Below are 60963 nucleotides of genomic sequence, written 5' to 3'. Positions count from 1 at the left end.
TTTGGCTTGCCCACACTGAAGCAGTCATCTCTGACATTCCTCCCTCCTGTCCATCCCCCACTGCCTCACTATCTCGGTCCTCACCACCTGTTCTACTATAATTACCTGGTAACTGGCTTCTAGACATCCAGGACCTCTCTGTTCCAAAGCTCCCCCTCTCTAAAACTTACCTATGGAAAAGTGCCAGCTCATGTACCCTCTCCTCCAGGAAGCCTTCCCTCATCCACCAGAAAATATGCACTTCTGAATTGCCATCCTACCTCTGTGCTCCTGCCTGCTTTGGCAGCTCAGACCTTACCCAGTCCTGCCTCTGCCCCCTGTTTTGAACACAGTTTATCTCTTCTACTCTGTGTATGTACCTTTTCCCCATGTTTTGATTTTTAAAATTTTTTTTAATTTTTAAAGATTTATTTATTTATTTGGCAGACAGAGATCACAAATAGTCAGAGAAGCAGGAAGAGAGAGAGGGGGAAGCAGGCTCCCCACTGAGCAGAGAGCCCAATGTGGGGCTCGATCCCAGGACCCTGGGATCATGACCTGAGCTGGAGGCAGAGGCTTTAACCCACTGAGCCACCCAGGCACCCCTCCCATGTTTTTAAAATCATAACTTAATCCCTGACAACTGAAATAATTTATTGAAATTTCTGTCTCCCCCATTAGATGATGACTAGACTGCACTATATTTATCTCTCACTTATCTCCAGTGCTGGGCACGGGGTCCAGCACATAGCAAATTCTCCGTGTGTGTGATACGGATGAATAAACCTCTAAGTGGCCCTTATATACAAAAGCCCATAATTTTCTACCTCAAGGTATAATGACTTATGGACCTGTCATGACTTCCCTGATGGACTCTGAGTTCCTTAAAGGAAGGAATTCTGTCTTGCCCCTTATCAGGCACTTGACGAAATGAAGGGATGAATGAATCAAACAACAAAGATGTCCCAGCACATGGTTTGATAAGGAGTAAGGGCCCCTAGAGACACGCTGGCTTGGTATCCTGGTTCTGGCAGATGCTTTCATGCATTGCATGATTTTTGGAAGCCTCTAAGCCTCTCTGAGACCCTGAACAAGGATCATGACGGTATCACCTCCCAGGGTGTTTACAGAGATTCAGTTAAATGAATCATAAAAGGTATCAGCCTAGCACCTGACAAATATTCATAATAGATACTATTTATTAAACAGGTAGTCAAATAAATGAGACTCTGGCCCTCATAGTCCACTGTACTTTGTACCTTACTTATCTTCCCAATAATCCCACGATGAAGGTGTTCCTGGTATCTGCACTTTGTAGATGAAGAAAGAGAAGTTCAGAAAGGTTAAATTGCTTTTTAAAAAAAAATAAAATAAAATAAAAATAAAAAATAAAAAATAAAAATAAAAAATTAAAAATAAATTGCTTTTTAAGCTGAATTCCTGCTTTGACACATTTTGTGCCAAAGAATCCTAACCTGGTCCGTAGAAACACAGGAAGATGTAAAAGGGTGGTGGGGTGATTCTGGTACTCCTGGCTCTCAGTCAAGGTTTCATCCAATGGCCTGGGACTTTGGGAACATGGAGGAGTCTCAGAGCAGGGCTGGGACTTTGGGGACAGGGAAGAGTCTCAGAGTAGGGACCACTGTTTGGATATCAGGGAACTCCAGAAATGAGATGAGAGCAGGGAAAGGGGACTCGAGCTTGATGAGAAGGCTCTCTCCAGGGAAGAACCCAGGGGACCGATGTGGCTCTCACTATAAAGGTGACTAATCACTTCAGTCCCCTCTGGTAATTGCAACCAGATGCTGCCGTTGGCAGGACTTCAGTCCAACATGTTTAATTACTGGGATGCAGAGTCCCTTGGTCTCCCATGTCCCCCTACGTCCCCTACTCCTGTCAGCAATATTAATGTCAAACTTGAGGTAGAGGACGGGAGCCTTGGGAAGCCACCAGCATAGAAATAATCTTCATGGTTCCCTCTGCCATGCAGAGCCTTTAACTTCTGTATGTTTCCCCATCCATTATCTCATTGGCGGTCCACAAAACATCCTCTTAAAGTTGGTGGGCAGATTATTATTATCCCCATTTCTCAGATGAGCAAACAGTGCACTGAGTAATAATAATAATAATCCTTTGCTTTTTTCAGGCACTTAGCAGTTCTTACAGTGGTTTCATATCCGTGATGCTATCACGGACAGAGCCAGTCTGGCAAAGCACAGTGGCTTACAGCAGAGCCTCTAGCCTCAGCTGGCATCCTGCCTGTGCCTCTAGCCAATTCAGTACCCATGAATATTCATTCATTTATGGACTTAATTATTCAGCAACTCTCTGTTGGGTGTCTATCATGTGATAGATCCCACACCTGAGCACTGAGTTAGACAAGACAACCAAGTCTGTGCTTTCATTCTAATGGAAGAGACAGATAAACCAGCAAACAAAAGCATAATTACGGAGAGTTCTAAATGCTGTGAAGAAAAATTAAGTAGGGTCAAAGGAATGTCTGTTTTAGATAGGAATGTCTCTGTGTAGGGGTGAAGTTTGAGCAGAGATCTAGATATAGTGACGGAATGAGACATGCAAAAGACTGGAGAATGATCATTCCAGGTGGGAGGAACAGCATATGCAAAGGCCCTGAGGCAGGAATGTGCTCCACATATCTACCAACCAAGAGAGCTTGGTATGGCTGAAATGGAGTGAGCAAGCAGGAGAATGATAGGAGATGAAGTAAGATAATGTCAGGACCACTTCAAACATGACCTTGCAAGCCAGAGAAAGGATGTTGAATTTTATCTTTACTGTGCTGGGAAACCCAATGGAGAGTTTTAAGAAGGAAAGTCTGATCTGTAACATGATTAAGAGCCGGGCTACCTACCTTTAATTCCTGGCTCCCCATTTCACCAGCTGTGTTACCTTAGGTTAATTTAATCTCTCTGTGCCTCAATTTCCTACTATATAAAATTAGAATAATAATAATATGCTTACCTCATGGAATTGTTATCAATTGTAAGTTCATAGAACAGTGTCTCATGCATAGCAAGCAGTACATAAATGTTACCTATCATCTATAGTTTAAAAAATTTTTTAAAGATTATTTATTTATTTGTGTGAGAGAGAGATAAAAAGAGAACACAAGCAGGGGGGAATAGAAGAGAGAGGAGAAGCAGGCTCCCCACTGAACAGGGAGCCTGACGTGGGGCTCAATCCCAGAACCCTGAGAGCATGACCTGAGCCAAAGACGGACACTTAACCGACTGAGCCACCCAGCCATTCCCTCACCTATATTTTTTCAAAAATCACTTCCAAGGGCACCTGGCTGGCTCAATCAGTAGAGCATACAACTCTTGATCCTGGGGTTGTTAAGTCTGAGTCCCACATTGGGCATAGAGATTACTTTTTTAAAAAATCACTTCTCTGGATCTGTTTTTTTTTTTTTTTTTTAATTTATTTGACAGAAAGATTACAAGTAGGCAGAGAGGCAGGCAGAGAGAGAGATAGGGAGGCAGGCTCCCTGCTGTGCAGAGAGCCCGATGTGGGGCACGATCCCAGGACCCTGAGATCATGACTTGAGCCGAAAGCAGAGGCTCAACCCACTGAGCCACCCAGGCGCCCCTGGATCTGTTTCTTTGCCTATAAAATTAGGATAAAAATGTCTTTATTTATTTATTTATTTATGTTTAAATATTTTATTCATATATTTGAGGGAGAGTGAGAGAGAGCACAGAGCAGGGAGGGGCAGAGTGAGAGGAAGCCAACCCCGCTGAGCAAGCAGGCTAATGCGAGGCTCAATCCCAGGACCCTGGGACCATGACCTGAGCTGAAGGCAGCCACTTAACCAATGGAACCCAAATATCTTCTTTTTAGAACTAAATTGTATTTACATATGCAAAGCACCTTTCTTTCAGTGACCGGCATACGGTAAGGTGCTCCATAATTTATAGTTTAAAAAAAAAAAAAAAAAAAAAGGATTCGGTTGTTAATATGCTAACCTTGTTTACAAATGAGGAAACTGAGTCTCAGAGAAGTGAAGTGACTGCCACAAGATCACATAGAAATGCTAGAGGCAGGACTCAACGCAGACACAGGACTCAGAATCCAGTGCTCTTCCCTCTAGAAGGAAGGTTGATCTTTCGTGGTATCACCCTACATGCTAGGGTTTTGGATGGGAAGAGGGCCCAGAGTCCCTGACCCTCCATGTTTGTTCTGATCTGTGGAGCCTGACCTGTTCCCATCAACGGAGCCCAGAGAGCCCCAAAAGAACAGAGTGACATAATCCTCCCGTTCCCTTTCTGGTTTGCGTTGTTTAAACTTCCCAGGAGCTGCCACTCCTTGGGGCTCTCCCCTAGTGAGCTCTCAATGGCTCCCCCAGCTGAGCTCCTCGGGAACTGCATCTGGTCAGAGCCAGGGCCTTCTGTCACAGGTCCATCCATGCCAACTCCTATAGTCTGGAAACTGTGTGTAGGTGTATGTATGTTTCTGTCTGTTGCAGGTGTGGGGCATGAGCAAAGTAACCATAATTTTTCACTTTTATTCTTTATCTCAAATATTTTTGTTTTAAAATTAATTTAAAAATCCCTTCAAAATTATACATCTTAAAGAAATAATACAAATTTGTGATAAAAAAAAATTTGAACAGTAGTACAAAAGAATAGGCAGAAAAACCCAGTTCTTCTAGTCTTTTCTGGAATCAACCACTCTTATCAGTCTCCTGGATAACTTTCTATACAATATGAGATATTTTTAGAAACTTAAAAGATTTTATTAATTTATTTGTTAGAGAGAGAGAGAGAACACAAGCACGAGAGAGAGAGAGAGCTCAGGCAGAGGGAGAAGCAGGCTCTCTGCTGAGCAAGGAGACCGATGTGGGACTCAAACCCAGGACCCTGGAATTATGACCTGAGCCAAGGGCAGATGTTTAACTGACTGAGTCACCTAGTCACCCCTTAAAAACTTTTTATTGAAGTATGATATCCATACCAAATATATTCTAATTCGAAATTAATTCATGCTTATTGTAAAAAAAAAAAATTCAAACAATACCAAAGCTTTTTTTTTTAAGGTTTTTTATTTATTCATTTGACAGAAAGACGCTGCGAGAGAGGGAACACAAGCAGGGGGAGTGAGAGAGGGAGAAGCAGGCTTCCCGCTGAGCAGAGAGTCAGATATGGGGCTCAATCCCACGACCCTGGGATCACAACCCGAGCCCAAGGCAGATGCTTAACCAACTGAGCCACCCAGTCACTCCAATACCAAAGCTTTTTAATTAAAAGAGATTAGTCCTTTCACACAGCTCCCCGGTCTCCCTCCCTAGAGGTAACCACAGTTAATATTTGGGACGTGAAAACCTTATTGTCATTCTTAAACTCTGAAAGCTCAGATTCTTTTTTTTTTTTTTTAAAGATTTTATTTATTTATTTGACAGACGGAGATCACAAGCAGGCAGAGGCAGGCAAAGAGAGAGGAGGAAGCACACTCCCTGCTGAGCAGAGAGCCTGATGCGGGGCTCGATCCCAGGACTCTGAGATCATGACCTGAGCCGAAGGCAGCAGCTTAACCCACTGAGCCACCCAGACACCCCGAAAGCTCAGATTCTTGCTAGAGTTCTTCTACTCCTCCCTCCCTTCATCTCATCTTATCTCCTATGTTGCAAATAAAATTCTAATAGAGAAGTATTATGTATCCCCGTTTTGCAGCTGAGAGATCTGAGGCTCAGAGAGGGCCTCAAGGGCTGGTTGCTTGAGGACACAAGGCAGAGCCACAAGTTCAACCCCAGGTGAGTATGTCTGCCTCCAAGCCCAGTGCTCTTTCCACCATGTTCCTCCACCTGATTCCTGTCTGAATCTTGGAGCTTAGTTGCTGTTACACATGAGGCAGTAGGTAAAATCTCAGGTTAAAATATAAATAAGGGCTTTTTTTTTTTTTTTTTTTTTTGAAGAAGGAGAGGACCTGGTCCTATGCGAGCTGTCACCAAACATCCTTTATTGCCCAAGTCCGGAATGGCAGTGGAAGGATGCCGCCCACTTCAAAAAATGTCAAGCTTGGATGAATTAGCTACTTAGAACTTGACTTTGTCAGTAAGAAGGGGCCGGGACTAGAATAAGACTTGCCCCCTGCGGCAGGGTCAGGACCAGGGGGAAAATTTGCAGCAGATGAAAGGGTCTGTCTTATATATAATTCTCCAATCCAAGAAAATTCATACAATCCTAGGGGCAGAATCAGCAAGAGGAGCTCCTGGAGGAAACCCCCAGCATTCCCCTAACATCGTAGGCTCCTGTACACTACTGTGCCATGCATACTGCTTGGAATGCCCTTCCTGCCTTTCTCTGCACAGCAGATTTAACCTTTGCCATCAGGTTACGGCATCACTACGTCTCTGAAGGCAGCCACTCCTTCCTTCCAAAACTTACCACACTGTGTGTATGAAACATGTTATTTTCCTGACTCCCATGTGAGTCCGTGAGCTGAAGCTCTAGGCAGGGTCCATGCATTACTAATCTGTGGGTCTCTTCCAGTGTCTAATTCAGGATTTGGCACATAGTAGGTGTTCAATCAATATCTGTTTAATGAGGAAAGAGTAGACTCAGATGGGCAGCAGCAGGTGGTTCACAATCTACTGTAAGACACTATATACTTTTTGTGTCCTGAGCTCTGCCTCGGACTGGTGGCTTGGAGTGAGAAATGGAGGAATGGCTGGGATTTTTTTCCTCAATTTCTTCCCCTCTGTCATCCTCAGCTCGCTCCTGTCACTCGAGGTGTTGACATGGAGAGGAAGATGGGGAAAGGAGTGGCAAAAGTCTTCTTTAAACTCTTTGAACAGCCATAACGTGGCAGGCTTTATGCTTTCCGGGTCTGGCTGATGTTTATAGCTGCTCCTGCCCATCATCAAAACTTCATGGGGTTCTTTTACAGGCTCTTTAGGGGTTCCCTGCTGAGCCCCTGTCCTGAATTCCCCCTTAGCAAAGGCCTCTCTGTTGCCAGTGGTCATTTGTCTTCATTCTTCTGGGGTCTCTTTTTCCCTCTAGGAGGCCCTACTGAACAGGAGCCAGGATGGGCCTATTCAAGCTTTCTCTCACTTAGCCCATATCTGGCCTACAGAAAACATTTCCCGGGGTGCCTGCGAGGCTCAGTTAAGCAGCCAACTCTTGATTTTGGCTCAGGTCGTGATCTCAGAGCTGTAACGTTGAGCCCCAAGTTGGCTCCATGCTGGGAGTGGAGCCTGCTTAAGATTCTCTCTTTCCCTCCCTCTGCACCCGCACCCAGAAAACAAACAAACAAACAAAACATTCCCTGACAAATTCTGGGAGAGCAGGCCAACTCCAACACAGCAGCACTCTCCTGGGTCTGCCACCAAAGCAGTTATCAGACTTGTCTCTTTTTGCTAGATTTCCCGGGCAGGAGGAAGATCGAGTCCCTGTGTTCTCCAACTGCAATGGGGGATAGATTTGGCACCTCAGACCCTTCTGGAAGTTCCCTCTTTCAATCACCTGGTTAGAGCAGTTAAATCTTCTCCAAGAAGGGTGGGGACTCACAGCCAGAAATAGCTCCACACAACTTCTCTATCCTCTGCTCTCTTAACCCCATAGATAAGGGATTTAAGAACTTTAAAATAGGGACCCCTGGGTGGCTCAGTGGGTTAATCCTCTGCCTTCCACTCAGGTCCTGATCTCGGGGTCCTTCAACCGAGCCCTGCATCAGGCTCTCTGCTCAGTGGGGAGCCTGCTTCCTCCTCTCTCTCTCTCTGCCTGCCTCTCTGCCTACTTGTGATCTCTGTCTGTCAAGTGAATAAATAAAATCTTAAAAAAAAAAAAAACCCTTTAAAATAGATTTTAGGCTGTTAGGGGAAAAAGGTGTTTTTTTTGTTTTTTTTTGTTTTTTTGTTTTTTTTTAGCACCTCACTTTGAAATTTCACATATATAATTCTAAAAAGAAAGAAAGTCAGTCAGTGCAGGCAGCCTCTTGGCATGGGATAGGGAGAATATCTATAAATAACAAGCAAGGCTGGGGTGCATGATCCATATTTTAGCCCCAGGAGAGAGTTAGGATACAAAGCATGTTCCAGAGATATAATTTGGAGCATAAAGAAAGAAGCCCAGTTCACCTGGAGGGAACCAATGCTGGTTTTCTTTCCACAGATCCATCTTCTCTCCCTTCAGTGCAGGCTCCTTTGAGGACCTCTCCCTACTCTGGTTCGTCAGACAGATTCAACACAGCCAAATGGATTAAGTCTTTCCTCAGACGGCACTAGGGCCTCAAGCAATTCAAGTGATGTGTATGATTATTCGTTTGCTTGTCCCAAAATTTCTTGGCACTTTGAAGAACATTTGAAGGCCGATGTATTCTCTAAGTCTGGAGAACCTCTGGCCGGGGGGAATATTAACCACCTTCACACATCACTGAACTCCACTTTCTGCTCTGGCCCAGGCAAAATACCCAGTTGTACTACTTTATGTTTTGATACAATTTCCAACTTTCTCTTTTGCTGGGTGAATGAATAAACAAACAAGGGAATGAATAAACAAATCCCCCCTTTGCAAAGACTGAGATTGCTTTGGTTTTAATCCCTTCTACTACATTTACCCTTTACTGGTAGTATGAAACCTGTATTCACTCCTCATGGTCTTTAAACATATTGAATAGTTTGCTGATGAATTTTACGTTATCAATCTTTGTAATACTGAGGCTGACTTGATTCATTCATTCAATGGATGCTTATTTAACACCTACCATGTATCAGGCTCTGTGCTAACTGCTGGGAATAAGTCAGATCTAGTTTCCTCGCCTCGTGAAGCTTAAACTTTTAAGGTGGAGAAAGATAGTAAGTCAACAAAAAATGATAGTAAGTGGGAAATGTTATGAAAGAAACAGAGTACTGTGATAGAAAATGATAGGACAGGGGCGCCTGGGTGGCTCAGTGGGTTAAAGCCTCTGCCTTTGGCTCAGGTCATGATGCCAGGGTCCTGGGATCGAGCCTCACATCAGGGTCTCTGCTTGGCCAGGAGCCTGCTTCCTCCTCTCTCTCTCTCTCTGCCTGCCTCTCTGCCTACTTGTGATCTCTGTCAAATAAATAATCTTTTTTAAAAATGATAGGATATTGTATTGAATAACATGGTCACGGAAGATCTAGCTGAGGAAGTATCATCTAAGCTGAGGCCTGAAGGAGGGAAAGGTATCAGTTAAGCCTGGGGGGGGGGGCGGTCTAGGTAGAAGGCATAGTATATGCAAAGACCCTGAGGCAAAGAGGTTGTTTCTTTTCTCTCCATTCCAAATATTGTTGTAGTGAACATTCTTGCACAGTTCCCATTGCAGGAGTATTTGCCTGGGGTGGATTCCCACACCACTGATTCTTTGCATCTTTTTCTCTGTCCAGTGTCTTGGATGTTTCTTCTTTTCTCCCTAGTTTGCCTTTCAGAGTCCTGGTCCTCCTCCTCCTCCCTCCTGCCCTCCACTTACTTTTTTTCTCAAAGTAACCGTTGAGAACTTTTTCTGTTCTTATAGGAGAAAAGATACACTTATCGAAGTGTTTCCTTGTCAGGTTCTTTTGGCTGCAGATTGTGTTTCACTCCTACTGTCCATTCATCCATTCAACTATTCACTCAGCACTTACTGAGCACCTGTTTTGTACCAGGGATTGTGCTGAGTGCTAGAGATACACAGCCTTATCGGCGCTGCTCAAATGTGTCCCTGATGTATCACCTAAGGTATTTGCCAACATGCAGATCCTGGGGTTTCACCCTTGGTTTACTCACACTCTAGGGATGTCACACTCAAGACTTTGCATTTTAAGAAGATCCCTGATTTTTTTTTTTTAATCCCAACTAAAAATTTAGAACCACTGAATGTAAAAGAGACAGGTAAATGAAGTTTACTTTTCTAAGATGTTTTGGATGATAATGCATTCATAATTTAAGCACAAAACGCTACAAAATAACAGTGGGTCATACAGGTTAAGAACGAGTTCCCTTGAGAAAGTCAGGTTTACACAGAAAATTAGACAAACTGCAGTTCTCCGGACTAAAACATTCACGCAGATGCCACTCTGTGCAAGACGTGCGCAAAAAAGTGTTGTGCGGCCGAACAACACTGAGTATGCTGTAAGTGTCGTGTTGCCTGAGGCTGCTTGGAGCTTCGCGATCTGAATGTGAAAAAACGCAAGAACTGGTCTCCCAGCACGTTTTATCCAGACCCAAGCGCGGGTTGCAGTCCGATTTGTCGGGGGGAGCAGTGAGCAGGCGCACGTATAACCAGGCCCCAGACACATGCGCAGTGTGTAACTCCGAAGCCAAAACGGGGATGATTGAGGGCAAGATTTCTCAGTTACCAAGACTTCCCTTACTCGAATTCAGCACCCCTGGCTGTCGTCATCTCTGGCCAGGGACTCTTTCATCTCTTAATGTAATCCCACTGTTCCTTCTGGGCCACTCCAGTAAGTCGGATGCCAGTACTCAACATGGCGGCAGCCCCCGAAGCGGCGCAATCCGACTACGGGATCCAGGCTCCGGGGGCGGGGCTCGCCGCCCCGGCCGGAGTCGGGGGGGCGGGGTCTTGGCCGGGACCCGGGGCTGGGCTCCCGCCCCCGGCCGGGCCTTAGTGGCTGCATCTCCCGCTCCCATGCTGAGGATCACGCTGGAAATCGCGGGAGCCGAGCGTGGTGAGGTGGGGCCTCAGGGCAGGCGGGAGGTGCCCGGGTTAACGGTCCGAGGTCCGGAGACGCTCCCGAAGAGGGCGCCTCAGGGAATCCCGTTCGAGCAGCGGCTTCCCATTCCCCGGGACGAACCCGAGGCCCAGAGCGGGTCTGGGACCCGTCCTAGGGATTCCGGCCCCTTGCCTACGCCTCCAGCCGCGGCCACCACTCCGCGCAGAAAGGGATCTTCCCGACCCCCGTATCCGCAGCTGCCGGGTCCGGAGGTGTCAGGAAAAGGCGCTGTGCTCTCCGTCCTGCGCGCGTCTAGCTCCCGGCTCCCAGAATTTTGCGACTCCCTCTGTCCTTGGGGCTTTGCACGTGATCTGTCCTAAAGCCCAGTCGCACCCACCGCCCCGCTCCGGAACTCTGGCTCTCCGCGACCCGACTCAAGTATCACTTCCTTGGAAACATTTCCCAGCCGCTTTCTGCAGGCGCTGTTAATTCCACTGCTTGGTTTTTGAACTCGTTGCACGGAGTTATTTTTCCTGCCCACTTGTACACCCGTGCACTTGGGATATTATGCCTTGCCTTTTGTCTCTAGATAACAGAGCCTGGCACATGATGACACTAAGATTTCCTAAATAGTCACGAAGTGTCGAGTGCCACTAAATGTATTACAGGTGAAGGCCCGTTTAATCCTCACAGCAATTTCATAAAGTGGGTTCTATGTCTTCACATTTTATGCATGAAGAAACTGAGGCATTCGTAGATCATTTTGCCCAGAGTTCCACAACTAATTAGTGAGTGGAGCTGGGAGGTGAATTCTAGTCTGTGAATCCCCAGAGCATGTGATAATTTCACTGGATTGCCTTTGGGTTTGATAAATGTCTATTGAATTGGTTTTTACTTTAACCCCGTGTGTTATGGTGGGCACGGTTATGATGTGCATTTTGACTGAGAGGGCTTGGAAAGAAGATTTGATATCCCCAAATATAGGGAGTGAGATTGGGACAAAATCCCGGCCAGAACCTACTTCCTGCCCTATGTTCCTCAGGCACACTCTACCTTTCTTTGCTCCTTTTCCATCAGAGAGCTGCAGACCTAGACCTCATCATTTCACAGGCTTTAGAAAGTACCCCTCACAGAGCTGTGATTTCATAGTTCATGATTTATGAGGCAGCTTAATGTAATGGATTAAGCCTGGAGTTTGGAAGCAGATTGGGGTTTCATGCTTGCTTGGCTACCGGTCATTTATATCCCTTCCATTTTCTGAGCGTTATTTTTCTTGTCTGCAAAATGAAGACAATGATCTTACCTCAAAGGGTTTTTTGGTGAAGATTGCAGGTAATTGTTTTGAGAAAGTAAAATGCTATATAAGCCACATGATCCTTTTTTTGCTTTTTAGAAGGTTATAGAGCTGTGAGCGTTTTGTAAGACCATTGATGATGTGGATCACGATACCTAATGCCCTTATATTCTTTCATTCGGTCAGTCGAATATTTAATGTGTTCCTACTCTATACCAGGCACTGTTTTAGCAGCTGGGAATATAACAGTCAATAAAACTATTCTTGTACTTGGGAAATTTACATTCTGATCAGTATATTACACATAATAATCAGATAGCGACAGCACGTTATAAGGTAAATAGAAATACCAGTGTGTGGAGGAGTGGTGATATTTTATATTTGGAGGTTAGGGAACAACTTTAACTGAGAAGGTAACACTTGAACAGAGATCTGAAGGTGGTAAGGGAGTGAGCGAATCAAGAAGATAATTGGAGGAAGAGGCCCAGAAATGAGTGGGTGTCTTGGTGTGTTCCAAGCACATGCCTCGAGGAAGGCTGTGTGACTGGAGAGGAGTAGGAAATGGAATTAGAACCATTGGAGGCTGGGATCAAATAATTAGGAGCCTCGGGGCCATGAACATGATTTTGGATTTTCCTCTGAGTAGCCATTGGAGGGTTCTGAGTTGCATAATCTGTCACCGTTTTATTTATTTATTTATTTTTAAAGATTTTATCTATTCATCTGACAGAGATCACAAGTAGGCAGAGAGGCAGGCAGAGAGAGAGGGGGAAGCCGGCTTCCGGCAGAGCAGAGAGCTCTATGCGGGGCTCGATCCCAGGGCTCCCTCCCAGGACTCTGGAATCATGACCTAAGCCGAAGGCAGAGGCTTTAATCCACTGAGCCACCCAGGCGTCCCAATCTGTCACTGTTTTAAAAGATCCCTCTGAATACTCTGTTGAGATAGAACAAATTCTAAAGTCAGGGGTGGTAGCATTACAACAGTCTAGGAAGCTTTTCCAGTAATCCAGATGTATTAATTCTTTATCACTGGGCAAGAAAACACCCCCAAATTTAGCAGCTTGAAATAGCAATCGTTATCTCACACAATTGTAAATTAGAAATCTAGGAGCAGGGCACAGTCAGGTTAAGTGTCCGACTCTTGGTTTTGGCTCGGGTCCTAATCTTAGGGTTATGGGATCCAGCCCTGCACTGGATTCCTTGCTTGGGATTCTCTCTCCCATGCCCTCTGCCTCTCCCGCTCATGCTCTCTCTTTCTCTTTCCCTCTCTCTCAAAATAAATTTTAAAATCTTAAAAAAAAGAATCTAAGAGCAATTTAGCCGGGTGTTTCTGGCCTAGGGTTTCTCAGGACCCTCTCAGGAGATGGCAGTCAGGTTCCTGGCTGCTTTGCTCCCAAGATGTTTCCTTGCTGCAGGGCCTTTTTCACAGAGCTGCCTGAGTGTTCTCAGGACCTGGTGGGGAGAGTAAAAAGAGAGAGAGAGAGAGAGAGAGGCCATAGTGCCTTTTATGACCTTTTCTTAGAAGTCATTTCTACTTTATTCAGCTTCATTAACTTTATTCCAGTTCCTACCCAAGGAGAGAGAATTAGGCTCTGCCTCTTGAAGGAAGAAATATCAAAGAATTTGTGGGTGTCCCTTAAAGCCACCACACCAGGCAAGAGAGTGCCTTGGCTTGGGATGGTGGTAGTGAGAGGTTGAAAAGTGATAGCATCTGGTAGAGCCAACAGGTTTGCCGATAGATTGGTTATAGGGTGTGGAAGAATGGAGTAAATATGACCATAGGCTTTGGGCTTGAGGCTCCAGAAGGATGGCATTGCCATATACTGAAATGGGGAAGATTGCAGGAGCAGAAGTCCACTTTTGGACAGGTTAACTTTGAGATGCCTCTTAGACACCCATGTGGAGAAGTTAAACCGGTGTCTGGACTTAGTCTAGGAGTGTAAAGATTCAGAGGGAAGTGTAGCTTGGAGACCTAACATGGGATTCATGGATATCTAGGTGCTATTTTTTTTAATTTTTATTTATTTATTTGACAGAGATCACAAGTAGGCAGAGAGGCAGGCAGAGAGAGAGGAGGAAGCAGGCTCCCCACTGAGCAGAGAGCCCGATGCGGGACTCGATCCCAGGACCCTGGGATCATGACCTGAGCCAAAGGCAGAGGCTTTAACCCACTGAGCCACCCAGGTGCCCCTCTAGGTGCTATTTTAAGTCAGGAAACTGATGAGGATGAGGTTGCCTCGGAAATGAATGTAGATGGAGGAGAGGCCAGAAGCCTGAGCCCTAGGGCCTCCAACCTTGGGGACATGAGAAACCAGCAAAGGAGACTAAAGGGAGAAGCCAGAGAGGTGGAAGGAAAAAAGAGAGAGGCCTCTCATGGGAGGTTTATGGATGGGGCCACAAGCTTTTTTTTTTTTGCTTCCCAAGTTTTATTCAAGAACTCATACAAAATATTCCAGGTAAATGAATTTTAATCCTCATCTTCCCCTATCGTGGTAAATATGGAGGCAATGCAACTAATCACGTAGATTATTCTCCTCCAAATATTTTGTGGTGGGATATTTCAAATACTTCTTGGAAAAAGGCAACTCAGAAATTAACAGCCATCTTGCTCTGGTTTACGGAGATTCCCAGGTTTTCCATTCACTCTGATGCTCTCTTGAAGAAACTGCTCAAAATTGGCAGCATCCATGATTCCAATCCATGGAATCCAAAAAATCCATGATTTTTTTAAAAGTTATTTTTATTAACATATAATGTATAATTTGCCCCAGGGGTACAGGTCTGTGAATCATCAGGCTTACACGCTTCACAGCACGCACCATAGCATATACCCTCCCCAATGTCCATAACTGAACCACCCTCTCCCTCCCTCCCTCCCCGCAGCAACCCTCAGTTTGTTTTGTGAGATTAACAGTCTCTTATAGTTTGTCTCCCTCCTGATCCCATCTTGTTTCATTTTTTCCTTCCCTACCCCCTATAACCCCCGCCCTGCCTCTCAAATTCCTCATATCAGGGAGATCATATGATAATTGTCTATCTGTGATTGACTTATTTTGCTCAGTGTAATACCCTCTAGTTCTTTCCACGCCATTGCAAATGGCAAGATTTCATTTCTTTTGATGGCTGCGTAGTGTATATATATATATATATATATATATATATATATATGCATGCCACATCTTCTTTATCCATTCTTCTGTTGATGGACATCTAGGTTCTTTCCATAGTTTGGCTATTGTGGACATTGCTGCTATAAACATTTGGGTGCATGTAGGTGCAGTCAAGGATAAACCTCAGAACTTGCTTCTTTTTTTTTTTTTTTTTTGTCCCCCCACCCCCTTGCCACAAGCTTTTTCACGGGTGCCATAGCGTATTGGAGGCAGAAAACATGCTGAATTTTTTTGTGTGTCCACAAAGAAACAGAAGTTGTCTCTACAGACAAATATATATATATATATATATATATATATATATATAGCGTATTGGAGGCAGAAAACATGCTGAATTTTTTTGTGTGTCCACCAAGAAACAGAAGTTGTCTCTACAGACATATATATATATATATATATATATATATATATATATTAATTTTCATTGTTCAGGAAGTAAAATGTTGTGCCCTCAAGCATTTTTCCCTTTTTTTTGCTTTAAGTGACAAATTCTATTTAATGATACTAGTCCCCATGCTAGTCCTTGCAGTATACACACCTCCAAGTCTAGGTGGTGTTGCTTCTATTCTAGACTTTATTTAAATACCCCTTTTGGTTTGTTTCAGGTGAGGGGAACTCAGCATAATGTGTATCACTCTTCTGTCACTTTCCACACTAGGTTCAGAGGTTACTGCCCTTCTAGTCTGATTCCTGGCAAAAGGAGGTGGTCAGCCTTGCTCATGTCTCTATCACTGTGGCAGACTGCCCAGAACTGAGATCCCAATTTATGAGTGTCTATGGAATAAGTTAATGCATAAAAGAAGTGAATCTTTTTCCTTTTCCTGTCTATTCAGTGCTTTACAGTTTACAGAGCACACTGACCTCCACGGTCTCACATGAACACCATCCAGCCGCTAACCATTTGCCAAATACTGGCCTTTTGCTTTGCTGGGGGGACACGGAAACCTACCTTTCTTCTGGCGGTCTGCTAGTTCGTTTCCTGGGAGATTGACAGAGTGTTAATAAAACAGTGCTGAACTCCATCTTGAGGAGACTCTGTTCGCTCCCTCTTTTTATTCTAGTTTTAATGAATTTAAGTTTTATGGGGATTTTTTTTGTTTTAATTGTAAAACACTTCAAATCATTTTTAAGGTAAACTATTTTTAGAACAATTTTAGATTTATAGGAAAATGGCATAATACAGAGAGTTCCTGTCTGCCCTGCACCCCGTTTCCCCTATTAGTAACATCTTACATTCATATGGTATGTTTGCTATAATTCCAAATCATTCTTGGGGGTAAGTGGAACATATAAATAAAACATGAGCAAGATGAAGTTACTGTATTTCTGGAAGCCTCAGTTTCCTTACCTGTAAAATGGGAGGATTGGACTAAATTTTTTAAATAGCTCTAAAATGTTTAAATTATCTGCTGAAATAAAATAATCATATAATTCTAATACAATTCCACTTCTTTACTGAAGCATTACTATCACCTTCCCAAAGAGTATACACATCTTAACAGCAGCCTTTTTTTTTTTTTTAAGCTTTTATTTATTTATTTGACAGAGAGAAATCACAAGTAGTCGGAGAGGCAGGCAGAGAGAGAGAGAGAGGGAAGCAGGCTCCCTGCTGAGCAGAGAGCCGGATGCGGGACTCGATCCCAGGACCCTGAGATCATGACCTGAGCCGAAGGCAGCGGCCTAACCCACTGAGCCACCCAGGCGCCCCAACAGCAGCCTTTTTTTAAAAAAGATTATTTCTGTTAGAGAGAGAGAGAGAGAACACACACGTACCAACGGGAAGGGATAGAGGGAGAGAGAAAGCTCACTCTGTGCTGAGTGCAGAGCCCACTGAGGGGCTCGATCTCACAACCCATGAGATCATGACCTGAGCTGAAACCAAGAGTCGGACACTTAACCAGCTGAGCCACCCAGATTAAGAGCAGCCCGAGCCTCATCCTAAGAGATGGTTTAAGTATGAGAATTCTGGGGACTGTGGCAGAGCTGCCTGTAGAGACAGTAGATTGACTATACAACATTACCATTTTTGTAGGTTAAAGATGGGCAAATGTGGCAATTTTATATGGTTCAGCTCAACATTGGGGGATAGGAATTCAAAGGAGGGAGAGGATGCCCTTGAGACCTCTGAGACTCCCACTGTACAAAAGCCCAGCCCCAGTGCTCACGGTATTAGGAAAGGAAAAGGTCCGTCGGGTCCCTTGAAGCAACTGAGAGCTACTTTTGTTGCTGGCAGTGTTGGCAGAAGAGTGATTTCCCCGCAAGCTCGTGCCTCCTCCACAGGGAGAGACTGAATCAGTATCTCACAGAGCCCCCCCATGAACGGGTTGACAGCCGTGGTGGAAAGGAAGGGCAGAAAAAGACAATCTTTGGAGTGTGGAGGAAGACTGCATTCATCCGGGTTAGAGGCTAGGAAGAGGCAGCCCGGAGTACTGGCGCCACTCTACCCTTCCCACTCTGTGCCCTTCCCTTACGGTCTCCTCCAGGCTCTATGAACTCCACGGTCTTCTGTTGTCCAGGGGGTAATGTAAATTAGTAAACTGAACTTTCCTCTGTAACTTTTACAAGAAAAGCAACAGCACAAGTGCAGTGATAAATAGCCACTAAAATCTGCTATCGGTGTGAGGGAGAGAATAGGCTGGGGCGACTGGGGCGGTGGTGGGGCTGGAGACTGGTGAACTGGAGAGCATATGCCCCCCCTTAGATAGGGGCAAACACTCTTTTTCTTTTAATTTTTTATTTTTTATAAACATATATTTTTATCCCCAGGGGTACAGGTCTGTGAATTGCCAGGTTTACACACTTCACAGCACTCACCAAAGCACATACCCTCCCCAATGTCCATAACCCCACCCCCCTTCTCCCAACCCCCCTCCCCCCAGCAACCCTCAGTTTGTTTTGTGAGATTAAGAGTCACTTATGGTTTGTCTCCCTCCCAATCCCATCTTGTTTCATTTATTCTTCTCCTACCCACTTAAGCCCCCATGTTGCATCAGCACTTCCTCATATCAGGGAGATCATATGATAATTGTCTTTCTCCGCTTGACTTATTTCGCTAAGCATGATACGCTCTAGTTCCATCCATGTTGTCGCAAATGGCAAGATTTCGTTTCTTTTGATGGCTGCATAGTATTCCATTGTGTATATATACCACATCTTCTTTATCCATTCATCTATTGATGGACATCTACGTTCTTTCCATAGTTTGGCTATTGTGGACATTGCTGCTATAAACATTCGGGTGCACGTGCCCCTTAGGATCACTAGGTTTGTATCTTTAGGGTAAATACCCAGTAGTGCAATTGCTGGGTCATAGGGCAGTTCTATTTTCAATATTTTGAGGAACCTCCATACTGTTTTCCAGAGTGGTTGCACCAGCTTGCATTCCCACCAACAGTGTAGGAGGGTTCCCCTTTCTCCGCATCCTCGAGGGGCAAACACTCTTAACTACAGCTGGTCGTTGCTTTGTAGGGATGCGGGTCACAGGTCACTAGATATTCTGCTTTTCCAAAGGAGCCAGAAATCCTTATTTTTTTTTAAATTTATTTCTTTATTTTAGAGAGAGAGTGCTGGTGCACACACAAGTGAAAGGGGCAGGGAGAGGGAGAGAGAATCTAAAGCGGACTCCCTTACCCCCCCAACCACCCCCACCCCTCCTCACCCCTAAGCTGAGTACAGAGCTAGGCTTGGGGCTCAATCCCATGACCCTGAGATCATGACCTGAGCTAACACCAAGAGTCAGCCACTCAACCATTTGCGCCACCTGGGTACCCCCAGAAATAAGCATTTTCGTGTGCATTCTCCCAGTGGAAAATGTGTGTACCTAATTTGAATTCTTAAAAGCTTGGCAGAGGCCGCATAATGGTGGAAAAGAATGAGCAGGTCACGTTTCGAACCTCTGCTAAGGTTTTAGATCTGCCTCGAGTGAGGCCCACATGTGTTTCCTCAGCATCCTAATGACCAAAATGAATTAGACAGCTTCTGCTTTTGCGAATTCACAGATTAGTAGAGAAGATAGACAATTAATAATCATAAGATGTAATATAGTCATTAGACTCTTTCTGTATTATATATACAGTTATATATATATAAATGTCTTAAATACATAGGGTCATATATGCAGCTATAAAAGTGATTAACTCTTCCCGAGTACATCTGGGATGACATGATAGGAGATGGCATTTGAGCCAGGATGTAGGAAGTCAGCAGTTTGGTGCATTAAAGGGATTTGGGGCCCCTGGAACTCCCAGTGTATATGCAAATGTTAGATTTGCATTTGCTGTTCTATACTACTTTCTTCATCACTGTATATACCACTTTCTTCAGATGTTCACACTGATGGGGTGCTGGCTGGACCAAGAGGGCAGCTCTAATTTTCTATTTTCTTGATAGGTAATTGGAAAAACAAATATTCCTTAACCCTTCTAGTGCGAATCTCATGTCTCAGGGTTAATAAAATGAGAGCTCTAACCTACCCCCCTCCTCCCAGGTTATTGTGTGTTTCAGAAGCCTCAGAAACTCAGAGGTAACATGGCTGGGAACCTTCATTCATGGATGAGGGACTGGAAGGGAAATGGTATGTTTGAGATCACAGAGCCCATTAGAGGCAGAGCTTGAATTGGTGCCCCAAACTCTTCCTGACCACCATGCCTCCCCCTCTCCATGTCTCTTCCAAGCTCTCTGCTTAGGCTGGCGTCCCCCTGTCCCTGTCTCCCCTCTGCCCCTGGAGATGGCCCATTGCCTTGTTTTGGCCTAGCTCCTGCTGGGTGAGGAGGTTTGCTATCTTAACTAAAGTTTGCTATCCTACTGAAGGTGATTCCTTCCCCCTCCCCCTGCCTTCCCACTGCATCCTCTGCTGTCTTAATGGACCCTCCTGGCCTGAAATGCCTGCTACTCTGTTTCTTCATCAGATGGTCAGACTTGCTGGTATTCAAATCCCTAATAACTGAATGCAAACTGTATGAACTTTGACAACTTGCTTAACCTTTTTAATTTCTTAACGGAGGCTTAAGCTTTCTTTGTAAGCTTCAGTTTCTTCATCCGTGTACAAAGAGTTCTAATATCACTTCTGCTGAAGTGTGATAGGAAGGCATTGGAAGGTTTCAAGATTCTTGGGACGACAGAATGACCTAGCACGGGTAAAGCAGTGAACTGTGGCTGACCCATAGACATACCTGACAAGGATTAACCATGGTGGTGATTCACACAGTTCACAGACCAGCAGATTGGGTTAAATGCCAGTCCACTATTTACCCTTCCTGTCATTAACATCTCTGTCATGATCACACGGACTACATTGTGTTGTGATTGTGTCTTTCTCCCCAACTAGACTAGAAACACCTTCAGGGATTCCTTCTACAGATGGCTCATAGGCACTGTGCCAAGCACCAGGAACATGCAGGTAAACTGAGCGCTCTTGATCTAGTGCAGAGTTCCTGAAGGTGTGCCAGAAAACCCTGGTTCTCTGAGGTTGTCTCATGATCCAGTGAATTTGGGAAATGATGCTTAGCCCACCCCCCCCTTTAGAGATTAGGGTCCATGTTAGTATTTTAAAGGCTCTGATGGATCCTGTAGTAAAGGAATCCACTCACTTTCCCCAACGCAGCTTTGTCAGATCTAGTGAATGTTTGATGAGTAAATTTGAATCACCCAGGCATTCCTTTCATCTCCTCTGTGTGCTTTGGTCCCCAGCTCAAGAGGAGGTCCCCAGCTCAAGTGGCACAGGAATGATTAGAGACCTTACCGGGACTGAGCAGCCTCTGGCTGAATAGGGGCCTGTGGGCTTACCTGTCTGATGCTCCCATGGAGACGGGAGGCCCCGGCTTGAACAATATGAAGCCCCAGGCACTGCAGCTGGTGCTGGAGGAGCAAGTACTGGCGCTACAGCAACAGATGGCAGAGAACCAAGCCGCCTCCTGGCGGAAGCTGAAGAGCTCCCAGGAGGCCCAGCAGAGGCAGGCAACCCTCGTGAGGAAGCTGCAGGCCAAGGTGAGGCAGCAGCCCATCCAGGGAGGCGAAGAGAACACCCCCAAGCACTGAGAACATCCCAAGCTGAGGTGGGATAAGGGTTCCAGGAGACAGAGCCATGTAGTGGGAATGTCCCTCAGCAGCCTCTCCTGTGACGCTCAAAACTACTCCAGGAGAGATCGATCCTGTCGCTTTTAAAGATGGCGGTCCCAAGGGCTAAGTGGGTTGTCTATGTTTCCTCCCCTCGGCTAGAGCGAGGACCTGGTCCGGTGTTTTCTGGTTCCAAAGCCTGTACTCTTACCCCTCCGATACAACAGGCATGGGGAGAGTATTATTAACTGACCAAATGGAAATGATGAAATGTTATGGCCTTACCCCGCTGTTGTCACCCAGACACTGTTCACACAGGGTTTGTCCCAAATCTTCCTGGGCCTTTGGTTTGGGCTGTTGGTACCAGCTGTGACCGTCACCCACACCCTGCTCTGTTTGCCTCAGGTGTTGCAGTACCGGACCTGGTGTCAAGAGCTGGAGAAGCAGCTGGAAGCCACTGGGGTGAGTGAGACTGTTTTTTTTTTTTTTTTTTTTTTTTTAAAGATTTTATTTATTTATTTGACAGACAGAGATCACAAGCAGGCAGAGAGGCAGGCAGAGAGAGAGAGAGAGAGAGGAGGGAGCAGGCTCCCTGCTGAGCAGAGAGCCTGATGCGGGACTCGATCCCAGGACCCTGAGATCATGACCTGAGCCGAAGGCAGCGGCTTAACCCACTGAGCCACCCAGGCGCCCGAGTGAGACTGTTTTGTGTCGCCCCCAGAGCCCTCAGTGAATATACCTGCGAGGAAGGCCTTGTTTGCTGATTGATGGAGACTGGGGTGTGACAAGGCCGTGTTTGGTGGAAGTCCTTCCTCTCTTCAGTCCCTGAGAGCTTTATCCCACAGATACTCTGATTGGATTGGCTATTCTGAGCCTGTCAACCACCAACCCTTGGCTCTCTGAGGACAAAATGTAGCTTCAGGAGATTTAATCAGACTAGAAAGGATGTGGAATCAGAGGGAAGAAATGCATTTTTCCTCCAGAAGGTGTCAGTGTTTATCTGTCTTAGATGTGGGGCTTTGCAAGCCTAAACATGTTTGTGGCAGAGGAATTTATTTGTGCCGTTGGCTGGGTAGAACGGGCTTTGAAAAACTCATTGCCTTTGTTCCAGCTCTCTCTTGGCACCTTCTCACATTACCCTCAGAAAAGTTCTCTTAGAGGAAGGGAAAAAACAAAACTTACTGAGCACCATTCCGTGTAGGCCAGGCGCCATTAGGCATTGTCATATAACGATCTACGGGGCAACTTTCTATGAGGAACGGTGTCTCCTTCATTTTGTGAAGACTTTGTGGCTCAGAGAAGTTGAATAACTTCCCACACTCCAAAATGTAGTGTAGTAGAAGTCAAGGCTGTTAGTGAGAGCTCTATCTTACACTTCTTGGGTTGAAAGCTCTTTTCCCTACCCAGCGCCGTCTTTCAGGAGACATTACTGGTTCACTTTTGGAGAAGGGGATGCAGTGGATTTACCTTCAGGATGTAGTGGTGGAGTAAAGAGGCATATTGCTAACACCGGAGAGGAGGAATAGAAAGAAAGCAGGTGGCTGCAGAAGGGGGCATCAAGCCATTGGTCTGAATGGTGTTCTCTTTGGTGGTAAAAAAAAATCTTGTTTCTGTCTGGCTAAGGGACCAACCCCACAGAGGTGGGAAAGCGTGGAGGAGCCGAACCTGGAGCAGCTGCTGGTCCGATTGGAGGAGGAACAACAGAGGTGATGAACCCCAAGTTCTCTGGGCGGGGAGGTGTGGGCAGGCGATTCTGGTGGTCTGTGGGTTGAAAAGGCAGAGGGGGTACCTCGGCCCTGAGCGCTAATAGGGCTCAAACCACGGACCTCAGCCTTAGCCCTTCAGTCCCTGGCAATGGAAAATTCCAGTGTTTGTCGTCTTACTCCAAGAGGTCCAAGGGTTGGATCAAGCCTTTATTTTGCACTTGCTCCTGCCCCTCCCCAGTGCAGGTGTGAGAGTCTAGCAGAGGTGAACACCCAGCTTCGACTGCACATGGAAAAAGCTGACATGGTGAATAAAGCGCTTCGGGAAGATGTGGAAAAGCTGACAGTGGACTGGAGCCGAGCCCGGGATGAGCTAATGAGGAAGGAGAGCCAGTGGCAGATGGAGCAGGAGGTAGGAGGAACAGGAGGGCTTGCACTCTAGGCACCAGCCTGGTCAGTGCTGGAAAAGAGTACCTTGAGGACCTGGATGGAAGCTCAGCTGTCACTAGAGTCCCCGGCTCTCCTCCCCACTCCGACTGGCGACTTTGCCCTGCCTCGGCTCTCGGCTGACTCCTGTCCTTACCTGCCTCGTCGAGGTTTTGCTAGCAGGTGGCATGACACTCAGAGCACCTCTGTTCCTGCATGAGGGACTAGCTTTGGTTCTAGAAGGATCTGAAAGCTTGCTGACTCCCTTCTTCTGGAGGTCTGCATATCTAGAAGCTAAGGAGGTAGCTATTGAAACCAAATGGGAAAGAAAGACCAGATAAAGACCCTGGGACTTTTCAGATCCCAGTGCAAGGAAACGAATGTTTCCTGAGTCTTTTCTGGGTGCCAGGCACTGTGCTAGTCCTCACTGTAAGTCTGTGGTAGTAATGGCGGCTTAGCAACAACTGTTTATCTTTTTCTAATCCGCTCAGAGGAAGGTCATATGCCATCTCAAACCCTTCGACTTCTTAAATGCCACTGCTAACTTTATTAAACACTTCAATGTGACTTGAATAGAGACCCCCGTTCATAAGCTCTCTCCTGTAAGTCCCTCCTTCCCTCCCCCGAGTAGTCAGGAGGAATGCAAGACTCTTGTGCTGGCAAAAGATGGCCCTCTGCCCTTTGACATGACCTGGGTTTCTGAATACACAGTTCTTCAAGGGCTACCTGAAAGGGGAGCACGGTCGCCTTCTTGGTCTGTGGCGGGAGGTGGTGACCTTCCGACGCCATTTCCTGGAAATGAAGTCAGCTACTGACAGGTTAGTGTGGGTTTAGGAAGGGAGGTTTGCCCCTGCTGATTCTAGACTTAGGGCAGTGGGCTGCTGTAGCAGCGGGGCATGAAGTAGAAGGGGATGGAAGAGTGGGTGAGGGAGGGAGGATATTGCTGGATTCAGATGATTTTCCCAGACCTGCTCCTCAAGCTTTACTGGGCCTGATCTCGATGCTCCCTTAATCCATCTTTACCGGAGTCCGCTCTTTCCTGCCTTGTACTCAGAGACCTGACGGAGCTCAAGGCTGAGCATGTGAGGCTTTCGGGGTCCCTGCTGACCTGCTGTCTGCGCTTGACTGTGGGTGCCCAGTCTCGAGAGTCTGAGGGCTCTGGGAGACTGGATGGCAATGAGCCAACCCAGCTGCTGCTTCTACTAACCAAGACCCAGGAGCTGGAGAAGGAGGCCCATGAAAGGAGCCAGGAGTTAATGCAGCTGAAGAGTCAGGGCGATCTGGAGAAGGCTGAGCTACAGGATCGGTGAGATGGGCTGGGGTCTGCCGAGGGTGGTGACTCCCTTAGGGGGACCGAGACAGCTGATAGGAGTTGGGGGTGGGGTGTGAAGAGCGTTCCCCCCACCGGAGGGCAAGGAGAGGTGCCAGAGGGAGTCTAGTTTGAAGCCACAGTTGGGGCCATGTCACTGCCCTCTGCCCTCAGACTGTCTTGCAGCTCAGCTTTTCTCCTGTTGATTTATAGACCTAATGGTGACTGTTGTCTGTCAACACCAACCTACTCCCATTCCCAGAACAGCCAAGCTCTTCCATGCTTCCCTGCCTTGGTACATGCTGACCTTAGCCTGGAACGCTTCCCTCCCTTCTGCCTCCACCTTATCCTTTAAGGCATGGTTCTGAGAACCCTTCTCTGAACTCAGTAGCCTGTTAAATTTCTATGCCCTGGTGTGGCCTTTTGACTTGCTTGTTACAGCTTTGATCCCACTGTTTCTCTCTGATTATTTAGTTTTGGGGGTTTTTGTTTTTGTTTTTGTTTTGGATTATGACAAAATAGATTTTTTAAAAATAATAGTAAGAAGGGCAGGGACCTGAGCGAAGAGCCCCATTTGAATTTCTGGACAGGTTGGGGCTTATACCCCATGGCTAGGGTTGTGTCACCACCTATTGGTGGTGGATGTAAATAGCAGTTTGTTTTGGGTTGGGTTGGGAAGGACAGAGAGACCATGTCTTAGTTAATTAAGTCTGTGTCTCCAGTGCTTGGCATTTCATCTACTGTAGAGTAACATTCAAAGAATGTTTGTTGAAAGATACAAGGATTAAATGAATAGCCATACAGTGAATGAAAGCTCTTAGATATTTTTTATTAATTATTAAGACTTGAAAAAAAATAATTTTAACTCCTAAATAACATTATTTAAGAAATATTTATTTAGGGGTGTCTGGCTGGCTTGGTAGAATGTGCAGCTCTGGATCTTGGGGTCATGTGTTTGAGTCCCTGCTAGGTTTAGAGATTACTTTAAAAAATATAAAAACTTAAAAAAAATATTTATTTAGCTACCCATAGAATACTAGGTACTGAGCTCCAAGATGTAGCATTAAGTGACAGAGTTATATGATGATTTCCCTGAACTTTGAGGTTAATATCACAGAGGTTGACCATAATCTTCCCCAAATTACCCCTTCATTTTCCTTATCAGAGACCCTTGGGCTAGAGGGACCTGGGGACTCTCCCATGTGGCAACTCTGATGTTCTTATTGGCTTCAGGGTGCTTGACTTCAAGACCAAGTGGGGCCTGGAAAGGCCTGGCCCAGGGCTTTCCTTCAGCTCTCGGGCCCTCAAACACGTGCTCCAGCCATGAGATGTGGTAAATCCCTGCATGTGTCTGAGTGCCTTTTGACTCCTGCCTTTCACCCCAGTTCAAGGCTATAGCGTTATGTGGTACTCAGGGAGTACAGGGGTGGGGGTGCCCAGGTAGCTGTGGGGGGGCTGCAGTGGGAGTGTCTGTTGGGGCTGGGGTGTGCTACATGATAGGCCTGTCCACCTCAGTGGGCCTCCGGGATGATAGTGCTGTGCTCTCTCTTCAGGGTGACCGAACTCTCTGCTCTGCTGACCCAGGCTCAGAAACAAAATAAGGATTATGAGAAGATGCTAGAAGCTCTGAGAGAGACAGTGGAGATCCTGGTACGTGACCATTTGTTCTGGAAAGGAGTTGGGAGTGGGCCTGTAGGTTCCTTTTCCTTTATGGACAGATGATGCAGGATACCAGTTAAATGTGCCTTGATAAAAACCAAAAAAAAAAAAAAAATGTTGGCTGAATCTGACAATTAATTAACTCATTGATTTATTCCTTCATCAGTAAATACTGCGTCCCGTCCCTCCTGCATTCCTGAGGAAACTACAATGATGTGCACACCCAGTATGTCCTCCTCAGAGAGAGTGGGACACGCGTTTCGAGGCACACTGGCAAAGGGTGGGGTTGTGTGAGAGATTCAAAACCCAGTCACATGGGGAACAACTGAGGAATGTGGCAACGGTCAGCTTGGAGAGAGAAGGGCTTGAGGGAAGACATAATGGCCGCTGCCACAGACCTGAAGGACTAACATAGGGGGAAGGAGTTGGCTTGTTTAATGTTTTCAGGTCGGCACAGGCAGTGTCGGTGACTAGAAGCTATAGGCTGGGACAATTTGTCTACCAGCAAGAGAGCCTCCATCGTTGAGAAGTCTGTCCTGTGGAAGAGTGAGGTTCGTGTCCCTGGCTTCTCATCTGCCAGAGATATTATCAAAGGGACTCTCTGAAGGTTCGACTAATTAGAACTTCTGGCTTAATTCCACATTTCCTTTAGTTTCTTAGAATTTTCAGATCTTTCTCTTTAGACAGATCCTGAATGACCATCTACATGCAAACCTCTGGTCTTCTTATCCAAGCTGGGCTCAGCGGGGACTCAGTTACTTGTGCCTTTTGGTTCCCTTTGGTCAGAAATTTGCAAAGTCCAATGTCTGCAGTGCCTAGATAATGCCGAAGAGTAAAGTGGGTTCAGTTGTACGGATTCTGGTTGGTTGCCCAGCGCTGTCATAGTTCGTTTTGAGTACAGGAGAGGACACTTGATCTCAATATTAAGGAAACAAGGAGGCATCGTAGGGACCATGGAACCCCAAAAAATACAAGTCTCCTCTAGCAGAGGCACCCACTGTTCAACTTCAGAAAATTATTGCTGTGGGGACCTGGAAGCTGGTGTGGCTCATCTGTTAACTTTTTGAGAAAAACCGGAAAGTCAGAATTTCTCAATTCATAAAATCTCTCAAAATCTCTCAGTTTATAAATGTCAGTTCAAGTTCTGTGCAGGCCAAAGAAAACACAGCTGCAAGTGTATGTCTTCAGGCTTTCACTAACAGTATGATCAGAAAAACTGAGGAAAGCTCTGGGGCTTGGGGTTTCTCTGGTCTAGCCTTAGGTCTCCAGGATCGCTTTGATGTTCAGGGACAGCTGCCACCCTCCCTCCCATGACCCCTGTCATTCATTGAGCATTTTCTTTGTGCCAGGCACTGTGTTGAGTAACTTACGTGCATCTTTTTCATTTAAGCCTCAACACAAATCTGTGAAGTAGTTGCTGTTAATTTTCTCTTTTTTAAAGAGAAAAGAAGCTCAAAGAAGCAGCGGCCTAAGGTTGCCAAGCTAGGATGTGATCGAGTAAGAACTCTAACCTAGGCATTCCCATTTGGAGCTCTGATTTGCTTACTCTGAACTCTTTTTTTTTTGTTTTTTTTTGTTTTTTTTTGTTTTTTCTTACTCTGAACTCTTAATCACCACATCCCACTGTCCTCAGAGTCCTGGGACAACAGTAGGATTCACCTGTGGTCAGGGAAAAAGTAGCATTGACCGAAGAGACAGAATGAGCTTCTGATTCATTTGGAGCCCGGAACGGTAGATACTTCTGCAAGTTTGGCTCACAGCTCTGTCTTGTTCCCTGTTCAGGAGACAAATCATGCAGAATTAATGGAACACGAGGCATCTCTCAGTAGGAGTGCCCAAGAGGAGAAGCTGTCTTTACAGCAGGTGATCAGGGATATAACCCAGGTACTGGTAAGCCTTCTGTTTGTGGAAACCGGATCATGGCTCACTGCTCCACAGGCCTCCTTGTCCTCTTAGTCATGCCTAGGTTTCCACATTCTGAGATGCTTGGGCTTAGGGTCTTTGAGGAACGAGTTCTCTGAGTGTCTTTGAGGATGGGCTTGCTCAGGGGTAGCTAAGCATTCACGTGCTGGCCCTGCCTACTGGAAGAGACCCTCTTCCTTATTGCCATCTGCAAGTCTCAGGCCAGTGGCTGGACTCTGGTCTTTGTTACATCAGTACCCTTTCCTTTCTTCATTTCTTCTTTTGTTAATTGCCTCAGAGAGTACTCTAGCCTTCTTGCTAGTCCTATGTTTGGGTGACCAAAGGTGAGGGATTGGAGGAACCAATCCTTTTTGCTCTCAGATACCCTCCGCCCATCTGCAGGGGAAAAGACGTGAGAAGGAAAATGTCAGGTTTGTCCAGGATTAGTCTTCTCAAGTTAGTCTTCTAGTTAGTCTTCTGTGCGGACTTCTGCCTTGGTCAGTAGGGTAGTGACTCTACCGTGTTGGGTTTCAGGTCATGGTGGAAGAAGGGGACAGCTTGGCCCAAGGCTGTGGTGAGGATTGCTCCTTGGGGTTGGACGCTAGTGGCCTCTCCTCCCAGTTTGATTCCCAGGACCCAGAAAAGGCCCTTATTCTGGTGCGTTCAGTGGTGACTCGAAGACGCCAGGCTGTGCAGGTGAGAATCTGACCATTCCTCCTCAGCCATGGGTATGGGTGTGTCCGAACTGCTCTGTGCCCCAGGTACCTTCCTCACCTGGACTGTCCCTTTCCTTTTTTTTTTTAAAGATTTTATTTATTTATTTGAGAAAGAGAGAATGAGAGAGAGAGAGAGCATGACAGCGGGGAAGTCAGAGGGAGAAGCAGACTCCCTGCCAAGCAGGGAGCCCAATGCAGGACTCGATCCTGAGACTCCAGGATCATGACCTGAGCCGAAGGCAGTCGCCCAACCGACTGAGCCACAAAGGGGTCCCTGCACTGCCCTTTCCACTATGTTGACCATTCTTGAGGTATTTTCAACGCTCCCAAAGTGTTCATTAGAATCTCCCGGTGTCTGCCCAGTTGTCCTTGTGACTAATAGGCACATTCTGTGTGCCCAGTGGTATGCTTCCCTTGGCATGCCATCTTTGTATAGCACTACACAAAGTGTAGTGTAAGTGTTCCCGACTCTAAGGGTTCCAGCCACACTTAACCCTCTCCGTGATCGCACCCCAGCTCACATCTGAAGATGATGGGCCCCAAGACTCCAGGCAGCACAGAAGCCCAGTAGTCATCTCTCATCCTCTGTCGTCTTGACTGGCCACGTCTCTATTCCTGGCTTACCCTTATCCTTGGCAACCCTCAGCTGCCTCACCCAGCCCCACTCTCAGGGAGCTTCATTCTGCCCTCTTGGTCACCATCTCACTTCTGTCCCTCTCCCTCCATAGGACTTAAGGCAGCAGCTTTCGGGCTGCCAGGAAGCTATGAGCTCCTTGCGGCAACAGCATGATCAGTGGGAGGAGGAAGGCGAGGCCTTGAGACAGCGACTGCAGAAGCTCACTGGAGAGCGGGATACTCTGGCAGGGCAGACCGTGGACCTCCAGGGGGAAGTGGAGTCTCTTAGCAAGTGAGCAGGGGGCTGTTCATCCTTCCCCCGCCCCACTCCCGGCTCAGTCCTCATCCAGCCATTTGCTCACTCCCTGGATGTTTCTGGTTGCCTGTCCCTGCCCGCCCTGACCCCCAGGGTTGTCCAGGGATGTCTTGCTTTGTGTTCTGCTTATTCCTGCTCACTCACTTTGGGGTCTTTGTGATGAGTTAAAAAAAAAAAAAAAGTTCCCTGCTCAAAAGGGAAGATGAGATTTTGAAAGGAAATAACACCTCTGTCCTTTGATCCTGTGATGTCTGCTTCCGGGAAGGATTGGAGGTTCCAAGGTTTGTTCCAGGAGGTTCTGCTTGTTCCAGGGAGCGCGAGCTGCTGCAGAAGACCAGGGCAGAGCTGCAGCAGCAGCTGGAGGTGCTGGAGCAGGAGGCATGGCGGCTACGGAGGACGAACGTGGAGCTTCAGTTGCAGGGGGACTCCGCTCAGGGCGAGAAGGAGGAGCAGCAGGAGGAGCTGCACCAGGCTGTCCGGGAAAGGGAGCGCCTGTACGTGTGTCCCCTCCTCCCTGGGGCTTGATGGTCCCTTCAATTCCACACTCTCCTCCACCCACTCCCGTCTCATAGGAAGTGGAGTAAATCGAAGCCTGGCGTGCAGTGGGTTTCCACTAGCTTACTCTGCTCCTTTTGCAGAAGGCTGCATACAGCAAGTTCACCCAGGCTTTTCTGAGCCCCGCTAAGGGCTGAAGCACTGCGGGGTACAGGAACTAGTAAGACCCAGGCCCTGATCTCAAGCAGTTGCAGTCTCATGGGGAAAACAGACAAGTAAATAGCAAACTGTGGCATGAGGCCAGATGAAGTATGAGGAAACCAGAGCTTCCAGCTGGGTCCTTTGGATGCATGAGAGTGACAGTTGATAATGGAAAGCCTCATGGAGGAGGGGGTGGTCTTTGAGCTGGGCCTGGACATATTTTGATTGGTAGAGAGTGGGAGAGGGGCCAGAGGGACAGATTAGCAAAGAAAAGAATGCAGCAGATTCGTGGCATATACAGAGTAGGCTAGGCTGGCTGGAGGGTAGGACTTTTCCCAGGTAGTAATGGGAGATGAGTGCGTTAAGAAAGGGAATTCCAGGGGCGCCTGGGTGGCTCAGTGGGTTAGGCCGCTGCCTTCGGCTCAGGTCATGATCTCGATGGTCCTGGGATCGAGTCCCGCATCGGGCACTCTGCTCAGCGGGGAGCTTGCTTCCCCCTGTCTCTCTGCCTACTTGTGATCTCTCTCTCTGTGTCAAATAAATAAATCTTCAAAAAAAAAGAAAGAAAGAAAGAAAGAGAAAGGGAATTCCAGAATCAAGAGACCTAGCGAATCTATAAATGCCCATATATGTCATAGAAAAAGCAAGGACTTTTGAGCTGGTGAAATCTTAGTTAAAATTATGGCTCTGCCGCTTGGGTAGATTATTTTATTTGTATAAAATGGGAATTATAGGGTGCCTGGGTGGCTCAGTTGGTTGAGCAACTGCCATCAGCTCAGGTCATGATCCCGAACTTCCAGGATCAAGTCCCGTATCAGGCTCCCAGCTCCTGGGGGAGTTTGCTTCTCCCTCTGACCTTCTCCTCTCTCATGCTCTCTCTCACTCATTCTCCCTCAAGTAAATAAATAAAATCTTAAAAAAAAAATGGGGATGATAGTATTTACCTTGAAGGATCCGTGGGAAGGTTAGAGCACTGTCTTGCAAAATGCTGGCATAGAGCCGGCATGTGGTAGGTCTTCAGTAACTGGTAGCGGGGCCTGTGTTCTTCCCCTCTGGTAGATTCCCCTCCTCCCCTGCGCTCTCGCTCCTTGCAGCAGGAGGCACGGATAATGGAATCTTGAAGGACTACTATAAGAATCATGACTCATGCAAGGATGGTCTCCCCCATACTAAGGAGAATAGACAACCCACAAAGATAATTATGTTTTTAAATTTAATTAGTGTGAACTGGTAATACATATATCAATATTTATTATGACCTGAAAGTCAAAACTATTAAAAAAGACAAACACAGGGGTGACTGCGTGGCTCAATCGGTTAAAGGACCCAACTCTTGATTTCGGCTCAGGTCATGATCACAGGGTCTAGAGCTGGGCATGGAGCCTACTTAAAAGCCTCTCTCTCCCTCTCCCTCAACTCCTCCCCAGCGTTTCCCTTTAAAAAAAAAAAAGACAAACTCAGAGATCCGCTTCTCTGTTTCATTCATGCCATTTCCCTTGCTTCTATATGCAACCTCTTAAACTGCTTTGTTGATTGTCTTTCCATCTGCTTCATGCAAATACATGCATATATTCCTTTTTTAAACAAAATTTTATTGTTTTTATTTTATTTTATTTTATTTTTATTTTTTTAAAGATTTTATTTATTTGACAGAGATCACAAGTAGGCAGAGAGGCAGGTGGGAAGCAGGCTCCCCACTGAGCAGAGAGCCCAATGCGGGGCTCGATCCCAGGACTCTGGGATCATGACCCTAGCTGAAGGCAGAGGCTTTAACCCACTGAGCCACCCAGGCGCCCCTATTGTTTTATTTTAAGTAGACTCCAACACCCAACATGGGGCCTCAACCATGACTCTGAGAGTAAGACTTTCATGTTCTACCGAATGAGCTGGCCTATGCATATTCTTAATTTCTCCCAATGTCTGACTTTTTTCACTTTATATGTCATGGAGTTCTTATTATTTAGAAATAAACCATGGAGTTCATGGTTTTTAGGGACCTTCTTCATCCTTTTGCGTGACAAGCGTAATCACACTCCTGTTACCTTTTGGGGTGTGGCCACCCCCTGAGACTGGCCCCAGCCTCCTCTCCTTTCCATCCTAGTCAGGAGATGCTGGCGGGCCTGGAAGCCAGACAGTCAGAATCGCTCAGTGAGCTCATCACTCTTCGGGAGGCCTTGGAGGCAAGTCGCCTGGAAAGGGAGTTGCTGAGGCAGGAGCAAACAGAAGTGACCTTGGCGCTGACCAGGGTAGGTGGGCTTGCTTGGGGAAGGTGAGGGGGGTTTTAGAGAGTTGTGTTTCTAGGCAAAAGGCATGCAGCCTGACTCATTCATTCTTCACCTACCCAGGCACGACCCTTCATATTCCCTACATCACTTAGTTGCCTCTGCTTTTGGCCTCTGTCCCTCCCAATGGACTCTCTAGGCTGGAGTTAGAATGGTTTTCCAAAGTGTAAATCTGGTGACGTCGATCTCCTTCCTGTAATCATTCAGTGGCTTCCCAGCTGCTTGGTGACACGTTCAAAGCCCTTTGCATCTGCCCCAAACTGTTCCCAGCCTCTTCCTCTCTCCAGATCCTTTCTTAACTCCCCATCCACCTCGACTCCTGCCACCTGGCACTGATCACGTGATGTTCTCCGGCTTCACGCTGCTCTTTCCTGCCTCCGCTGCTTGTGGGCTCCTCTTCCCTTTGGCTGGACTGCGTCCTTCCTCTCCTTCTACCCACAAATCTTCCTCACCGCTCAATACCCACCTTCGCTGCCAGCTCTTCTGCCAAACATAGAATTCTGATTCCCCCAAACCGAATAAACACAGTAAATAATTTGCAGAGCACTGTGGGCTTACATTGCCTGGGATGTCCTTGCAGTTCTAGTTGTTTGTACATCCTGATGTCTTTGCCTCTACCGTGAGCTCCTCTCCTACTTCTCTGTGATTGAAGGAAGGAAGGGAGAGAGGGAAAACTTGTTTCAAATGTAAGGGAAGGAAGAGTGTTCTCTGTACAAGGACAGCAGCAGGTGTTGGGGACGTGAGCTGCTCACTGTGGCAGGAAAGCTGGCACAAGGCATCCCTTTAACTCTCCTTGTTTTTAGGCAGAACAGTCAGTTTCCGAACTGTCAAGTTCTGAGAACAGCCTGAAGGCTGAGGTTGCCGATCTTCGGGCTGCTGCTATCAAGCTCAGTGCCTTAAATGAGGCTTTGGCCTTAGATAAAGTTGGACTGAACCAGCAGCTTCTCCAGGTAAGCAAAGACTTCTCTGATCTGTAGGGTAGGTCTGGGCCCTGACGCAAGGCCAGCCAGTGACTGGTAGACCTGATGCCCATAACCGGGAGGAGTCTGTAATAGATCAGCCCAAGACAACTCAGCTCCTAAATGTAGTCCTGAGATGAGCAAAAGGAGCATTGGGGGTGCAGAGGACAGCCAAGACTATAACACATGGGTTTGGCCATTAAAAATAGTCCCCTTTCACACCTCCACAGAACCACTTACGGGCTGTAGGGTAAAATCACCAGGGCCAGGAAGAAGGCCCGCATCCTCTGAAAGGAAGACAAGGTGTTTAATCTCATTGCATGAGATAATAGCAATCACCAGAAAAGGATCTGCTGAAGAGCCTACATCTCAAAGAGTCTTCTCTATGGGTTGCAGATGTAACATGGCTCTTCACTACCACTGTTACCTTGAGCCCTGGAAATGTTCCAGAGTCCTTTTATTCTGAATTCTTTGAGTAAGCGTTTTTGCCTTTTAATCACCATCCACAGCATCAACCCACCCAGTGCCTGGAACACAGGCACCAGAGCAAACGAATGCACATAGTCTGCCTCTCCCATAAGCCCTCCTGTGTTCCTCTTTGGAGAACAGAGTCCCATCTCCCTCGGTTTTCTGTCTTAGCACTTGATCCGTAAGCTGTAACCATTGGTCTTTGATGCCTTTCCCGTTCTGACCAGTAGCTCGAACAGGAGAACCAGTCTGTGTGCCGCAGAATGGAAGCAGCAGAGCAGGCGAGAAACACTTTGCAACTGGGCCTGGCGGAGGCCGAGAGGGGCCGGGAAGCCCTTCGGGAGAAGAACACTGTCTTGGAGGCTCAGCTGCAGAAGGCGGAGGGGAGCAGGGCTGAGCTGCAGGCAGACCTCAGGGGCATCCAAGAAGAGAAGGAAGAAATTCAGGAGAAGCTCAGCGAGGTGAGAGGACAGATCTGATGCCATTACACGAAGGTATCGCACAAACCCATCGTAAAAGATGAAAACTCAACAGAAATGGTTCAGAAAGTGGGAAGATCTTACTTCCTAAAAATGACTGATATTACTAGTTTGGGATACATCCTCCGATTTTTTTTTTAAGATTTTGTTTATCTTATGGGGTGCGGGGAACACAAGCAGGGGTAGTAGGAGAGAGAGAAGCAGGCTTCCCATTGAGCAGGGAGCCCGATGTGGGACTCGATCCCAGGACCCTGGGACCATGACCTGAGCCAAAGGCAGACACCCAATGACTGAGCCACCCAGTTGCCCCACCTTCCAGTTTTGATTTTTTTTTTTTTTACTATTTTATTTATTTATTTGTCAGAGAGAGCAAGAGAGAGCAGGCACACAAGCAGGCAGAGAAGCAGGCTCCCTGCTGAGCAAGGAGCCTGATGTAAGACTCGATCCCAGGACGCTGGGATCATGACCTGAGCCAAGGGCAGTGGCTCAACTGAGCCACCCAGGTATTTCCCCCCGCACCTTCCAGTTTTAAAGAGAATTTCTGTAGGAATCCTTCAGTTCCTCCAGCAACTCACACCCTCTGGCTTGAATTAGATGCCTTTCCTAGGTACTCTACCTCCAGATATTCCAGCTACCACACCACACATAAGACACACTGTGGTATAATCCATTTATAGTCTCCACCATTAGACCAAAAGCTCCTTGAAGACAAGGCTGTGTTTTACTTGTTTTTATTCTTACATCATTTTTTTTTAAAGATTTATTTATTTATTTTAGAGAGAGAGAGAGCATGCAAGAGCATTAAGAAGGGGCAGAAAGGGGGCGCCTGGGTGGCCCAGTGGGTTAAGGCCTTCTGCTTTCGGCTCAGGTCATGATCCCAGGGTCCTGGGATCGAGCCCTTCATCGGGCTCTCTGCTCCGTGGAAAGCCTGCTTCCTCCTCTCTCTTCTCTCTGCCTGCCTCTCCGCCTACTTGTGATATCTCTCTCTGTCAAATAAATAAAAATAAAATCTTAAAAAAAAAAAAAAAAAGAAGAGGCAGAAAGAGAGGGAGAGAGCACTTAAGGAGACACAATGCTGAGCACGGAGCCCACAGACCCAACATGGGGCTCAATCTTACAACCCTGAGATCATGACTTGAGGCAAAAACCAAGAGTCAGGGGCACCTGGGTGGCTCAGTGGGTTAAAGCCTCTGCCTTCGGCTCAGGTCATGGTCTCAAGGTCCTGGGATCGAGCCCCTCCGCATCGGGCTCTCTGCTCAGCGGGGAGCCTGCTTCCCCCTCTCTCTCTGCCTGCCTCTCTGCCTAGTTGTGATCTCTGTCAAATAAATAAATAAAATCTTTAAAAAAAAAAAAAAAACAAGAGTCAGCCACTTAACTGACTGTGCCCCCAAGCCCCCCTGTTCCTCCACCTTCTAACAAAATGTCTTGACACATAGGAGCAACTCAGTAAATTTTTTTCTGAGCCAGTGGCTCAGCTAAAGTTCATCTTTCTCCTCTACCAAACTTCTCACTGCCCCAAAAATGATACATATACCTCCTTTCCAGAGTCCCTTTCTCAGAGACTGATCACTTTCTTCCTGATGTTTTGGGTGTCTTACTCCTTAAGACTAAAATCTCCTTAGAGGTAGTTCTCTTCCAGCCCTAACACACAGGGTCTCGGCTAAGAGTTCTGTAGGCTGACACAGGAAATAGGATTTGCATGAGCGGGTGACCGTCCGGACTCACAGAGCTGGGTCGGGAATCCTTGAAGGGCCAGCGGCCCTAACCTGGTGATAGCAACCCGGTGGGGGGGGTTCCTGCCTCCACTCTGTAGCTTGCCCATTTCTTCCTCCCAGGCCCGTCATCAGCAGGAGGCAGCCTTAGCTCAGCTGGACCAGCTACAGCAGGAGACAAAGCGACAGGAAGAAGTGCTCGCTCGGGAAGTCCAGGAGAAGGAAGCCCTAGTGCGAGAGAGAGCCACCCTCGAGGTGCGGCTGCAGGCTGTGGAGCGAGACCGGCAGGACCTCTCCGAACAACTGCTGGGGCTCAGGTAGGGCCCAGACCCAGTTCGGACAAGGGCAGAGGGAGCATTGTGAGGCGAAGGGGAGCCAAACCCGGTTCCAGGCCCAAAGTATCACAACTCCTAAGCGAGTTGTGAATTTATCGCTGCTCCCTAATTTCTCTGGGTGGTCAGTACTTAGAACCCAACTCGTCTTAAGGAAAGTTAAGGGGCCTGATGGGTCAGAACTCTTCCTGATTCCTGAACCTCACAGCTCAGCCAAGGAGCAACTGGAGAGCAATCTGTTTGAGGCCCAACAACAAAATTCTCTGATAGAGGTCACCAAGGGCCAACTGGAGGTCCAGATTCAAACTGTCACTCGTGCCAAAGAAGTCATTCAAGGTGAGACCCCAACTGGAACGGGGACGATTCATTCCATGGGGATGTGGAAAGCCAGCAAGGCCGTGGGAAGTTATCAGAGGTCCTGCTGTGGCCAGGCCCAGGGCTTCCGAGATGGGAGTTTGCTCCCGAGGTCTGAGGAGAGGGGAGAAAGAAAGAGGGCAGAGGCCGAATGGGAGCTCATGCATCTGTGGCATCTCAGGGGAAGTGAGGTGCCTGAAGCTGGAACTGGACACCGAGCGGAGCCGTGCAGAGCAGGAGCGGGAGAGGGCAGCCATTCGGCTGGCCCAGGCTGAGCACGAGGGGCAGACGGCCCTGCAGCAGCAGAAGTCAGCCCATGAGGAGGAGGTGAACCGGCTAGAGGAGAAATGGGTAGGTCATGGATGGGGCTGGGGACGGGAGAGGCAGACCTGGCCTCCCTTCAGTGGGTACTCTACCTGCTGACTCTTGGGCCAGAAGCAGCTGCTTATAAGAATGAAATCTGGGGGCGCCTGGGTGGCTCAGTGGGTTAAAGCCTCTTCCTGCGGCTCGAGTCATGATCCCAGGGTCCCGGGATCAAGCCCGGAGTCGGGCTCTCTGCTCAGCAGGGAGCTTGCTTTTCCCTCTCTGCCTGCCTCTCTGCCTACTTGTGATCTCTGTCTGTCAAATAAATTTTAAAATCTTAAAAAAAAAAAAAAAAAAAAGAGAGATCTAAATGGGACCTGGTCTTGCACCTGGTCTCCAAGGTGCAAAATCCAGTTTCTAGTTATTAAATGAGTAGTATATGGAGAACCCTGAGAATGATTTCTGACATGTAGTAAGCTCTGTATTTGTGTTGGCTGTTTTTGTTATTGTTGTCATTGTTGTTTTGCTTTGCTATGTACAGTGAGTTAAGCATGGATCTTGGGATTTACAGTTGTTAAACTGGCCCCAGGGCACAGAGGAATACCTTGGACCCCTTTTTCCCGGTTTAGAACTGTATTTCTTTTGTCTTTTAATTATATAATTTAGTCCATTAGCTTTGATTGTCCCTATAGGTACATTTGGATTTATTTCCACCATCCTATGCTGTTTTTCCTGCCTTTTTATACCTTTTTGGGGTGGAGAGGTTATTCTTCTTAATTTTTAGGGAGTTCAGTTGGATGATTAAGTTGTATTTTTTTTCTCAGTTCTTTTTCTCTATTACTTTGGATGGTATATTCTCTATTCTTTTTTTAATTTTTGTAGTTGCTTCCTTTAATATTTAAAAATATGTACCTAAGGGCGCCTGGGTGTCCTTTGGCTCAGTGATGATTCCAGGGTCCCGGGATCAAGCCCCAGGTTGGGCTCCCTGCTCAGCAGGAAGCCTGCTTCTCCCTCTCCCACTTCCCTGCTTGTGTTCCCTCTCTCGCTGTCTCTCTCCCTGTCAAATAAATAAATAAAATCCTTTAAAAAATAAAAAGTAAAATAAAAATACATACTTAATAAAATCTCAGGTTATTTGGTATGTTTCCTGTTTTTCTGAATGACACAGGGACCTCAGAACATTTTACCTTCATTCACTCCTCCGACCCATTGTACTTTTTTATGCAATGTCTTGTTATAACTAGTTTGTTAACACCATAAACTATTCTGACCTTTTGTTTTATACAGTTAATATTTGTTTTAGATACACTGAAAAATGACATTTTTCTCACTGATCATTCCTTCTTGTGTATTAGACTTTCATTTGGATTTATTTTCCTCCTTGAAATAGAATTTATTTGGTGAGAGTCTGTTGGTAATTAATTGTCTGAAAATATTCCTTTTTTACTTTATTCTTGAAGGATAGTTTCACTGGGTATAAAATTCTAGGATGGTAGTTATTTTCTCTTAGCATAGTGATTATTCCATTGTGGGTATCAGAAGACCTTGATTAGTTGGGTGTCAGAACTTCTTACAGTATCCTCCACGTATCTTAACTCTTAAATTTTCTGTGTTCATTTTCTTTTTCTATTCTGTGTTGTAGATGATTTTTTTTCAGATCTCTCTTCAACTCCCCATTCAGCGATGTCTAATCTGCTATGTAGTCTACTTGCCAAGTTTTAAATTTCATTTACTAAATTTTTTTAAATTTCTAGGCAGTGTATTCCATTATTTTTTTCAAATCTTCTTGGTTTTAATCATTTTTCCCTATTTTGTATTTTCATCCTCTTTTATTCTTTTAACACATGAAACATATTTTTATGCTAATAATACCAGTAACTAAAATCTTTTTGGGCCTGATGCTGTTATATGTTGTTTCCATTGGTTCTCGCTTGTGTGTTTTGTGGTTCTTGGCTCTGAGCTCATGTTCTTTAGAAATTTTTCTTTGGGAATCCTTGTAGTCCTCAGGTGAAGGAGTTTTTCTTCAGAAGATTTGCTTTTACTTCTGTTAGGAGTTTCCTGACAGAAGAGGAGGACACTGTTGTTATCCCCATTTTGGGGATGAGGAAACTGAGGCATAGAAATATGATAGAAATTAACTCAGTTCACTTATTCTAGTAGTGTTGGATTAAAGGTTCTAGCATCCCAGAACATCTCATCTTAAAATAAAATTTTAAATTAAAATGATACAAAATTTCTGTTGAAAGTGTATGGCGTCCCATTCAGGCCCTGCACCCACATAAGACCAGGTTGTGGTTGACTTCTTGAGGGAGATTTTTTTTTTTTTACCCTGTATAAAGGTTGAAACAAACAAATGTTCTTATTGTTTCCTTTTGTGGAGTTTTTTGTTTTGTTTTCTCTCCTACTTTCTCTCTGCTTTTCTTCCCCATTTGTCTCCTCTTTCATCTCTTTCTCAAGTTTATCCTTCTACTGAGGGCACTATAGCCCAGAGATAGGCAAGTTTTTGGTACAGGGCCACATACTAAGCTTTGTGGACCTTAAGGTCTTTGTCGTAATTAACTCACCTCTGCTGTTGTAGTACAAAAGCAGCCATATGTAACCAAATGAGCATGTTTATGTTCAAATAAAACTTTAAGTGCAGACACTGGAACTTGAATTCCATATAATTTTCACATGTCACGAAGTCTTTTTTTTTTTTTTAACTTCTTTTTTTATCATTAAAAATGTAAAAACTACTATTAGCTCACAGGCCACACAGCAAAGGAGGCTGGCTAGATTTGGCCAACATGCCATAGTTTGTTGACCTCTGATTAGCCCTGGGGGTCCAGCTTTATGTGAGAATCTTCTATTGGACTCCCCGCCCTTGTCTTCTGTTTTCTTTCCCCACATAGCATTAAGATGAGTTTCAAGGTTATTAGGTATAGCAAAGGCCTCCAAGAGAAAGCCAGTTCTGCATTCATTTACCTCTTTGGATCACAAGTCTTGCCTTTATTTTTGACTTCTCTGAAGTTCCTGCTGGCTCATTATACGTGGAAATGTATATTTAATATTTTATCCAGTATTTTTTGCCATTTTGCAGCTAGATTATTCAGAGATCTTGTTTGTCAGATTTCTGGAAGTGGAAGTTGACTTGTGCTTTATGCGTATTTGTGATTTGACTCCTATTACAAGGCTGACTTGTTGGCAAGATGGCAACCAAAGTTTGCTTTTTTGGGAGTTACGTGCCTAAAGTAGGGGAGAGTGGGCATCAGAGAACCAATCTGCTTCTTCAGTTCATAATCATAGCATCACCTGTGGTTTGGTTGATTTAAAATGACATTTGTAACTTATATTAGGGAGAATTGCACTTTATTTTTTTGGTAAGGATTTTATTTATTTATTTGTCAGAGAGAGAGAGAGAGAGAGAGCAAGCACAGGCAGACAGAGTGGCAGAGGGAGAAGCAGGCTCCCTGCAGAGCAAGGAGCCTGATGTGGGACTCAATTCCAGGACGCTGGGATCATGACCTGAGCCGAAGGCAGCCGCTTAACCAACTGAGCCATCCAGGCGTCCCGAGAATTGCATTTTAGAAAACACTTTTTCATGTATCATTTGACTTTTTTTATAAATCTCATTTGAGTCTCATAAAATGTGATGAGATAGGTAAGGCAGGAGTTGGCAACCTCACTTTATCGATGGGGAGACAGTCCAAGGGAGGGCCCAAAGACTCAGCCGGGAAGGGGGGACCTTCTCTGCTCCAGCCCCCCTCCTGCCTCTTCTCCTCACCCCCTGGGTTCTAACGGTGCTTCCCTCATGTAACCAGGAGAAGGAGCGCTCCTGGCATCAGCAAGAACTGGATAAGGCCCTGGAGAGCCAAAAGAGGGAGAAAACAGAGCTGGAAATGAAGCTGCAGGAACAGCAGGCAGACATGGAGACCATCCGGAGGCAGAGGGAGAAAGAACGGGCAGAGGCAGAGAGCGCCCTCTGCCAGGTGGGAAGCTGGGAAGATCCGAGCTGCGATTCCCCCTACCTCTGACCACTTCCTTGTCCACTCCCTAGCATGCTGCTGCAGGGGGCTTCCAGAAGAGAAGTACCTGCTCCCTTTGCTGCTAGTGAGCCCGAGGACCCCTGAGTTAGCTTTAGGGCCTACGGCATGTCACACTTCCTGAGGGAGGGCCGATGCTCACCACATCCTGTCAGCTCACAAACCGGGGACAATCTTTGCACTTCCTGGTTCTTAACAAGCAGGTCCAGACCTCCTTTGACCCTGGGTTCCCCCCCATTTGCCGGAGGAGCCCTAGAGCAGTGGGAATGTGCTCCTGGCCCAGCAGGTGAGCACGGTGACCCCTGAGATGGCAAGCTCTCGCCTCTCTGCCCCTCCACAGATGCAGCTCGAAACAGAGAAGGAGAGGGTGTCCCTCCTGGAGACGCTGCTGCAGACCCAGAAGGAGCTCGCAGATGCCAGCCAACAGCTGGAGCGGCTGAGGCAGGACATGAAGGTTCAGAAGTTAAAGGAGCAGGTATGGAGGCCGGTCCTGGGCAGGGAGGCAAGGCAGCGCAGCCAGCCCTCTGGTGCTTCTGTGCACCCGGTCCGGGGCAAGGTGCCGTCCCAGGACAACCATCAAGGTGCACTCAGCTGTGAACGTGACACACATGGTCCCTGTCCTCAAAGAGCTCATGTTCTAGTGGTGGAGCATACAAAAATGCGCAGATAGAGGATTCATGAGATGATCACGGGTGGGAAGGAGTGCTTCGAGGGAGACGGATAGGGTGACATGACGGGATTGAGAGTGAGTCACCAGAGGCCACTTTGAACAAGGTGGTCGGGGGTGGGATTGACTGAAAAAGTGACACTTGGGCTGAGACGTGAAGGCTGAAAAGAGCCAGCCGCATGCAGCAGCAGAAATGAGCTCTGACAGCTTATGCTCGGTGTAAGAAGCCAGTCACAAGAGGCCATGTCCCGTGGGGTTCCCTTTGTAGGAAATGTCCAGAATAGGCAAAGCTACAGGGACAGAAAGCAGATGTATAGTCGGGAGTGGGGATAGGAATAGGGAGGGTACAGGGTGATAAAAACATTCTGAAATGTGGTGACATGTACAACTCTGAATATACTAAAAACCATCAAATCATATGCTTAAACAGGTGAATTGTATGATATGTGGACTATGTCTCAGTAAAGCCCTTTTATTTTTTTAAGATTTATTTATTTGAGAGAGAGAGCACGGATGCACACGAGTTGAGGGGGGCAGGGCTGAAGGAGAGAGAGAAGCAGCCTCCCCGATGAGCAGGGAGCCTGATGCGGGGCTTGATCCCAGAACCCTGGGATCGTGACCTGAGCTGAAGGCAGCTGATTAGCCACCCAGGTGCCCCTTAGTAAAGCCCTTTTAAAAAAAAAAAAAGGAAGAAGAAAAAGCCAGCTTTTTTTTTTTTTTTTTAAGATTTTATTTATTCATTTAACAGGCAGAGATCACAAGTAGGTGGAGAGGCAGGCAGAGAGAGGGGGGGGGGAGGAAGCAGGCTCCCTGCTGAGCAGAGAGCCTGATGTGGGGCTTGATCCCAGGACCCTGGGACCACGACCTGAGCCAAAGGCAGAGGCTTTAACCCACTGAGCCACCCAGGTGCCCCAGAAGCCAGCTGTTTGAAGATCCGTTTTGGCAGGGGAAATAGCCATGGTCAGGGCAGTGGGACAGACAGAAAGGGCTTGAGGAGTGCCAGGACAGAAAGGAGGCGAAGTGGCCCCAGCGTGATAGGCTCAGGGTTGAGTGGAGTGATAGGCAGGAGCCCTTGGTTAGCATGGGAGGAGCTTGGAATTTGTTCTAAGGGCAGTGGGAAACCGTTGGATGGGATTTTAAAAGCAGACATGAGGGACGCCTGGGTGGCTCAGTTGGTTAAGCAGTTGCCTTCGGCTCAGGTCATGATCCCAGCGTCCTGGGATCAAGTCCCACATCGGGCTCCTTGCTCCGCAGGGAGCCTGCTTCTCCCTCTGACTCTGCCTTCCACTCTGCCTGTGCTCGCTCTCGCTCGCTCTCTCTCTGACAAATAAATAAATAAAATCTTTTAAAAAAAATAAAAATAAAAAAATAAAAGCAGACATGACTTGCTACATGCATTTTAAAAAATATTTTAGCTGCTGAGTGGAGAAGTGTGTGCATGTTTGTGCGTGTGCACATGCATGCCAAGGAGTGGTGTCGTGGCGTGGAAGTAGGGATTTGCAACAGGAGCCTGCTGCGGGGGTCTCGGTGACGGACTGCGACCAACTCGGGCACTGGCGGAGAGAGCTGGGGTGAGCCAGTGCGCTCTGTGGGGGAGGAGACAGATTAGGAGGTGAGGGCCGAGGTGGCATCATGGAAACAGTGTGGATTGCTGGGTCCTGCCTCAGCTTTTGCCACCAACCCCTTTGAAAAACTGGTATTTATATGACACAGACTTTAAAACACAGGCCCCAATGGGAGCTTTCTCCTGCTCACTGTGGTCTTCTCCCTTGACAGGAGACCACCGAGATGCTGCAGACCCAGCTCCGAGAGGCGCGGCGGGAGCTGGAGCAGGCGAGCCAGCAGAGCAGAGATGACCTCGCTGCCCTGCGAGAAGAGTGCAGGGCCCTGCTGCAGGCGAAGATGGACCTGCAGGGACAGGTGCCTCCTTCTCTGTCCCAGCCCTATAGCCAGGCTGTCCTGCTCCCTCTGCGCTAAAAGGGAGCCTTGGGGCTGCTTGGGAAGGAGAGGAAAATGGAAGGGCGCTTAGAGTAGAACACATGCCCTTGGAGCCCTGGGACAGTCATCTCTCCCTGTCATGACCACAGAACTTAGATTTTCTCAGGCAGCCCCTGTTCCCTTCATTCTTCCCACCCTCCCCAGAGATCCAGTATTTTAATATTCCAAGTTGCTTTTCCTACTCTGATTCCTTTTCCTTCTCAGAATCCCATTATCAGCTGGTGTTCTGATTGTTGGTTTTTTAAAAGATTTTATTTACTTATTTGACAGGGAGAGAGAGGGGGAGAGTACAAGCAGGGGGGAATGGCAGGCAAAGGGAGAAGCAGGCTCCCCGCTGAGCAGGGAGTCCAATGCGGGGCTTGATCTCAGGAGCCCGGGATCATGACCTGAGCCGAAGGCAGACATTCAACTGACTGAGCCACCCAGACACCCCTCTGATTGTTTATTTCAAAAAATACGATCACTGTACACTTGCCCATCCCTTTATCACCCTGCTTCTGGTTATATTTTGGTTATATTCAGCCAAGATTTTGATTTGTGCCTGCCTTGACACAGCAGATGTGAGGCTGGGAGACCACAGTGGAGCTGGACGGTACAGAGAGAGGGGTGCTAAGAATAGTGTGTAAGCATTGGCAGAAACCCCCAGGGCACTGGAAATGGGCCAGTGACTGTGACCTCAGAGGACCTGGAGTCCTGGTGAGAAGCCTCCCCCCGAGGGCCCCCTGCCCTTGGTCATCACGTGGTATCTTTCCAGGTGGAGGACTTGAAGTCTCAGCTGCTTTCCAGGGATGACTCTAGGAGGCTGGTGGAGCAGGAGGTTCAGGAGAAGCTGAGGGAGGCCCAGGAGTATAGCCGAATGCAGAAGGAGCTAGAGAGGGAGAAAGCCAGGTAGGTTCAACAGGCCACGGAGTAGGCTTTGTCTGTCTAGCTGCTGTGGTCACTGTGAGGTGGACAGCTCTTCCCTCAGCCCTTCCCTCAGCGGATCCAGCTGCTCATGTCTCTAGCCCCAGCCTGTACATGTTGGGCACCAGGTACTGTGCCAGGGGCTGGGGATGGCCCCCTGCCTCAGCAGAATTTACCGTTTTGTGGGAAATATGTTAATTAAGTGATCCCCCAGAGAAATCGGTGCAGGTTATGTTACATGGCATGGAGGGAAGAAACAGGATGCTGAAGTCAAAATGGGGGGGGGCGTTGGGAAGGACTTTTTTTTTTTTTTCTAGATTTTATTTATTTGACAGAGATCACAAGTAGGCAGAGAGGCAGGCAGAGAGAGAGGAGGAAGCAGGCTCCCAGCAGAGCAGAGAGCCCGATGCAAGGCTCAATCCCAAGACCCTGGGATCATGACCTGAGCCGAAGGCAGAGGCTTTAACCCACTGAGCCACCCAGGTGCCCCAGGGATGTACTTCAGATAAGATTTCAGGGAAGGCTTTCCTTAGGGAGGTTGCATTTAAACTGATCACTGCGGAGACACTGGAACCAGCCAGGCAAAGGGGTGAGAGAGAGCTCTGTGGTAGGAAGAGAAATCTCAGGGCCCAGAGACGGCTCAGAACGTGAGGTATTTGGGGACACCGGAAGCACTGTGTGACCAGAGCCTGATGAATAAGACCCAGGTGCAGGATCTGGGCAAGGCTGTGTCATTGGGGATTTGTGGGCTATGGCCAGGAGTGTGTAATTTATTTTAGGTTTAGTAGGAGACCCCTGGAGGATTTTAAGCAGGGAAATTGGCACGATCCAGCTCAGGGTATATCAGAAGAGGTAGTGATGGCAAGAAACCTTGGGGATGAGTTAGGGCCATCCGGGTGAAGCATGGCGTGTCTTCTCAGTGATGTAGGAGCTTGAAGCATGACAGTCCCTCTTGTTGAGGCAACCACGGGCAGCCAGACATGTTAGGAGACAGGTGCAGTTGTCTGCCTGAGAGATACTAAGGCTGCATCAGGGTAGGGGGAGTGGGGAAGGGGAGCAGGGGAAGAGCTCAAGGGACGTTGAGGGAATTGGAGTCCATTATATGTCATCACTGATTGGACATAGGTAGGATAAAGGGAGAACTCTGATGTGGTCAAGGCTGCCAAGTTGGACCACCGGGTAGATAAAGGTGCCGTTCGCTGAGCTAGGGAGCAGGGCCGGGAAGAGGGGTGTGCAGAAGGATGGGAAGAACTGGATACAGTGAATTTGAGCTGCTGCATAGATATTTCTGGAATCTGCCAGAGAAGAAGCTGAAGCTGAAAGGAGGTATCACGTGCCAGAAATACCTAGGAGCACTTAGTCGGTGCTCAGTAAATGCTGGCTTCTGTTGTTATGCTGCCATTGTGATCTTACTGTTTCTCTCTGAAGGGTTAGTGCCATGTTTAGCACAGTCAGATGAGAAGGTAGTTCTTCATTCCCTGAGAGAATGACCTTAGTCCTCTGGCCTCTCTGCAGCCTGACTCAGTCGCTGATGGAAAAGGAACAGAAGCTCCTTATTCTCCAAGAAGCTGAGTCTGTTCACCAGCAAGAGCTGAACTCCCTGCGCCAGGACGTGCAGGAGGCCCGGGGAGAGGGGAGAGAGCTCAGCGCCCAGGTACTCAACCACACCGCTCGTGGGCCCCGTTCCTCGGCAGAGGCCTGCTCCTGGAGTGGAGAAGCCAGTTGCTTAGGACCCTCCCATGAAGAGGACCGTTCTCTTGTTCCGTATTACAGGATGTGCTGGGACTGTAGCAGCCCTGGCAGGAGGGGCACGTCAGGACTGGGCAGGGTGGGGGCTAACCTGACGCAGAGCTGAGGAAGCTCCGGGGAGGGTTCTGACAGCCCAGAACATGGTGCCCAAAGGGGCGGGGCTCCCAGGGGCCTGGGTCAAGTGTGGCCGCATCTAAGTGTGCCAGGTCAGCTTGGCGAGACACAGCAACAGAACAGATCAGATAGGCAGCACCAAGAAAACTTCAGGACTCCATCTGCTCACACCAGGACCCCAGACCTTGGGCACAGGGGAAAGCGGGAACCAGGAGAGGAAGAGGGAGATGGTCAGAACTGGAAGGGAGACTAGGGTGGAGAAGGACCGGGTCGGGTCATCAGTGCTGGCTTTGGCTCCTAGCAGTCTAGCTTGCAGGTTGCGTGAGCGTCGGTTTCTTCATCTGTAAGACAAGGATGATTATTCTTAGCCATTAGGGGAATGTATGAAGTGTCAGAACACAGCAGACATTCTATAAATGGGAGCCATTATTATTGTGACCGTTTTCATGTAGCTCAGTGTCAGGGTTTAGGCCGAGTTCTGATTGAAGCAGGGGGCTGGTGTGGCTGCCAGGGGAACTAGGGCCACAGCCCATTTGCATCGCCTAGGTACATGTGACAGGAGTCAGTAGGCGGGCAGGTCGGTTGGATGGAGGGTAACACTCCTTCCAGAGCCCTCCTTGCCCATTGGAGAGCTAAGCCTCCTGGCCCCAATGAAGGTGAGCCCAGGGCTTGCTCAGGGTGAGGCCAGGGGGGGTCGGTCAAGGTATATCCACTCCCTGCTCAGAGTGACAACATTGCCTTCCCGGCAGGTGGAATTCCTGAAGCAGGAGGTGAGGGAGAAGGAGGCGGACTTTCTGGCTCAGGAAGCACAACTGCTGGAGGACCTGGAGGCAGCTCAGATGACAGAACAGCAGCTGCGAGCCTCGCTGCGCGCCCTCGAAGCCAAGGCTGCCCAAGTCCAGCTCCGCCTGCGAGGCGCAGAGACCCGGCTGGCGGCGCTGGCGGCAGAGCAGCAGCCCGGGCACCAGGCCCAGGCCCAGCTGGCCAGCCTCTGCTCTGTTCTGCAGCAGGCCTTGGGCTTCACCTGTGATGGCAGGCCTGAGCTGCGTGGCGGGGGAGACTCTGCTTCCCTTTGGGGCCCTGAGGCAGGTAAGACGGCCACGCAAGGACTCGGTCCTTTGGGCCAAAGCCACCCCTGGCTCCCTGGAGGGAGAAGGCAGGGGCCCCCAGTTCCTTAGGCAATATCACAGCAAGGTTAAGGTCACAGACTCTGGAATTAATTCAGTCCTCCCTGAGCTTGATTTTTTGTTTCTTAGAGAGAAAGAGAGAGCACGCATGCGCAAGCAGCCGAAGGGCAGAGAGAGAGGGAGAGAGGATCTTAAGCAGACTCCCCTCTGAGCACAGAGCCTGACTTGGGGCTCAATCTCTCAACCCTGAGATCATGCCCTGAGCTGAAATCAAGAGTGGAACATTTAACCAACTACGTCACCCAGGTGCCCCCTCTCTCAGGATTTTTCTAAGGAGTTTCTGAGAGTACATAAGTCAAAGAGGTCACACAGTTCCTGGCATTTAATAAATGCCCAACAAGTGACAGCTAGCATTATCTAGTGCCCGCCACAGCTCCTGGCACATAGGAATGCAGAAAGTGCCTGAGGAATGATCTGCTCAGGAGGGGCTCTTTGGGGAGAGGAGGGATCTGTGGGAAGGCCAAGACTATCTGGGGAGGTTTGGCTGTTTCCTTTCATAGGGCAGCCAAGTGAGGAGCTGTTTCCTCGTTTTTTCAGACCAGAATGGAGCTAGGCTCCTCCGTGAGAAAGGGCCCCTCCTGGCAGCCTTGTCAGCTGAGGCAGTGGCATCTGCCCTCCAGAAGCTTCACCAAGACCTGTGGAAGACTCAGCAGGCCCGGGTACGATGCCCTGTTCTCCTTCCTTGAACTCTTCACTCCCCGGAAGAGGACTCATGAAGCAGTTTGAGCTGTTTTATTCCCAGTTTGGGATGAATTCCATCTCTAGCCTTTCCTCACGGGGCAGGCATGAGCACAGCATTTGGTTTCCTGGGCCTGGGTTTCACTAGTCAGCAGGGGCAAATGATGCGCGCCTCAGGGTTGTGAGGATCAAGCGAGTGAGGGACGTGAGAGGCTCTGAACTAGAGAAGCCTACACAGATGAGGAATATTGTTTTGCCTGATTTTCCTCTCAGCTGTGAATTACTTGTTCTTGGTGCCGATACCTCCAAGAACAACCCAACAAACGGACTGCTGAGATTTGAGGCTGCCATTTATAGGAACATTCCAGGCCTAAGGCTAAACTAAATGTCCCGTAAATTCCACCTCTCAGTGAACCTATCATTCAGTAAAAATTGAATGCCACCTCTGTGCCAGCCAGTGTGAGCTGACGGCTCGGAAAGGAGAAATACCAGATCTCCACCCTCGAGAAGGCTGAGGAAGGAAACTGCCTTCTAAAATAAGCAGAACTGATAGAATTAACCAGATCAGTTACAGATGCAAATGATAATGACAGGAGGAAGGGACAGTTCATTCCTGCTTGGGGAGGGTCACAGGGAAGGAAGAAGGGACCTTGGAGCTGAGCTTTGAAGTAAGAGTTTGGACAGAGGACAGACCCCGGGCGAAGGTGCACAGGGCTTAGACAGGGATTCTAGGCTCCAGGCCGTTGGAGCAGAGCCTTTCACGACTCCAGGGAGTGATCTGGAAGCAGATCTGAGGGGGCAGATCCCACAGAGGCTGAGAGGAAGGGGGGCTGGCACTTGGGTCCCGGTGTGGGATAGCTTGGTGGGGCATGAGGAGGTTGGAGTCTAGCCTTGCCCTTCCTTTCCCAGGATGACCTCAGGGAGCAGGCTCTGAAGCTGGAACAGCGTCTTGCTGATGCAGAGGCGGAGAAAAGTCAGGTCTGCACAGAATTACAGGATTTGCAGAGACAGCTCTCCCAGAACCAGGAAGGTAAGAAGCTCAAGGCAAGTGGGGAGATTTGGAGGGAGAGGAGAGGCTGGAAGCCCAGAAGCGGTAGCCACTCTTTGCTGCTCGCTCCCAACTGTGAGAAACTACCTAGAAACCTCTCCAAAGGGGTGATGACCCCTGTGAACAGTTTTTATGCTTTGCTTGGCTTTTGAGGAATTCAGGGGGACAGAGTAGGTGAATTGAGAGAAGTTCCTGGCTGGGCTTCCACTTTCTCTGCCTGCAGATTAAAAAACAGGCAACCTAGGGCCAGGACTGTGAGAATGTTATAAAATTCTGTGTCTTTTGTCATTTATCTGTGTTACTTGTTTTTGTTCTCTCCAGCTGTGTCGTCAAAATTACTCACCTTTGACAGCAGAGGGATTATGGGCTTGTTCAGGAGACACCAAAGTTCGGGGGACCTGGGGAGAATGCCCCCCGCCCCCTGGCACGGCCAAGGGCGTGGGTGGTGACTACTTGGAAAAGAAAGGAGGGGGCCAGGGCTCTGTGGTAGAAGAGAAGAGGACAACTTGGGGAGGGGGGTCAGGTCTTGAAAGTATCCCAGAGGGCTCCCTGAGAGCCACACACACAGAGCTAGTGGGTCTTGCAGAAATGGGGGGCAGCCTGTAGAGCGACAGTGGTCTCTGGGAACCTCTGCAAACCATAGAATTAGAGACTAGAAAGGACCTCCAGCATCTTTGGTCCCCCCTACCCTTGGATCTGGAATCCAGGGCTGGAGATCACTACGTGATGAGGATGAGGTAGTGTTGGGAGGAGAGTCAGGCAAGTGCCGGCACCGGGCGGCAACTACGGATGCGAGTGTGGGAGCCGCAGGGGCCCAGACAAACCCGGAACAGCTGGCTGATGGGTGACATGGCTGTGAGACTGGATGTAATTCTCTCCTTCCTCCCCTTCTTCCCCTTTGATTCTGTTCCTCCCCCTCCATCTGCCTCTATGTCCCTCTCTTCCTTCACCCTGGGCCTTGCTCTACCACCTCCCCTATTCCCAAAGAGAAATGCCAGTGGGAAGGAAAGCAGAAGTTGCTGGAATCCAAGCTGATGGAACTGCAGGAAACCGTGACGTCTCTGCAGAGTCGTCTGCGGCAAGCAGAGCTGCAGGGACTGGAGGCCCAGGTGAGGTGGGCCTGGTCTGGGGCAGGGACTTTTTTCAGGAGGAGTCCTTGGGGGCCAGGCTGAAGCTCCAAACCCACCTGGGCCTGTGGTCAGGCCCCAGCCACGTGTAGTGCCCAGCGTCCTTGAGCAAGGGGCTCAGTTTCCCTGGCTGGCTCCTTGAGGTCCATTAGGAAGGCCCTGGTCAGTTTTCCTGAAAGGAGGCTGAAGTATTTGTCCCCTGCCCTGAAGGACCAGAGTCTGGGATGGCTCATTTGTTTCAGGCTCTCTCCTCTGGGCCTAGCAGAGCCCTGGAATTCCGTAAGGACAATATTTTACTAGATCAGCTTCAGTGGAAGGCACCAGTTCTCTTTGTCCCCCGACCTTTGCTGGTGCTAAGGCTGCAGGGAAAGGAGACGAAGGGCCTGCACTGGGCAGATGGTATCTGGGAAATGTAGCCCAAGGTGGTTTTTCTTCTTCTTTTCCAGAAGGAGCGAGAGCTCCTGCAGGCAGCCAAGGAGAACCTGATGGCCCAGGTGGACCGTCTGCAGGCATCTGTGGCAGAAGCCAGGGCTCAGGCCAGTGCTGTCAGGGCTCTGGAGGAGGACCTGAGAACCGCTCGCTCGGCCCTGAAACTCAAGAGCAAGGAAGCAGAGACCGAGCGTGAGCGAGCCCAGGCTCTGCAGGAGCAGGGCGAGCTGACAGTGGCCGAGTGGAAGGCTCTGCAGGAAAATTTAGCTATCCTGACCCAGGCCCTCTCCGAAAAAGAAGGGGAGGTAGAGGCTCTGCGGGGAAGCATCCAGGAGCTGGAGAAACAACGGGAGATGCAGAAGGTTGCTTTGGACGCCCTGTCTCTGGACCTGGAGAAGAGGAGCCAGGAGGTGGGCGTGCAACACGAGCAGATCCAGGAGCTGGAGAAGTGCAGGTCTGTCTTAGAGCACCTGCCCCTGGCCGTTCAGGAGCGGGAGCAGAAGCTGGCTGTGCAGAGGGAGCAAATCAAAGAGCTCGAGAAGGCTCGAGAGACCCAGGGGAGCATCTTGGAGCATCAGCTTCTTGAACTTGAGAAGAAGGCCCAAGTGATAGAGTCCCAGAAAGAACAGATTCAGGATCTGAAGAAGCAGCTGGTCACTCTGGAGTGCCTCGCCCTGGAACTGGAGGAAAACCATCACCAAATGGAATGCCAGCAAAAGGCCATCGAGGAGCTGGAGGGCCAGAGGGAGATGCAGAGGGTGGCCCTCACCCACCTGACACTGGACCTGGAGGAGAGGAGCCAGGAGCTGCAGGCCCAGAGCAGCCAGATCGACGAACTGGAGAGCCACGGCACCCTTCTGGCAAGAGAGCTCCAGGACAAGGACCAGGAGCTGACGTGCCAGCGAGAGCAGATCGAGGAGCTACAGAGGCAGAAAGAGCGTCTGGCTCGGGACCTGGAGAGGCGGGACCAGGATGTGCTGCTCCAGAGGGAGAGGATTCGGGCCCTAGAAGACCAGAGGACGCTGCAGACCAAGATGCTGGAGGAGGACCTGGGCCAGATCAAGCTGTCGTTGAGGGAGAGAGGCCGGGAGCTGGCCTCCCAGAGGCCGCCCATGCAGGAGCAGGCGGAGGAAGGGAAGAGCCCGAGTAAAGCCCAGCGTGGGAGCCTCGAGCACCTGAAGCTGATCCTGCGTGATAAGGAGAAGGAAGTGGAATGCCAGCAGGAGCGCCTGCACGAGCTGAGGGAGCACAAGGACCAGTTGGAGCAGCAGCTCCAGGGCCTGCACAGGAAGGTGGGGGAGACCAGCCTGCTCCTGAGCCAGCGAGAGCAGGAGCTAGTGGTCCTGCAGCGGCACCTGCAGGAGGCCCGGGAACGGGGGGAGCTCAAAGAGCAGGCCCTGCAGGCTCACCTGGAGGAGGCGCAGAGAGCCCTGGCGCAGAGGGACCAGGAGCTCGAGGCCCTGCGGCACCAGCAGCAGCAGGCACGGGCGCAGGAGGAGACGGCGAAGGAGCAGGCGAGCGCGCTGCAGGGCACCGTGGAACGGGCCCGTGTGCAGCTGCAGGAGCGCCAGGGAGAGCTCGAGGAGCACAGGGAGCATGTGCGAAGGCTTCAGGAGGAGCTGGCTGTGGAGGGACAGCGCGGGCAGGCCCTGGAGGAGGTGTTGGCTGACCTCAGGGCCGAGTCTCGGGAGCAGGAGGAGGCTCTGCTGGCCCTCCGGCAACAGTGTGCCGAGCGGGCCCAGGAGCACGAGACAGAGGTCACGGGCCTGCGGGACCGCCTGCTGCGGGCAGAGGCTGCGCTCAAGGACCGGGACCAGGAGCTGGAGGCTCTGCAGGCAGCCAGCCAGTCCTCCGAGCAGCGGGAGGAGACAGCCCGGGAGCAGGCCGAGGCTCTGCAGGAGGCCCTGAGCAAGGCTCAGGCCGCCCTGCAGGAGAAGGAGCAGCGGCTGCTGGGGCAGGCAGAACTGAGCCGCAGCCTGGAGGCCAGCACGGCCACCTTGCAGGCTGCCCTGGACTCCTGCCAGGCACAGGCCCGGCAGCTGGAGGAGGCCCTGCGGAGGCGGGAAGGTGAGATCCAGGACCGGGATCTCCGGCACCAGGAGGCCGTGCAGCAGCTCCAGCGGGCACTGGCCCAGAAGGATGAGGAGCTGAGCTATCAGAAGAGGCAGGGGCAGCTACTAGAGCAGTCTGTGGCCCAGAGAGCCCGAGAAGATGCCCTCCCAGGGAACCAGGGTCCGGAGCGGGGGAGAGAAGAGGAAGAGGTGCGGGGCCTCCGTGAAAGCCTAAGGGAGTTGCAGCTGACTCTAGCCCAAAAGGAAAAGGAGATCGTGGGGCTGAGGGAGGCCCAGCAAAGGAAGAATCTGGAGGACTCAGCCCACAGCCACGCAGCCTCCCCGGCGGAGGAGCCCTTTACAAAGCTTGGCGCTGCCGGGCCGCGGCTGCAGCAGGAGCTGGAGCGACTGCAGGCAGCGCTGAGGCAGACGGAGGCCCGGGAGATAGAGTGGAGGGAGAAGGCCCAGGACTTGGCGCTGTCCCTGGCCCAGAGCAAGGCGAGCGTCAGCAGCCTGCAGGACGTAGCCATGTTCCTGCAGGCCTCTGTTCTGGAGCGGGACTCGGAGCAGCAGAAGCTGCAGGTGAGTCACTCCATGGGTGGTAACGGCTGGGGGGCAGAGGCTGATGTCTGGCTGCACTCAGAGGGTCCCTGCCACCCCGGGCTTGTGACACCTCAGGGTGCAAGAGGGCAGAGAGAGATGGAATCCAGGGTATTGTGCTCATCTGGGAGGATATGGAGAGACGCCCACAGTTCCATAGAGCTTATGGTCTAGCGGATAAGCACTTGGAATGCAGTGTCTAGTTCAAGTCAGAGCCTCGGTAGGGAAGTTCGGCGTGCTCTTGAGCACAAAGAGGGCACCCAGCTGGCCTCTCCTAGTGGTAAATCCTAGAAGGCTTCCCAGTCAAAGCAGAGTTTAAGATTAAATCTGAAGGAACCAGTAAGGAATTAGCCAAGCACAGGGTGGGGAGGAGCTTTCTGGGGAAGAGGAAAGAGGAAGGAGAACATGGAGCAGCCGTACAAGACCTCAGGCTGAATGGGACGCAGAGGGGCAATTGACCACAGAAGACAAGGCAGCGAGGGCCCCATCATTCAGGGCTTTGGAGTCATGTCGAGGACCTGGGTGACCAGTGGGATCTGGACGAAGTGTTTGGGGCAGTGAGGGAGGGTGACACATCTAATGTCACGGTAGATCTGGGGAGACCGACAAGGAGGTGGTCCTCGAAGTCCTGGGACAAATGATGACCGAAGACAGGAAGGGTGGATGGTGACTCGGGGCGGTGGGGGGGGGGGCTAGAAGCTCACAGGCCTTCTGGCAGCTGACTAGCTAAGAAACAGGGGACTAAAGAAAGGGCAGAAGGAAACCGACCCCCCAGGTTTCTGCTCATAGGCAGGTTTCAGGAATGCTGTGGAATAGCCGCAGAATGAGGTGCCTGTGGGACCTGTAGGGGGTGAGGTCCAGGAAGCGGGTCTGTGAAGTGATCTGAAGTTGAAGGGTGAGGCTAAGGATAGACTTGGGGTCCTCAGCAGTTAAGGATAAGTGAACTCTTCTAGATGGAATATCAAATGAGAAGGGAATTGGACTTTAGGGTGTGGCATTCAACTTCAAGGTCAGGGGCCATGCCTTAGTCCCCTTTGCTGCCCCAGCACTGGCCACAAGGCCTGCAACAGAGCAGACAGTCAGGAAAGCAAGGTTGACCGTTGGCCATAGAGAGGCATTGTCTCTCTTGCCAAGAACAACCCAGCCCATTTTTTCCAGGAAATTGACCCCACATCTTGGGCCTTGACCAGGGCTGAGCCCCAGAGAACCCCTCCCATCCTCTCAGACACAGCGCTGCAGGGGCTTCCCATCTGGGGGCAATATGCCGAGAAGGGGATCCAAGTGTGAACTTTGGAGTCAAGTTCCTGGGTTTGCAATACCATCCTACAGTTTATGGGCTGTGTGACCCCAGATAAGTGCCTTCACTTCTCTGACTTTTGGGGGAATACCAATACCAGCCCTGTAGGGCCATCTTGAGTATGAAAAGAGATAAGCATTCGATAAGTAGAATTCTTTTCCTATCTCTAGGCTCGTTCGTATAGTCACAGAACAAGTAAGGTCTGTTGCTGGGCGGGAGGATTGCTGAGCAGTATTATAGCTCCGGTCAGCATCCCCCTGCACTGGCACCACCCCCCCCCCCGAACACTCAAGAACATCTTTCAGATACAGCCCTTCATCTAACTGCCATCATATCTTCTATTAAGCATTTTCCATGCCATGCACTGTTGCTCTTGCTTCCCTCCACAACAACCCTGAGAAGCTGGAATTATCTCTCATTTATAGTTCAGAGAGGCCAAGTAACTTGTCCAAGGTCATATGGCCAGTCAATGGCAGAACTAGATCTAGGGAGTCTGACTCTAGAATGCTGCCTGTTTGCCGAACTCCCCCTGTGAGACATACGGTGCCTAGAAAATATCTAGCCTGAGGCCCCCGCTTATCAGGAGGGATTAAACCCCAAAAGCCTGATCTATGCTTCATGGAGCATGCGGTCATTTTGCAAATGAGGAAATTGGGTTTTGGAGAGAGCTCATATCTTGACCCAGGTCATATTGCCAGTAAGTAGCAACAGAATACCTTGCTCTGTGTGTCTCCCGAATCCATGATATTTTATTTATTTCACAGTTAGAGATCACAAGTAGGCAGAGAGGCAGGCAGAGAGAGAGGAAGAAGCAGGCTCCCTGCTGAGCAGAGAGCCGGATGCGGGGCTCAGTCCCAGGGTCCTGGGATCATGACCTGAGCAGAAGACAGAGGCTTTAACCCCTTGAGCCACCCAGGCACCCTCCATGCTCTTTCTACAACACCTCAGTGCTCCAGGTTGCTGCTTAATTTATGCAAGATCTCAAACAAGGCAGGTTTTAGTCCTAGCCCACCATGTAACTTCCAACAGATCCCTCTCTACTGCTTTGCTTGTCATCTGTAAATAAAAATTCTACCCTAGAATAGCTCAGAGGCTCCAGGAACAATAAGATTATAACCTGATGAGAGAATTCTGGGGTTTTGATGAGGATGGAAGGTAGCATGGGGCTGGGTAGGAGGTTGCTACGGTGCGATTTGCTCCACACCTCAATAACCCAGGATGAGTTGGAGCTCACCAGGCAAGCTCTGGAGAAGGAGCGGCTCCTGAGCCCCGGCTCAACCAGCAGAGCAGAACGGGGACCCAGAGAAGAGGTAGGTGCACAGCTGAAAGAGGTGAGCTGGGGGCCTGGTGGGAACCGATGGCCAGGAGGAAGCTCCTTTCCAGGGGCTTGTTCCCCTCCTTTGGAAATTGGGTCCCTGAAGCTCAGACCTGCCACACTGGTCTGTTTGCCCTCTGTCTGTTCCCCCATTGGTCTAAGGGGCTGGCCAGGTGAGAGTCCCCGGGCTGTCCCGCAGGTGCCAGGGGGAGAGGCTGAGCCTGGTCTTGGGACAGAGGAGAAGCAGCTCTGGGGACAGAGGCTGGAACACCTCCAGCGAGCAGTGGCACAGCTAGAGATTGACCGGAGCAGGCTGCAGCATCACAACGTCCAGCTGCGGGCCGCCTTGGAGCAGGTGAGTCCTTTCTCGTGTCCTCAGTGTCCTTATCTGGGGCTCAGCACACGGGTATCTTCACTTCTCATGGAGCCCCCGGAGCAGAGCAGTCAGATCAGGGGTCATATCCAGCCTGCTGCCTCTTGCTGAAAAGTAGTGTTCATGGGAACACCGGCATAGTGGAGTCAAATATTTGGGCCAGAGATCTAACGGCCTGCAGAGCCCAAAATACTACAGAAAGCATTTGCTAAGCCCAGTCAGAAGGCCTGAGAGGCGGGTCCTACCTCTCTGCCCCAGCAGCACCTCTCTGCTCTCAGGGCTGCCCTGGCCTGCGCCCTCCTCACCCCTTCTCGAGGTTGCTGTCCCCTGCTCACCCCTACACCCACAGCCACACGCATGCCAGCCTCCTCTTGAGGGCAGCAGTTCTGTTCCAGCCCCAGAGCCAAGCCGAGCCCTGACTTTCCACCTGCATCTCGGCAGGTGGAGCGAGAGCGCAGGAAACTGAAGAGGGACTCCATGCGCGCATCGAGGACGGGCGTCTCGGAGGTCAGGGAAGCCACAGCTTCGTCCCCCACACAGCAGGTTTGCAGGGGGACATGGCCGTGTGAGCTGCTCAGGGGAGCCCCTCCAGGCTGGCTTCTGCACAGCTCAGTCTGTCCCTGACTCAGGAAGGAGGCCCATCCATCTTCAGTGGGTGGGGATGGAGTCACGGCTCACAGCCCTACCTTCTCAGGAGCTCAAAAAGCCTTCCCTGATGTGTAACCTCCCTGCTTGCAGACCAGGGCCTTGGGCTCGTCTAGGAGCGGGGCTCATCAGGTTTCTGGTCAGAATCCCGGGTGAGTGGGTGTCAGGTGGTACTTGCCAGACCCTGACATGCCCATGAGCCTTAGAGCAGCTTTGTGGGCCTCTCAGATCTCCTCCCTTATAGGACTGAATTTGCGAGGTTAGAGTCTGTGGGATTTCCAGGAGTTAGACTCCCTTTTTGGGGTAAGGAACTGGGGGAAGACTCCCCATACTAGGACTCTTCTAGCTGAGTTATGCTATCCATGAACGGTGCTGTGGCCTGTCGGGGAGAGACTGCTGCCAGCTGAGTGTCTCCGAGCTCTCCATCCCCCTTCCTTTATGAAAGCTTCCCAAGGGCAGGCACCTCGTCTTACTTCCTTTCTGCACCCCTAGCTCACAGCCCAGGGCTGCCACAAGGCAAATGCATGTTATACTTCTGTAAATTAAAAGGTGACTGGGCGCCTGGATGGCTCAGTGGGTTAGGCCGCTGCCTTCGGCTCAGGTCAGGGTCTCAGGGGCCTGGGATCGAGTCCCGCATTGGGCTCTCTGCTCGGCATGGAGCCTGCTTCCTCCTCTCTCTCACTCTGCCTGCCTCTCTGCCTACTTGTGATCTCTCTCTCTCTCTGTCAAATAGATAAAAAAATAAAAAGAGGAAAAAAAAAAGGTGACTGACTTCAAGAAGCCAATGCCACCCAGGCCTTTTGGATGTTCAACATCAGGTCTCTGTGGGGCGTCATCCACTAGGCTGGCTTGGGCCCTCCCAGGCTTCCTTGCCCAATGGTCATTGTGCCCCGTGGAGTCCAGTCTGGGTTCTGTCACATAGCTCTTGCCTTGGCCCCCAGGATTGAGATGAGCTGGCTAAAGATGCCTATTTCAGAACCCCTAGGGCAGGAAGGCCTATTCCAGTAAGAATGGTATTTGTCTTCGTAGGATGGAAGAGGAGGACAGAAGGGCTCCTCAGATGCCAAGCACGTGGCCGAACTGCAGAAAGAGGTATGTTCTGGAAGGATCAGCTTTCTAAGCCCCCTTTCCCTCCTTTGCCATCAGGCAATAAAGCATGAGTGTCTGCTATGTGCCTGACCCTTTGTGCCCCTCCAGCAGGGAGACAGGAAATAGTTCCTCCCTCAGAGAACCTCAGTCTGTGTGGGAGGCAAGAAGAGCCCAGTCCCAACTCAACCTCCCATCTGCTTAGAGTAGGAGGAGGGAAGAAAGCATGCTCCAGACCCCAGACCACCAGGTTCCTAGCTATGAAGGAGCAGGAGAATAAAGAGGGCTGAAGGGCAGACAGAAGATTCTAGGAGGACAGAGGAAAGCAAACAACAAGGATCCCAGCCTCCTCTGCCCTCACATGCACCCGTGCTGTTGCCAACACACCAGGCAGAGTAGCCTGGCACCAGCACCAAGATCCACATCTCAAAGCGCAGCTCCAGCTGCCTCGCCCCAGAAAGCCAGGATCAAGTGCCTTCTTGCCTCCCAGGCCTTACCTGGTGCCTTCTTGCCTCCCAGGCCTTACCTGAAGACTCACCCTGTCTCTCAAGGCCCCAGAGTAGTAAGAACCGTGGAATTTTTATTTCTGGGCCTGTTTCAGGAACTAATAGTCACTACCAGCAGAGCCTGACCATACGACTAGACTGAGCTATTAGTTGGAATTCACACAAAGCATTCCCGAGATGGGGCCCACACAAGGGTGAGGCAAGGGAGACACCCAGGTGAGAATTTTAAGGAGATGCTCACTGGCGACCTGGAGTCCCTCCTTAAATTCCACAACCCAGGGGCCTCTCTGCCTCACCCTAGTCCTGGCGCTGCCCGGAGCTCCCCATAACCACCTCCTGGTGCTGTGTATTCATTGGAGAAACAAGGGTTCGTCAGTGATTCCCAGCCCTGGCTGCACCTGAGAACCACCTGGGAAGCTTTGAAAAAACGCTGATGCCCAGGCCTCCGCGCCCTCTAATTAAGTCAGAGTATTTATCAAGAGTTTCCAGAGTAGAGCGTACTGCGGTGACGATAAAATACTCTGTATCTCGATCAAGATCGCGGTTACGCACGCACACGTGTGTGATCAAACTCATCACAACATGTTCTTAAAATCCTGGCATTTTATTACATGCAAATGATCCCTCAATAAAACGGATGAGTAGTTTTGTCATTGCTGTTGTTTGTAAGGCCCCTATCTGAGTCTCCTACATGGCCAGGGTTGAGGAGCCCTGGATTTCCCAGGACTCCCAAGGGCCCTTGTCCCAGACACCCTAGAGCCTGATCCTGAGATTGGCGTGGGGTAGTTGATTCAAATGCTCTTCCCAGGAGCGGAGCAGGAGGACTTGGGGCCGCTTCAAGGTCCTTAATTACTCTTTCCCTCTTGGTCCCCTCCCGCAACCCGCACTGACCCAGGTGGCCCTGCTGCGAGCCCAGCTGGCCTTGGAGCGGAAGCAGAAGCAGGACTACATTGCTCGTTCGGTGCAGACCAGCCGTGAGCTAGCGGGCCTGCACCACAGCCTCTCCCACTCTCTGCTGGCCGTGGCCCAGGCCCCTGAGGCCACCGTCCTGGAAGCCGAGACCCGCAAGCTGGACGAGTCCCTGACTCAAAGTCTGACGTCCCCAGGACCAGTCCCGCTGTGCCCCAGTCCCAGCACTACCCAAGCCATCTCCAGGTAGCAGCCGCACCCGGGGCAGAATCCAGGCCAGCCTGGGACTACATGGATGGACAGCTGGCTGTCATGGCCCAGGAGGAAGGAAGGAAGCCCACAAGGCTGGGAGCAGGCCCTGGCTCCCATGGGAGCGAGGCAAGTCACAGCTGCCCACAGAGTCACCTACAGGAGCATCCGATGCCTCTTGTCTCAATTGTGTTGTCCCAGCACCTCCCCACCAACAATAAACCCCACGTCTCTGTGTTTGTTCTCTGCTACTGTCTCCACTTTGTCACTGGGTGGCCACAGCACAGCGGGGCATTTGTGAAGGAAGAATTTGCCACAGATTCCTGTCAGGCAGCGTGAGTTCCTTGTCCGCCTGCATTCTGACAGAGAAGGCTTATGGCAGACTCAGCAAGACAAAGCCCCTGTCCACAGGGAGCTTGAGTCCAGTTGGCAGGAACACTCATGGATGAGTCACAGCTCTGTGTGCTGACCAGAAGTGCATAGAAATTTCGGTGACCAAGGAAGGAAGGCTTGAGCTGGCCATTGAAGGCTGGAGCCGTCAGGCGGGGTTGCTAGGCCTGCTGGTGAGATCTGTGGGCCTATGGCGGAGCGTGCTGGGGCCGAGGGTAGATGGGGAGGGAAGGGGATGATAGAGGGGCTTAGAATCTAGATT

The 60963-nt window shown here is 49.3% G+C and overlaps 1 protein-coding gene across 17 annotated transcripts; it reads left to right on the top strand.

Moving 5' to 3' along the window:
* The first annotated feature begins 10461 nt into the window (after positions 1-10461).
* CEP250 (centrosomal protein 250) lies at positions 10462-60559 on the top strand. 17 transcript variants are annotated; one of them, XM_059133397.1, is made up of 35 exons: positions 10468-10624; positions 19560-19646; positions 20400-20471; positions 20762-21058; positions 21533-21589; positions 22751-22833; positions 23077-23242; positions 23968-24074; positions 24311-24562; positions 26119-26215; positions 28007-28114; positions 28661-28822; positions 29571-29749; positions 30085-30267; positions 32571-32715; positions 33555-33701; positions 34409-34639; positions 36493-36686; positions 36910-37037; positions 37237-37406; positions 41159-41326; positions 41721-41855; positions 43824-43967; positions 44800-44933; positions 46464-46602; positions 47561-47900; positions 48536-48657; positions 49586-49706; positions 50712-50833; positions 51298-53913; positions 56446-56538; positions 56743-56898; positions 57358-57459; positions 58591-58653; positions 60049-60559. In XM_059133397.1, the coding sequence occupies exons 4-35, from the start codon at positions 20873-20875 to the stop codon at positions 60310-60312; spliced, it is 7314 nt and encodes a 2437-aa protein (XP_058989380.1). In that variant the 5' UTR covers positions 10468-10624; positions 19560-19646; positions 20400-20471; positions 20762-20872; the 3' UTR covers positions 60313-60559. The 17 variants fall into 17 exon arrangements, with proteins under 17 accessions (XP_058989393.1, XP_058989391.1, XP_058989390.1 ...); XM_059133396.1 differs by having other exon boundaries at positions 10468-10629; XM_059133405.1 differs by lacking the exon at positions 19560-19646 and having other exon boundaries at positions 10467-10629; positions 57358-57423.
* The last annotated feature ends 404 nt before the right edge of the window (positions 60560-60963 follow it).

This window comes from Mustela lutreola, chromosome 9, assembly GCF_030435805.1.
Source record: "Mustela lutreola isolate mMusLut2 chromosome 9, mMusLut2.pri, whole genome shotgun sequence".
Taxonomy (NCBI): Eukaryota; Metazoa; Chordata; class Mammalia; order Carnivora; family Mustelidae; genus Mustela; species Mustela lutreola.
This window is presented reverse-complemented; position numbering and strand designations above follow the sequence as displayed.

What these genes read in the sequence shown, in the direction of transcription:
- CEP250 (XM_059133399.1), top strand. Translation starts at nt 20,873, where the DNA reads ATGGAGACGGGAGGCCCCGGCTTGAACAATATGAAGCCCCAGGCACTG. An exon ending in ATGAAGTCAGCTACTGACAG is followed by an intron (nt 24,075 to 24,310) that starts GTTAGTGTGGGT and finishes CCTTGTACTCAG; the next exon opens with AGACCTGACGGAGCTCAAGG. An exon ending in TGGCCGAACTGCAGAAAGAG is followed by an intron (nt 58,654 to 60,048) that starts GTATGTTCTGGA and finishes GCACTGACCCAG; the next exon opens with GTGGCCCTGCTGCGAGCCCA.